We start from the raw sequence: 72,089 nt of genomic DNA, 5'->3' as shown, positions 1-72,089 counted from the left end.
GGCATTCCCTGTTGTGGAGTGGCTGTTTTTTTGTGATGCAATACATCACAGTCCCCACAGAACCACTCTTTGCACTTAGGGAGAAAAACAAAACAAATATAAGACATTATTTCAGTTGATTAACTTATAAAGTACAATAAGCTCAATTTAAGCTATTTCAAATTTAGTTAGATACTAGGTTTGATTTTATTGTATAGGAATGCATAGTGGCTCAGTGTTTAGCACTATCATCTCACAGCAAGAAGGTCCTAGTTTTAATTTTCTCATTAATGTGTTTTTCATCTGGGTATCCAAGTTTCCTCCCATCCCAAAAGACATACATCTTAGCCTATAAAGCAGGGCACTGAGCATTTATTCTCAGCAAACCTATCCTGGGTATTTAAAGTTTAATATTAATGAAAACCAACCTAATAACAGCAGGCTTGTGGCAAAGCCAACACAAGGGATGATCAACAGCCAAGGCAAATGCAATAAGGCATTTTAGGTGGTATGGTCTTGCTTCTTCCAGCGCTCTGAGGCTTTCTGCTGCCGAAAGACTTTGAGGCTCAACAGAAGGACATGACTCCAAAATATCAGAGAGCCTCTCCATATTTTTTTTCTGTAAAGAAATGTAGACAATTTACAAAAACAATTTAGATGAGGACCAATTAAAAGTCAAATCATCCATATTTAGAATAAAAACACCATTTCATGATTTAGTACCACACTGGCCCAAATCTTTACTAAATTGTGTTCTTTATCTATTGCTATGTCAGTTTAGTCTAAGGGTTTTTATTTAATGACTTAAATTATACATGGATTTTTAGATTTGTACTCAAATTCATTACTGTTATTTATCATATTCCTTTTGAGGATTTAGTTTTGCTGAGGGTACAGTAAGTGGAACCTCCACACTGGATGACAGGGAGAACTCAAACTGTAAAGTATGTGACTGTAAAGTCAAGTCAAGTCAAGTCATCTTCATTTGTATAGCGCTTTTAACAATATGGATGGTTTCAAAGCAGCTTTACAGTAATAATAGGAAATTACCATGACAGATTGTTTAGGCTTTACAACAGCTCTAAGATAAAGTTATTGTCCAGCTAAAGTTAGTTTTATGTAAAACAGTACATAGAAGAATAACAACAGGTTAGGATATCACTGCATTCATGTTCTTTTTTTCCCAACCTATATACTGGACAATTTATGATATATATTTTTGTTAAGTGCTTGGTAATGTCTTCTACTATAGTGCCACTGAAAGGTTTATATACTTTTTAATGTCTTTTTAGATATTGGAATATTTTAAACTCTCAACAATCAATTACAGTGTTCTAAATTCCTACAAATGTCAAATAATTCAGATATAACCTGTAGCTGAGGCTTGGCGCCACCCTCCTCGCCTCCCCCTTGTCTTGCCACATCCAACAAAGTCCTTTTTAGAAGTCTGTGGAGTTTCTCCTCCAGTGCGTGAACGTTCCTCTCCACAGCTGCTCTCTGTTTTGGAGTGAATATTTATTGTAAGACTGATGTTGTTTACTAGTGAAAGGAAAACACAACAAAGGGCTCTATCTTGCACCCAGCACAATTGACTTTGTACACCAACGTATGTATCATTCCTATTTTGCAACCGACGCACAGCGGACTCTTCCCTCCATAGACGCACGTCGGTAAATTAGGGAATGAACTTGCGCTCCCGGGGGCGGTTCAGCGAAAAGAGGGGGCGTGTTCCGGTGCAAACGTTTCCTGGTGCTATTTTGCAGTTCCAGAAAACAATTCCGCCACAGACTAGGATAAACCTAGTCTAAAGTCAGTGGCGCGTTTTCAGTGGCGTGTTCAGATGCTATTTTAAGGGCGCTTGCTTGGCCATAATGTAGCGTGTGCACAACGCACATACACTTTGCTTCTCTCATCTACACACAGACGCAGCAGTTGCCATTTTTGCAAACTGCAAACTGGAAAAATATTTCACATGAGGGAAATCATTGTGGTGTCCATGAAGATGTGAAAAAAATGTAGGTCTCCTCGGCTGTGAATCGCTCCTGGCGTGCGCCTGGTAAATCCGCCGTTATAATAGCAATCCGCCATGGAACAAATGCGCCTGCTCTTAAAGGGAATGTGAGATGATGCTCTGATTGGTTTGTTTCACGTTACACCCAAACCACACCTATGATACCCCTTTTCCACCAAGGCAGAGCTGGTGCTGGTTCGGAGCCAGAGCCTAGTTTCAAGTCGGTTCTTTGTTTTTCCACCGCCAAAGCACCAGCTCCGAACCAGTAAAACTGGTTCTTAAGTAGCACCAAATCATTGCAGGGTCTAGAACGGAGCCAAGAAAGAACCGCTTGCGTCAGAGGCTGGGGGCGGGGTTACCGTGGCCAACAAGACTGAAGAGAAACTTGTGACCGCCATTTTTAAATAGCAGCTAGTCGAGCTAATAGCAGCTCGATTATAATATCCGTCTATGTAAGTTACGGCGAGCTGCACGAACGCGTTGGATTCGCCGTGTTTGAATGCCGATTTATTTTCGCAAACCCATGAGCATCCATAGTCACGCAACGTCTATTATTGTTGATGTCTTGTTCGAGATGCATCGGAGCAGCGTGGACCGATCAGAGCTGCGGGAGTGTTTGGAGATCATACGACTCCTTGTGCTTTTTGATCGCTTTCGCAGTGCTTTGATTTCATGTGCTGATCGTTCTGCGAGAAGCCGATGCATCTCGAACAAGTCTGGTGTGTTTGTGTTTGGCGCTGCCGCACGCGCGTTGCTGGGCAACATGATACGTATGCAGTGACGTAAGATATAGCTCTGTTGTGGCTCTCTGGCCGGTGGAAACGCAAACCGGTTCGTCAGTCGAACCAACTCCGAACTGGCAATAGCTCTAGCTCTGAACCAGCACCCGGTTCTTGTTGGTGGAAAAGGGGTATGAGTAATGTAGCTACTTCAGACCAACCAATTTTAGATTTGCGTCAGGCGCAAGAGATCCGCCCACAAAGTTACTTGCGTTTCGCTTTTGATACTTGTGTTTCAGATCGTTAAAATAGAGCCCATAGTATGTTATTAAGGTGTTGAATGGATTAAATGAACCTTGGCATAGATTCTCCAAGTCTCTGTAACACTACAAAAAGAATTGTGTAAAATCCAGTAAACCCTGATATTATTACTTGTGACACTAGAACAAAATATGTGATGTATGTAGACTATACAACTAAATTAACGATCTCTTAAATATTTTCTAATTTCACTAAACATTTCATTAAGTTTTGTGGACAATTTATAAAACATGGACCTTTATTTTTATAAAAATGGCTTTTATAGGCTCATTTTATAAATGTAAGCAACTAATTTAAGACGCACAAACTGGGTGCCAGTGCTATGAGACGTCCATGCTCGGCCAGATTCGACTCGAAGTTGTGCATCTTCGGATGCAGAGCCGTGGAGCTGTTACATAAAAAGCCGTGCACACCGAAAAGGCGAAATTCCATCTACAGGACAAGCCGGATTCCACCATTTCTTTATGTACACAATAATAATCTTTTACATTGTAATCCTTTTATTTTTAATATTTGGCATGTTTGTGTGCTGCTGCGTGTCCCTGTGTGTTTAATAAGCAGAGTGTACGCGCGTTGTGGACCCTCCTGTAGGCGCACATTACTAACGCGCTCTTTAAATAACAAAAAGAAATATGGCGCAGTCTATTTCAGTTGCCTCAAAATAGCAACGCGCCATCAATTCGCCTGAACACACCTCATTTTCAGACCAGCACGCCCATTGGTGCACAAATGAGTGCAAATGCATTTTCTATTTAAACAACATGATGCAGGATGTGAAAATGATAACTATGTCAGGCTGAAACTAGCAAAAAAAACACAGCGCTGCATTGCGCCTGGTGTATGATAGGGCCCATGTTAATTAGCCTTTCGCCGAGCCCCGCCCCCCTTAGTTACTGTTGCTACGTCCAACAAACAAATGGTCAAACACGACCAGCGCGACAGATTGCCATGACGGGAAGAGGTATACCCGTGCGTGTCAATGACCTTTTTTGGAGCAATACCTCCGCGATATCCTCCAGATCGAGACAAAAGGGGTTACAGTATGCAGTGGAGGGATATATTCAAAATATAAAAATACGCAATGAAGGAGACACGACTACTATCGAGGCTAATGCTTACCGGTCTCAAGCGAAATCTGAGAAACCCCATGACCTGTAAGTTACCTCAAATGCAACCAGCACAGCCTTGTGGACCAGTCATGCTCTTGCACTGCCGGGTAAGTTCTCTTTCATATGTTATGGTCTATTATTGTCTATTGCGAGTAGCTATTTTGTTAAAATACAAGGATATGTTAGATAGCCTACATGTGCGTCAAAGCCATTCAAAGCTAACTAACATTTCTCTGTTGTTTTGAGAATAGCCGTTTTGAGAATCAGAATTAGAATGTTTTATTTCCATTGTTGTTGATGAACAGAATTCACAAATAGGAAATTGCTTTGGCTTAAAGGGTGCATAACAGATAATATAATAAAATCAAATAGATAAAACAAAACTTAAGGCATTCAGATATCCATTTTATTTTCGTAATGTTCGACACATTTAACTGGGAGTGGGGCCGTCCACACTGTTTTATCCATTGTAGGCACCGCTCACGTTGTGTTTTCGGCTTTGGGAATGGAAAGAACACAACTCCTCCAGACAATCTCTCGGGGTATCTAGTGTCCGATTTACAAACGCCGTGGGCGCACCGCTTCACCATCTTGCTTGTAGTCAATGTTTGTCGGACCTGCTCATATAGTAACGGTTGCTATGAAGTGTGATTGGACAATGGCCATTTTGGGGGAGGAGCCGGCGAGAGGTCAATTGCTTAATTGAATCATGCAATATACCTGTATGAAATCTTCTGCACTTATCCTTCTTCCACATTCATCATGGTTTTCACTTTAATTTGTCTCCCATCCGTATGTTCAACAGACACAAAAAAATTGGTTCTTCAGCGGCTCTTTGGGGTGGTAAAGGTGCTGTATATATAGCACCACCAAGGTTATTATAGTTTTGCATTTTTAAGTGAGTTTTTATTTTATTAATATCATTTTCAAATTTCCTATAAATTTCAGTTTAGTTTTAGTTAGTTTCATTAATGGTTTTGTTAGTTTTAGTTTAGTTTTTATTTTGTGAACACATTTCTATTTAGTTTTTATATATTTCGTTTCAGTTTTAGCTTTAGTAATTATAGTTTAGCAGAGTTAACAGAACACTTCCAGTTAAAGACATTTAATTTCAGCAAAGTTTAATGTTTGCAGTTTACAGTTAACTCTTGTGAAAACCTCTTAAGAATAAAAATTAAATAATTGTTTGAGGATGAACAAAGAACCAAACAAATGCAACTATTTGTATTATTCATTCATACGAAAAAAAATATGCATATGATTATTATGATTATTCTTTAAGGTTATTTCTATGATTAATCCTTTCAAACATTATTATTGTATTGATACATTTATGCTTTTTGTCTATTGCATCATTTAAAATCATATACTCATAGTTATACTCATATTCAAATGTTCTATTCAGACCAGACATTTAGTATGTGCGTTTGAATATATAGGTGCACAGGCGTGTAGTCCTTCCCTACAAACCAACCCTCAACAAACTACTTGTCTGGCCTTAAAATTTATAATACCGAATTTTTATCGCTTCCGCTTAGCCACGTGAACCGGAATTATCCTGACAACGCTTTATCTGTAGAGAGGTAAAGGGAGGGGAGGGAGGCCTTCACAGGGAAGAGACTAGTTGACACTTCAGCACTGCGTTGTTGTCAAGGCGCAGGTCCTTCATCAGATCTGGATACGGCCTGGATCCGGCGGACTGCGGTAAACCTCGGGATAAACAGAGAGACTAATATTAGCGTAGACGCCATTCTTCTTATGATGTAACGAGTACATCAGGATTTATGGGAAGTGTTCCCGGTTCCGGCTGACCTAATCTATGCAGCCTAACATTGAATTATAGAGGTCTATAATGTGTTATGTGTATGCTAGGTCAAAGAGATGTGTTTTTAGTCTAGCTTGGAACTGACAGAGTGTGTCTGCTTCCCGGACAATGTTAGGAAGACTGTTCCAAAGTTTTGGTGCTAAATGGGAAAAGGATCTACCGCCAGCAGTCGATTTTGATATTCTAGGTATTATCAACTGGCCGGAATTTTGAGATCTCAATAGACGTGAAGGACTATAATGCGTTAAGAGCTTGCTCAAGTACTGCGGAGCTAAACCATTTAGTGCTTCTTAACCCCCTGAGGTCTACGGTATCGCCGGCGATACCAGCTCGCTTTTTTTTTATCAATGTAAAAGAAACTCATAAATACTCTGTTGACTTTGATTTTCCATAGGAGTTTCATACATCAATCGATTCTGTTAAATGTGTATTATTTTTGTGTATACTCACAATAAAAACAAAGTGTTGTGCTTTTTGCCAAATAAAGAAAAATAAACACGAAGCGAGTTCTGCCTTCTCTCTGCCAGTGAAGTCCATTCTGAAACGCGTCCGAAAATGAACAATAACTGAGCGAATACTCAGTCAAACAGGCATACAGACACACAGGCATGAAGCTTGAATTCTCTTCTTTTAAATGAAGTAATTTATATAAAAAACAAATATTCTCATCTTGTGAAATCTGTATTAAAAGAGACAATTCCAGTCGAGCTCATCTCATCTCATTACGTTTTAATCGGCCCCGCCCACGGAGAGCGCGCGCTATTCAAACGCAAATGACTGAGACGATCCCATACAAACTGTGAACGCCCACATATCAGCTCGAGAAAACACATCAAGTTTATTCAGATAAGTGTACTTGTCTACACTGTCTCGCAGCGCTGTGAGGAATAATAATAATGGAAAACTTACCTCAGAAGTGCTGGTATTTCGAGGAGCAACGGATGGAATAATGTAGTAAGTTTTTTTTTTCTTCGGAGGCGCCGCCCCCTTGCTGGCGACTCTGCTACCATTGTGTCAGAACATCTGTGTTTTTTATGTGTTTTTGTTATTCCTCGGAAGTTTTTAATTCTGGATTATTAGCGTGATCGATCCCTGACGACATAATTATGTTTGTATTCAACAATCGTACTGTTGTTTGCCTTCTGTGGCTGTGGACACTGATTGTTTGGAAAGCCGCACAAACAACATCAACATTCCAGGTGATGAGAGAGCCTGGCCCGCCTCTCATAACGTACAGCCGGCATGAGCTTCTTCAACTGCGTGATTCTGTACCAGGATCACTGGATCAAGATGCTGATCTGACAGATATTAAGCCTAGGGCTAAAGGAAGGAAGAGGGGCAGCAGAGGAGGTGTCCGGGTAGGAAATCGCCGCCAGGGATACAAACCTGTTCTACCTTCGGTTATTATGGGGAACGTCCGCTCCCTTGTCAACAAGGCGGATGAGTTGACAGCTTGTATGAAGTTTGACCGTATGTTCCGGCAGACCAGTTTATTCTGTTTTTCCGAGACGTGGCTGTCCGACAGGATACCAGATTCTCATGTGGAGATGGAAGGTTTCGCACTTCATAGGATGGACAGAGATCAGGCAAACACTGGTAAAAAGCAAGGTGGAGGTGTCTGCTTGTACGTGAATGACCGGTGGTGTCATCCTCAACATGTTACGGTAAAAAAGAGAGTTTGTGACTCGAATATTGAGCTTATTGCAGTAAGCTGTCGACCTTACTACTTACCCAGGGAGTTTTCCCATGTCATTGTTATGGTAGTGTATATTCCCCCTTCGGGTAATGGGAAATCTGCCACTGAGACTATTTCGAAAATTGCGCATGAATTACAGCGCCCCTCTCCCGACGCGCTGGTTATCATAAACGGGGACTTTAATCACTGCTCTCTTTCCACTATTTTGCCGTCTTTTAAACAAATGGTGACATGTCCTACGAGGGGGGACAAAACTATTGACTTGTTCTATACGAACGTTAAGGATGGCTATGCTGTTAAATCGCTTCCACCGCTGGGTAAATCGGACCATAACCTGATAATTATGACGTCTAAATACACCCCGGTGATACGGAAACAGCCGATAACGTCAAAGACTGTGCACATCTGGTCAGAGGATGCCTGTGAAACACTAAGGGGGTGCTTTGAATGCACAGACTGGACTGTGTTTTTTGATGGAGACTGTGATCCGGATAGTATTTCTGAAAAAGTGACTTGTTATATTAATTATTGTGTTGAGTCTATAATCCCTTGTAAACTGATCAAGATATTTCCCAATAACAAACCGTGGGTGACCAGAGAAGTTAAGGCAGCTATAAATAAAAAGAAATCTGCTTTTTATAGTGGTGACAAAGAAAGAATTAAAAATGCTCAAAGAGAGTTAAAAGTCATTATTAGACAGAGCAAAATTAAGTATAAGGAAAAGGTTGAAGGAAACATGTCCTGTAACACAAGAGGGCTATGGAATGGTATGAAGTCTATTACTGGATATGGGACCAGTAGACCCAGTTTATGTAATTTGGGTCTACAGGCAAATGATGCCAATACTTTTTTTGCAAGGTTTGATGAACTAGATTTTTCATCACTTCATGATAATGTTATTTCAAACCTTAGGCAAAGCAGCTCTGAGGACTGTAGTCCTGCTATTATTCTTAACGCTGAAGAGGTTCGCCAGCAGCTAAGGCGTACTAAACCAAATAAGGCTGCAGGCCCTGATGGTGTTCATCCTCGTACCCTAAAAGTGTGTGCTGACCAGCTGTGCTCTGTCCTTTATTCATTATTTTCTTTGTCTCTGTCTTCCGCTAAAATCCCGGTTATGTGGAAAACATCATGTCTTGTCCCTATGCCCAAAAAAGCTAGGGTGGCTAACAATCTTTCTAATTTGAGACCTATAGCTATGACTTCGCATATTATGAAGTGTTTTGAGAGGGTTGTACTAGATCATCTGACAAGGCAGGTGTCTGCATTTCAGGATCCTTTGCAATTTGCTTATAGGAAGGGTGTGGGGGTTGATGATGCACTACTATATATGTTACAAAACATTTACAGTCATCTTGAAATTACTGCCAGTTCCGTTAGGATCATGTTTTTTGACTTTTCGAGTGCTTTTAATACTATACAGCCACACATTTTAGCTAGTAAACTAATTGATTTTAAATTACATAACACAACCATTTCTTGGATTTTAGATTACCTGTTAGCACGACCACAGTTTGTTAGGATCGGTAACAAATATTCTGATACTATTCTAACTAACACAGGAGCACCTCAGGGTACAGTTTTATCCCCATTTTTGTTTTCACTTTATACTGCTGACTATAGGCATAGTCAATCATCTTGCTGGGTACAAAAATTCTCTGATGACACTGCTTTAGTGGGTCTACTTAATCAGGATGATGATCTTGCCTATAGAAGGGAGGTGCAGTCTTTTTACAACTGGTGTGAGACAAATTTTTTGAAATTGAACGTAGGGAAAACTAAGGAACTTGTGATTGATTTTAGAAAGAAAAAAGAGAAGGTCCTTCCAGTTACAATTAATGGTCAGGTGATTGAAATTGTGAAGTCATATAAATATTTAGGTGTCTATGTGGATGACAAACTAAACTGGAAAGAGAATACTAATGTTTTAATGAAGAAGGCTCAGTCGAGACTTTTCTTTTTGAGAAAACTCAGATCATTCAACATAAGCACAAAGTTCTTAAATGTCTTTTATCAAGGGATTTTAGCCAGTGTTCTTTTCTATGCTGTACTTGTCTGGGGGGGCAGTATATCTGCTGAGGACAAAAATAGGATAAATAAGCTAATCAAGAGAGCAGGTTCAGTTATTGGTCTTAATCCAGATGTTTTAGAGATTACTGTTGAGAAGAGGATTAGTTCCAAATTAAAAATGGTCCTGCTTTTTGAAGGCCATCCACTGCACAATTTGTTTAAAGGTCTCAGAAGCTCTTTTAGTGAGCGACTGATAATGCCACGGTGCTCTAGTGAGCGCATGAGAAGGTCTTTTGTTCCAGCAGCGGTCAGATTTTTTAACCAACATTGCTGATTGTTGAGTATTATTCTTGTCTCTTAAAGTGTTGTTTTTAGTATTTGTTGATTGTGAAAATGAATCTCTCAAATTGTGTCTCGTAATCAGCGCTTAGGCTAGTAGTCGTCTATTAATCCAGAATTATGTACTTGTCTGTTAGTTGTGTATCGTGTCTGATGGCTGTATGGTTGGTAGCAAATTAGTTTCCCTACTGGGATTAATAAAGTTTTTCAATTCAATTCAATTCAATTCAATAATGGAAAACTTACCTCAGAAGTGCTGGTATTTCGAGGAGCAACGGATGGAATAATGTAGTAAGTTTTTTTTTTCATTCTCAAGTAAATCGCGTTTCTGTGTGAATGAATGAACGGCAGAGATGCGCTGTTTACCACAACCTGCAAAAAGACGGTTTAAATTTGAATTGCGTTTCTGTGTGTGAATGAATGATCTGCTTTTAGCAAACTATTTTGCTATACTGAGTAAAATCGATTGAAATATGTTGAAATAAAATGTATTTGTATAAGCAACGTATTAAACTGCAAATTAACATTTATATTCCTTATAATAAAAACGAAAGACCTATTTTACAGACAAATGAAAGACAACATTTCATTGATTAGTTTTGGATAGATTACACATTTTTAGTGTAAAATATCTGCCACCTCAAATAAGCTTTTGTTTGCCAATTTTTGCTAATAGCCTATATTAAATATAGTATGTTTTGTCAATGTAGGCTATATTAGAAGTAATGAATCCTTAACTTTGAAATATGTATGATAAAATTTATACTTTAGTTTTTACAAAGAAAGATTACACTTCAATTGTTGTTGTAATTGTAACCTTTTTAATAAAAAAAAATATATTTACAAGGTAGATGTAAACAAATTTTAAAAGGTAAATATAAGCATTTTCTTTAAATAATTTTTATTGTGTTTTATTATTGACAAATTTGGGGAGAGGATACATATTCCAAAACTGAAAATACAGTATGAGAATTAACTGCACAATTAATAGACATGTTTTCCTTGGATATTATACAATTTGCAAGCAAAATTTGTGAAAAAAATAAATAAATAAATTTGACATGCTTCCAACTGTGAACCAATTTGGTAGAATATATATATATATATATATATATATACACATATATATACTGTATATATATTGCTCTTGCATTCTTTCTTGTGGCTATAGGTGACACACCTGAATGAATGGTTCATTAAGTATGCGGGCCCCATTGTCTCCTCAGGTGTGAATCACAACATATGCATGATGCTGTTGAATGGTTGACGCCCCTTGCGCATATTGCCTTTACAAACAAAAAGTGTTTTACAAGATTTAAATCAATGTATTGTGTTATGTGAATGATAAGGGCAGGATGATTTTCACATCATTTTGAAGAAAAAACTCTAGGCAAAGACATCAATTAGTCAAAAGTCTTATTGACACGTATTTAGTATGTGTTTTGTGGCCTTATTTCAGAAACTTTAGTTTTTAGTTTTTTCAATAACCATGCATAAACATTATTCTCTCAAAAATACAAACATGTACATGCATGTTGCTCACATATTATGGTAGCCCTGTTTGTGCTAAATAGAGTGTAATTATACCTTTGCCATTAATATGTTTATAAGCAACTGAAAAAAGCACAAATGTCAGGGCATGTCAGAACATCTCAAGGACACCAAAAACCCCTCAGACCTCAGAGGGTTAAGTAATCAGCAATATTTTAAAATGTATTCAATGTTTAATAGGGAGCCAATGCAGTGTTGACAGAGCAGGGCTAATAAGGTCATACTTCCTGACTCTGGTAAGAACTCGAGCTGCTGCGTTTTGACCAGCTGTAATTTGTTTATTAAGCGTCAATATGTTTATTGACCTCACTTCCTTCCTTTGTTTCTTTTGCATTGGTGAGGTGTGGGTGTTTGAATGGACACCCAACCATGTCCTTTGAGTCCTTTCCTTAGGATGCGTTAAATAAGTTTGTTTAGCCAATTGTATTGTTTGAATTTGTTTATTTGAATTATTTGGATTGAGTATATATGTTATGTTTATTGATGAATTATGAGTTTGATTTCCTTTATTGAATTGTTTGTAGTGACTTAAGACCATCTAGTACATCCTGTTCATCCTGTCCATCAGTTAACTCCTGTCCATTTACATCGTGTGAATCTGCTCCATGTGAATCCATGAACTTCAAGTCATGTGAATTACCCAAGACTTAATCATTCTGAACTTAAAATAAAAGAGAGCAAAGGACTGGTATTTGTCATGTGTTTTAATCAGACACGCCATCAAGTTTCTGCAACCCCAACGAACTTTGGATATATGTAACATCTGATCTCCAAACATTATCAATCTTATAAGTGAAGAAGTTCAAGTTCAGTTGACAATACCTAGAATATCAAAATCGACTACTGGCGCTAGATTCTTTTCCTATTTAGCACCAAAACTTTGGAACAATCTTCCTAACATTGTCCGGGAAGCAGACACACTCTGTCAGTTCAAATCTAGACTTAAAACACATCTCTTTGGCCTAGCATACACATAACACATTATAGACTTCTATAATTCAATGTTAGGCTGCATAGTTTAGGTCAGCCAGAACCGGGAACACTCCCCATAATTCCTGATGAACTTGTTACATCATAAGAAGGATGGGGTCTATGCTAATATTAGTCTCTCTGTTTATCCGAGGTTTACCGTAGTCCATCAGATCCAGGCCGTATCCAGATCTGATGAAGGACCTGCACCTGGACACGATGACAACGCAGTCCTGAAGTGTCAACCAGTCCCTCCCCTGTTTACTGAAGTCAGCCGGATCCCGGCCACATCCAGATCAGATGGGGGACCTGCACCTGGACCCATCCATGACGCATCCCTGAAGTGCCAGCCTCATCAGCCCTGTGAAGGCCTCATCGGCACTGATCCTCAACAAACTCGTCTTCATACTGGTGTGATGACTCCGACTTCCAACCAGATGGCACTGGATAAATATTCTGAAAGTTCTGATCCAATCTGATTTATGACCTGTAATGCTGCCTGGATCATAATCATACACTGTTCACTCGTTGGCCAGAAGAGAACTGGCCCCCGACTGAGCATGGGTTCTCCCAAGGTTTTTTTCTCCATTCTGTCACCTGATGGAGTTTTGGTTCCTTGCCACTGTTGCCTTGGCTTTTGGCTTGCTTAGTTGGGGACATTTAATATTCAACAACATTATTGATCTGCCTTACTTAAGGTGGACGATGACACAATTTTCTTCTAGAAACAAACTTTTTTTATATTATTTTCATGTTATCACTGTGAAGCTGCTTTGATGTGGGAAATACATACCACGGAAGATGGCGCCGGTGTACATGGCATGCCGTCGGTCTCAGACCCTGTTATTTGTATTGTTTGTTTTATTTTGTTTTATTTTAAAGATAACGCAATGCGCAAGATTGGTTTATGATAAATCAACTATCTTAAGTCTTCGGACCCGTCCAAACAATTTGTTGAACTATGCTTCAAATGGTTCATATTATCCACCTCCTCCTTTTTTATCGTCGATACCTGGTTATCTTCAGCGATGGCCATGCTCATTACCAGTTAAGAGACAGAGGAAGAAACGCGGAAAACGTGGTGGCTTTGCTGTTAGGCTGAAGTCTTGCCTGGTTCTGCAGTCTGGTGTGCGGTCCTTGGGACGTCGAGGGAGGTGTTTGGCCGGCGACTATTTTGTCTGCTGGCGTTCCCTGGATCTGTTATATGAGCGGAGTGCTCCCCTGGTCCCAGCCACGGTGACCTCTGGTATGTGTGGCTCCCCCCGTATCTACAGCCGTCGAGGAGTGTGCGTCAAACATCTGCGTACTGTCCCCCAGGTGCGGGAGTCTGAGGAGCTGACGGAGACGGATAGTCCGCGTCTGTTCAAGCTGGGTCTACTAAATTCGAGATCGGTGGTAAACAAGACTTTTATTATAAACAACTTTTTTACTTAGCGTGAATTGGACTGCTTATTTATTACGGAAACCTGGCTTACCGTTGGTGATTCAAGCCCTCTGTTGGAACTTTTACCTTCAAACTGTTTTTTTTATTTTTATTCGCCTCGTTTAACTGGCAGGGGTGGCGGATTACTCTCTATTTTTAAAGACATATTCTTATATCACCAAATAGAACAAAATGACTACAGAAGTTTTGAGCTGCAACTATTTGTATTTGAACTGAATAGTCCACTGTTGATTGCCTTGATATATCGTCCTCCTAAACACAATGCAGACTTTTTAAACGAGCTTGCAGATTTTTTGGGTCAATTTGTACCAAAGTATGATAAATTGTTCATTTTAGGAGATTTTAATGTGCATGTGTGTTGCCCAACAGACTCTTTAGCTAAAGAGTTTATTACCTTGATAAATGCCTTTGATTTAGATCAGCATGTAAATGTCCCTACCCATCAAGGTGGACATACACTTGATCTGGTGTTATCATATGGTATCTCGTTGTCTGATCTGGAGATAGTAGATAATGGGTTTTCCGATCATAAATGTGTTATGTTTTCTATTCCTACACCATCAAACTCTTTGAAACCCAAAAGGCTAGTCCGTAAATCCCGATTAATTAATTCGGATACTTGTACAATTTTCTCATCAGCTTTTTGTGATACTATGCACATTATGGATATAAACCAGTATGCATTAAGTGCAGAGGAGCTTTTGTATGAATTTAATTCCAAATGTGTGAATGTCTTAAACACAGTAGCTCCAGTAAAGACCCTAAAACCTAAGCCAAGAGTTGACCCTTGGGTTGACGATAACATACGCTCCTTGAGGCAGTCCTGCAGAAAAGCAGAACGTAGATGGAAGAAGGATAAGCTTCACGTTTCCTTTGAAATACTAAGTTATTCATTGTTAAAATACCAAAAGGCTTTGAGAGCAGCAAGATCTGATTATTTCACAAAACTCTTTACTAAAAATGATCACAGACCAAGAACTCTTTTTACTGTTTTTAACTCTGTTATTAATCCACCTGTTTATGAGTATCCTGGTGCATCAAGGACTCTGTGTGATGACTTTCTTAAATTTTTTGTGAATAAGATCAATGACATTAGATTGGGGATATGCTGTCCTTCTTTTGACCCGTCTACCTTGGTGGCTTGTTCGGCGGAGCTTAAGCAATTTGGAGCATTGGGTGGGTATCAAAGGTCCTGCCTTAGAATGGTTTAGGTCTAATTTGGGAATATTCGTCAAAGGCTGCTTTTCTGTCTTGTGGTGTTCCGCAGGGATCCATTTTAGCTCCAATTCTTTTTTCGCTATACATGCGTCCATTAGGGTCTATTTTCAGGAAACATGGGTTGTCGTTCCACTGCTATGCGGACGACACTCAAGTTTACTTACCCCTAAAACCAAATTGTGATGGACTGGAAAAAAATTAGGGCCTGTATATCTGATGTGAAAGCTTGGTTATCTCTAAATTGTCTTAATTTTAATGAAAATAAAACCGAAATTATAGTGTTTGGCTCATCAAATTCTCTTAGTCAAATAACCCTAGGTAATTTAACACTGTCTGTAAAGACTTGGGTAAAGAACTTGGGTGTTGTGTTTGATGAGGGTCTGGAATTTGAAAAGCAGATAAGCTCAGTGGTCAAATCCTGCTTTTTCCAGCTCCGTCTTTTAGCCAGAGTAAAACCAATTTTATCTTTTAATAACTTTGAAAGACTAATTCATGCATTTCTGACATCGAGGCTTGACTATTGCAACTCACTGTATTATGGGATCAGCCAATCAGCTTTATCCCGGTTACAGATGGTACAAAATGCAGCGGCAAGACTTCTAACATGTACTAGAAAACGGGACCATATTACTCCAGTGCTACGTCATTTGCACTGGTTGCCTGTACGATACCGTGTTGATTTTAAAATTCTTCTTTTGGTTTTTAAATCCTTAAATGGGTTGGCTCCTACTTACCTTTCGGATCTACTGTCAGAACATCGTCCAGTTATGTCTCTCCGGTCGTCAAATAAGAGATTATTATGTATACCGAAATCAAAGTTGAAAAGTAGGGGTGATCGCGCGTTTTCAGCTGCGGCTCCAAGACTGTGGAATGCGTTACCTTTTAGTATTAGATTTGCTCCATCCTTGTCTGTTTTTAAATCTAGGCTAAAAACCTATCTTTTTGATTTAGCATATGGCTAAGGATGAAATGTACTGTATTTGTATTGTATTTATATTTGTCTTTTGTATTGATGTAAAGCACACTGGTCAACTGGTGTTGTGTTTAGTAGTGCTATAGAAATAAAATTGACATTGACATTGATGTAATCTGTATTGTAAAAAGCACTATATAAATAAAGGTGACTTGACTTGACTTGACCTCCCATGTCAGGTTTGTGTTCAGTTTTATCTCTCTAAAGCCACATTGTGTGATTTACAATAGTCCTTTACAATTGTTGCTTGTCAGATTGTACATGTCCGTACAATCTGACAAGCAACAATTGTAAAGGACTATTGTTCATCACTGTAAGATCGGTTGTCATTAATGTCAGACTGTACTGTGAAGTCATTGTTTCACTCATGCATTATGCATGGTTATTTTATTTTACTGCATATGCTGTATACTGTAATCTTATTTCTTGTACTTTTAGATGTTCCTAATGTCTGTCTTTTAGTATTTGTTTGAGAATATACTCTGATTATCTTATTGGTTTAATTGTCTTGCAGTTGCTAATGGCCACAGTGTATTATTGAACCCTCCTGCAACACCACACTCTGTCACAGTTGTAAGTCACTGTTGTGAAGAACAACACAAGCAGCTGTGATGTCACATGCCCTCTCTGGACTGAGCCCACGCAGGCACTGAAACCTGGCCTTCAGGATGCCTATGGTCATCTCCACCTTGACCCGTGTTCTGTATATATAAGTATAAGTGTATAGTTACAAAAGTAAAATAATAATAATAAAAAAAACATTGCATAAGGCATTACATACCCTGTTGGAATTTGTGGCACAACTCCCTAAACATTCTGACATCATGTACAGACCCTGGCCATTTGGCTTCAACATTAGTGATGAGGTCGGTTGCATCACATACTACCTAGTTAGTGGGGACCAGTAATGAAGGGGATTTAATAGTTTAAACACCCGAAGATTTAGCACCCACAAATCTATTGTTACCTGCACATTGATGCTATGGATTGACTTCCTATTAACATAGTCTCCTTCAATGACTGAAGGAGCTTTAATAGGAATGTGGGTTCCATCAATGCACCCAATCACATTTGGGAACCCTGAAATTGAAAGTTATACAATTAGAAACATGTTGAAGCAGGGTTGGAACAAAACTCTGTAGGGCTGTGGCCCTCCAGGAACTGAGTTTGACACCTGTGCTCTAAATAGTTTAACTATGATTTACTCAATTTTTTTGGTGAAAAATGTTTACGCTCAAGAAAATTGAGTAAATTTTAAAGCTGTGAAATCAATGAAATATACTGTATGAATTGAATAAATGCAAGTAAAAAAAAAAAGTAAATCTGAGTAACTGCATCTGGTACATTAACAAATAAAATTGAGTAGATATAATTTAACATTTAAAAAAATATATTTATGAGTAATATTAACTGTTTTTATTTATGAGTAATATTAACTTTTATTTCCTCTAAACCTTTGTAAAATAGTATTCCATACAACCACAAGTATATATGACAATGGCCTTTATTGTCGATGAGTACAGAAATACAACATATTTTACACTGTTTTAACATGTATACAATATTGGCTACATTTAAGCTCATTTAAAGGACAAGTTCGGTATTTTACACTTAAAGCCCTGTTTTCAGATCGTTTCTGATGAAATAGAACGGTTAAGATTGAAATTTGGACACATGCTGCTGGCCCGAGAATTTTCGGTTTCTGTGGTAGAAAACAGAACCCCCCCAACCCCCCCGGACTCGTGCTCTGCGGGTGAACTTCAAACATTAGACCGCCGTCCTGTGTTTCACTCATAGCCGAAAGATACTGCCTCCATTACCTGCCAATAAACAAACAGTGCACAGTTCTGAGGACATTTTATCATCCAAATTAATTATATTCATTATCATTAGGAATAAAATCGTGTGTTTTATGCAAGGCGTTTCAATCACGCGAAAAGACAGGCGCGACTCTCCTTTAGGTGTCACATTCTGCCTCTGTATGTTGTTTTGCATTAAATGATTTAAAGCACAGTAATGATTTTATAGATAAAATAAAACATACACAAACCTGAATTTCACAGAGAAAAATGCACCAATTCTGCGACACTGAGAAGAGGAGAACTGTTCTGGATATTGAAGAGAGTTCAAACAGCCCGCGCTCACTCAACCGTTGAGTTGTGTCACATCAGAGGGCTGGGGATGGGTGCATTGTTTTAATTGAGTAAACTTACTCAATTTCTTAAGAGTGTTAAATATATTAATAATATTGATTTGAATTAAGTAATATTTTTGTTTCTTGAAACAGATGAGTTTAATTCTACACTCACAAATATTTTGACAAATTTCACAAATATATTAAGAGTATTATAAATAAATATTTGGTTAGTCAAATACTAAATTCTTTTAGTGAAATTTTTATTATTTTTATTTTTTATATAACTTTAAATTTTAGATAAAATTAACTGTTGGATTTTTAGTCAATTATTTTGGTATGTTTAACTCAAACAATCAAGTAAACGATATTCAGAGATTTTATTAAGTTCCATCCATCCATCCATCCATCCATCCATCTTCTTCCGCTTATCCGGGGCCGGGTCGCGGGGGCAGCAGTCTAAGCAGAGATGCCCAGACTTCCCTCTCCCTAGACACTTCCTCCAGCTCTTCCGGGGGGACACCGAGGCGTTCCTAGGCCAGCCGGGAGACATAGTCTCTCCAGCGAGTCCTAGGTCTTCCCCGGGGTCTCCTCCCAGTGGGACGTGCCCGGAACACCTTCCCGGGAAGGCGTCCAGGAGACATCCGGAACAGATGCCCGAGCCACCTCAGCTGACCCCTCTCGATGTGGAGGAGCAGCGGCTCTACTCTGAGCTCCTCCCGAGTGACCGAGCTTCTCACCCTATCTCTAAGGGATCGCCCAGCCACCCTGCGGAGAAAGCTCATTTCGGCCGCCTGTATCCGGGATCTTGTCCTTTCGGTCATGACCCAAAGCTCATGACCATAGGTGAGAGTAGGAACGTAGATTGACCGGTAAATCGAGAGCTTCGACTTGAGGCTCAGCTCTTTCTTCACCACGACAGACCGGTACATCGACCGCATTACTGCAGAAGCTGCACCGATCCGTCTGTCAATCTCCCGTTATTGATTTTATTAAGTTAATAAAGTTAAATATTACTGTAATATTTACTAAGCCACATAATAATTTTTTAGAGCGTAGAATGTCATAGAAAGGACAAACCTGCCACTCTGTGGTATTCCTCTTTAAAGGCTGTCAGTGGTTTATGGCCAGGGAACTGCTCAAAAGTGTGTATGAACCGTTTGAGTGCAAGACATACTGTACGAACAGCCCTACACACAATTGCCTTCCCCACATGCTCTGCATCGCCTATGCTATACAAAAAAAAATACCCGTCACAAAAAAACGAAGGGCAATGCACAAAACATGCTCGCTGATGTGTCATGTTTGATATGCACAGTATAGTTTCAAAAGATTTGTTTTGATGTCACATAACCTGCTTTCTGGAATACCCCAGGACTGTGAGTCAAATCTTCTGACACTGCCAGAATTTCGTCAGAGGTCAAATTTGATCGCAACGATCATTACATGGATGTCGGTGAACATGTCAAACTAACGATCAAAGACTTATAGGATAAAAGGAATCTTTTAGGATCAGCAAATTTGATCTCAGACGGCCAAATTGTGGCCAAAATCGTACTGTGTGAACCCAGCTTAAGTTGACCTAGTTTCCCAGTGTGTGTCAGTTTGTTCCTTTGATTTATGTATTCCATTCACCTGTTGTCTTATTAATTAACTCATTAGTTCATGTGTAAACATGGGGAACATGAATTTCACTGAATTTAGTAGAAATGTCAATGGCTATCTATCTATTTATTTTATACCTTCAAATTGTTTTAAAATTTAAGACCTTGTCAAGCCAACATAATGTTCCAAATATTTCAAATATGTCAATCTTGTTAAGTTCTTAAGTTTAAGTTCTTACCTAAATCTGCTATTAGTTTCCATGGTATGTGTTTATTGAGCTTTTTTTGTGCATGTGGTGCATGTGACATTTTTTTTTTTTTTTTTCAGGGGTTTATTGTATTTATTTGTTTATGTGCGTTTTTATTTATTTATTTTATTTTAAGTGTTATATTACCCTCTGTAGTTACTTGTATTTCCATCTTCTATGAGCAAGTTTGGGCAGCTTTTGAGTGAAAGAACAACAACAACAACATTAATGTATTTATTAAAAGGCTTTGTTTAGAGTAATTCTGCTTTAAGTATTTTAATTGGAGCAAACGGGCACTATTTCTAGCTTATATATAAAACTTATATCATTATTATCCACTTCTGTTAATGCACAAAGAGATTCCTGGCAACTGGACCTCAATATTTGTCTGACAGACGAGGAATGGAATGAGGCTAAATATAGAATCCACGGCTCTTCTATCTGTGCTAGACACAGCCTTATTCAATTCAAAGTGGTACAGACTTCATTTATCCAAGGCCAAGCTGGCAAAGATGTATTCCTCTGTTGACCCTACCTGTACAAGATGTAAGCAGTCCCCTGCTACCTTAGCTCATATGTTCTGGTTATGTCCTAGGCTGGCTGTTTTTTGGTCACAGATTTTTGTATCTTATTCTAGAATATTCAGTAAAGATGTTTGTGCAAATCCTTTAACTGCCATCTTTGGTATTGTGTGTGAAAAAAACACTTTGTCAAAAAGTGAATTGGACTGTATAGCCTTTACTTCTCTGCTGGCAAGTCGTTTAATTTTGATTAATTGGAAACAGTCCTTCCCCGCTTCTTATAAACAGTGTGCCAGAGATGTGTTACAATTCCTGAGTTTGGAAAAAATAAGACTTAATTTAAGGGGCTCCGGGCCTAAGTTCACTGTCATGTGGCGTCCTTTCATGAATTATCTCCAAAACCAATTATAACTGTAACTGGACGAATTGATGCTGTCGTCAGGTTTTGCCTTTGATCTACTGATGTTATTCTTTCTCTTTATTGTTTTCTTTATATACATGATGTAAAAGCACAATGTATATGTCTGTATGCATGTTGTGTTGTTGGTTGTGTTGTTATGTGAATATGTATGTTGATTGTTGTTTAAATAAAAAAAATTAAAAAGTATTTTAATTAAATTGAATAGCCATGTGTGAAGCCCTCAGGTGAACTGGGATCTCCTATGGAAATAAATTGGAGAGGTGTAGTCAAGGGTGATTAAAAAGCACCCATTTGTCCCATTACACATCTCTTAATGATGGGATTTTGTTTGTGACCTTGGTAACCTACCTAAAGTTTCTTGCACTTCATTTCGCTCTTGGTTGTTGTATTGCAGTCATTGTCTCCTCTTCTTTTTGAATGACAAAAACTTTTTGATTAACTGTTTGATTGTTTTGGCATCACACCTTCACACTTCAAACCTTCAGACCTTGGCTTGGCTTCAAACCTTCACACACCATGAAGGTTTTGCTGCTATTAAACAAAGGACATTGCGTGGGGTAAAGGATGCAATTTTGCCGCCTTATGAGGTGCATGGATTATCTTCATCTCTTGGCATTCAAGCTCACTCTATTGTAGGTGTTGCTTCTCAGGTGTTATTGAAGGATGCGTCTTTCGGGAACATTTGTACGGTGGCTGGGCCTCTCCACACACTTTTATCAAATTTTAAAGTCTGGATGTTGACTTGAATCCTGGTTCCCAGATTTTATCTGGTTGAAAAGGTTTCAGTTTTTCTCAGATGTTTAACTGAATTGACGAAAAAAAAGATAATTATTGTGTTTATTTTAAACTTTTAAGGTGGGTGGGATCATTTGCTGACCAACAGATTGTCATTAGCGGACACACTGGCACACATATGACGATAACATTTCAAACAAGTCCTGCACATCCTGATTCATCGTGTCCTACAGACCCTTGAGACAATGTGTTTACAAGACGAGTGACCAGCGAAAAGATGTTGCCAAGATAATACCAAACAGGCTTGCTGTGTATTTCAGTTTAAAGAGAAACATTTGGAATGTTAATCCTTACTAAATTGTTGCCAATTTGTAAATATTTATCATGGCAAATTTGCTGTTGTTTCAAAAAAGACACTGTTGCATCAGTTCCCAGGCTTTTAATGCATTTCATAAGCTTTTAGTAAACAAAGTACTTATCTAAATAACAGAAAATGCACAGCATACAATGCTCTAATCAATGAGAGGACAGTAACTGATTTATATTTTATGAATTAGGCGAATTACTTAAAAGACTGATGTGCAAAATGTTTTTTTATGTAATTTAAAATAACTTCCTCTTTTATAAATCATTGTGTCATTCAAATATCATTCACATTTGCATATAGTAAAAATAACATGTCAAAACACATTGAGCCAGTTTGACATCACTGACATGAAACATCATTGGTTCTTGATGGAGTGATGCATTTTGACTTGCCATATTTGAAAAGTCAACTATTGGTCAACTATTCTTATAAAAAATATTGCTCAAACTTTTGCCATTGCGTTAGAACTGGTTACACTGTTGTCGCTTGCGAAAACGTACTCGGTTACTAACGTAACCTCGGTTCTCTCTAGAAGAGGGAACGAGTACTGCACAATATCTTACGCTCGGGGAAAATCTCTTTTCCGCGAGATATTGAAACCAAAAATTATCCTTAATTTTGAAATAATGTAAAACGCGTTGCGGCAGCATGCAGACATAGGCAAGACGGCTCGCGCGCCTATTGGCTGCCCTGCGGCAACTGCTGCAGCCTATCGAGAGAGGCCCTTCGTGACGTCAGATCCAATAGGGGCGCTTCGCGCCTACTGCTTCATGTCCCGCCGAAACAGGCGTGGCTTGGGCCTATAAATACAGCTCGACAGGCTGATAGAATCTGTTTTTTCATCGCCGAAGTGAACCAGAGCGTGTTGCAGGCACGGCAAAGATACGCAGTACTCGTTCCCTCTTCTAGAGAGAACCGAGTACGTTCTCTTACGAGAGGTCTCTCGTACTGCGTAATATCTTACGCTAGGGGAACACAGTGTAAAACGCCGTGCATGCTGAGATCCAACACCAAAGTCCCAGGGGCAAGTGCCCAGGGCTCATATAGTGCATGATCACCAGGGACTCGCAGAGAGTCCGGGAAAGAGGGGCTAGAACAGCATCATTCCCATAATAAGTAGCGTCCTATAAGGAGCAAATTATATCAATAGTTTTCTACACAGTCAGGGCGGAAAACTCGACCTGGGCTGATGAATATTATGGGTCTTACACACTGCCCATAGAGTTATTTATTCGATCAGCGAGCGGCGCTCAAGCAGTTTCAGTATTCTGAGCTGATAGCATCGGGGCAGACAATACTGATTTATTAGATCGAAAGCAGCTTAGCCTGCAAGGGGGGAACCTCTAGGTTATAAAACCTTATAAATGTAGACGGGGAGGCCCAGCCTGCCACCATACAGATATCCTGCAAGGCAATCCCACTAGACCAAGCCCACGACGAGGCCATGCCTCTTGTGGAGTGCGCTCTGACGCCCAACGGGCACTGCAGGCCCTTAGAAGTGTAAGCCAGCGCTATAGCATTAACTATCCACCTGGATAGACTCTGTTTCGATTAGTCCCTTAGAACGTCCGCTGAATGAAACAAAGAGCTGCTCTGTCTGTCTGTCTGAAGACAGTCGAGCGAGACACATAAGCCCTTAATGCCCTGACTGGGCAAAGGAAGCTCGCGTCCTTTTCCTCATTATAGACCGGCAGGGCCGACAGGGAAATGATCTGAGCCCTAAACGGTGTGCTGAGGGATTTAGGAACGTACCCGTGCCTTGGTTTGAGTATGACTTTCGAGTCATTTTGCCCAAATTCCATACACGTCGCGCTCACTGAGAGCGCTTGCAAGTCCGCTATACGCTTTACCGAAGCGAGAGCCAGAAGAAACACTGTCTTGAAAGACAAGTGTTTGATATCTATTGATTGGATTGGCTCGAATGGGGCACCTTTCATGGCTTCCAAAACCGTAGAAAGGTCCCACATGGGGACTGAGGGAGGTCTGGGAGGATTCAGCCTCTTAGCTCCTCTAAGGAAGCGGATGACCAGATCGTTCCTCCCAAGTGACTGGCCAAGCGTCGGTTTAGTGAACGCTGCTATGGCCGCCACGTAAACCTTGAGCGTGGATGGGGTTCTACCCTTATCCAGTAGCTCTTGCAGGAAGGAGAGAACCTCCGTCACCCCACAGTCCGGGGGTGATATGCCACGAGCTGTGCACCAGCTAGAAAACACAAACCATTTCGAGGAATAGAGCCGTCTAGTAGACGGGGCCCTAGCCTGTGTGATCGTGTTTAACACTCCCACCGGGAGGTTAGCGGGTACCCGTTGATGGCCCACGCATGTAGGGACCTCAGCTCTGGGCGAGGATGCCAGATCGAGCCCTTGGCCTGAGAGAGGAGGTCCCTCCTCACTGGTATCGGCCATGGGGCAGTGCTTGTCAGCTGCATCAGAACTGGGAACCAAGCCAGAACGGAGCCACAAGTAGCACTGAGCATCCGTTTTCCCTGATTCGCTCTAATACCTGAGGCAGGAGCGTGACGGGGGGGGGGGGGGGGGGAAGCATAGAGCGGGCAGCGGGGCCAGACGTGGGCCAGCGCATCCCTGCTCTTGGAGAAAAACTCCGGACAGTGAGCGTTTTCTTGAGACGCAAACAGGTCTACCCTCGCTCTGCCGAATGTCTTCCACAGCAGTTGGACTGTCTGCGGGTGTAGAGACCATTCTCCTGCCGGAACATTGTTTCTGGACAGTCTGTCTGGTCCCATATTCAGGTGGCCTGGCACGTGTGCTGCTCTCAACGAGCGTAGATTGTACTGGGCCCAAACCAGGAGGCGCTCCGTCAGCCTGTAAAGGTTTCGGGACCTGACACCTCCTTGGCGATTTATATAGGCCACCACCGGCATGTTGTCCGAACGGACCAAGACGTGGTGTCCTCTTATCTGGGGACAAAAGCGCCTCAGTGCGTTGTTGACTGCCATCATCTCCAGGCAGTTTATGTGTAGAAGCTTTTCCCGTTCTGACCACTGGCCGAAGAACAGTCTGCCCTCGAGCAGCGCTCCCCATCCCGAGGTGAAGGCGTCCGTAGACACCACCTTCACACTCGAGGAAGTCAGCTTACACCTGACCGGTACCAGTCGGTCGCTCTCTAAGAATTCAGAGCTGAGATGCATTTCTGATCGATCTTGAGGCGAAAAAGACCGGAGGCCCACGCTCGACGCGGTACTCAGGCTTTTAGCCAGAACTGCAGTGGGCGCATGCGAAGCAGACCCAACTGGAGTACTGATGATGCCGAGGCCATGAGACCCAGCATTTTCTGAAACTTCCTGAGCGGGACTATAGTGCCGTAGCGGAAGGATTTCGTCATGCGCTGAATATTCAGTCTGCGCTGTGGCGATAGTTGTGCTGTCATAGACAGCGAGTCCAGTTCTGTGCCCAGAAAAGATATTCTCTGACTGGGAGACAGTGAACTCTTCGCCCAATTGACTTTGAGACCTAGATTCTCGAGATGTTCGAGTAATATGGTCCTGTGTTCTATGAGCTCTGAGTGAGATTGAGCTAGAATCAGCCAATCGTCCAAGTAGTTCAAAACTCGCATGCCCCGAAGTTTCAGGAGTGCAAGCGCTGCGTCCATGCACATTGTAAATGTACGGGGTGCTAGGGACAGGCCAAACGGCAGGACTGTGTATTGAAATGCCTGGCCCTCGAAGGCGAATCTCAAAAATCGCCTGTGACGTGACGCTATTTCGATTTGGGAATACGCGTCCTTCAGATCTATTGACATAAACCAGTCCCCTTGGCGAATTTGCGTGAGGATTTTCCTGGTTGTGAGCATTTTGAACCGGCGTTTCGAAAGCACTTTGTTCAGCTGTCTTAGATCTAGAATGGGTCTGAGACCCCTGTCTTTTTTCGGTACCAGAAAATATCTGCTGTATAGACCCCCTTCGCTCTGAGCTTGAGATAAAGGTTCTATGGCCCCTTTGCTCAACAGTTTCGCTATTTCGGCTCGAAGTAGATGTGCTACTTCCTTTTCTACTGTAGTTTCGATTCGCGCCGCGTGACGGCGGGGACGTCGAGCGAACTGTAGCGAATAGCCTCTTTTTATAATGTTCAGCACCCATTCTGATACCCCGGGAAGCTTTGCCCATGCATGAATAGGTAGGGGTTGAATGAGATCTGGGCTCTGGCCGCGACATGGTGGCGACCAGAGAGCTTCGGTACGCTGTAACATAGACGCCGTGCTTGCAGCGTTCGAGGCGGGGGGCGCGCTAATCACAGCGGGCAGCCTGCCCGCGCTCGACTCTCCTATGGCGGCTTGCTGAGAGAGAGCGAGCAGGGTGAGCCCCGTGGGGATTGTCATGTCTGTGAGTGAATGTGGGCGCGGGACAGCGGGCACATTTACTACACTGAAAACACCGTCGGCTTGAGCTGACTGTATGTGCGTTGGTTTAGTTTTTACAGAAACCGTGAGACATGCAGTGTGTAGTGTTTGTGGGCACTGGGTCGTGGGCACATTCACTACATTTAATGCAAAATCGACATGAGTCGATTTTATGTGTGCGGGCCCTGGCATGTGGCGGGCTGTGCTTGTGTGTAGGAATGAGCACTGGGTTGTGGGCATTTTTACTACACTCATAACACCATCGGCCGTGGCCGGAATACCAGAAAATACACTCTTTATGGGATTTATCTGGGTCGCTGTAAAAACTGCGTTTATGTGCAGGCAAACGGGCTGTGGTACCGGCTTGTTTTCTTCAAAATACACTGGAACAGTCGCACTTTCTGGAACTGAACGAGCGAGAAGTTATGGTGGAAGTCTGGCCGCAGCGGGACTTGAACACCGTCGTTTTCCTAGGTGGGCTAGGAAGATTTTGAGGCCTCGGGCTTTATCTCAATCTTAGCCTGCGGCTGCGGGCTCGACACGAGCCACAGAAGGTGCGAGGCATCTTAAAAAAGACGCTCGGCTCTTTTAGAAAGAGAGTGAAAAGGATATAATATGCCGGATAGCGTAGCAGGAACGGCGACTGAAGGCGGCGGGTTGTCGACCAGCGGCTTCAGATGCAAAGGCTCGTCCCGCAGAAGGCTTTCTCAAATGGTGCGGCTTCTTCCTCTCAGGATCCAGCGATGCGAGAGCTTCGCTGAAGAGATGAAAAATCTGATTCTATCAGCCTGTCGAGCTGTATTTATAGGCTTCTTCGAGCAGACGTCCGTTTCGAGCGGCCTGCTGCCTCTGCCCTATGGCCTGTGCAGCGGACTTAGTGGCGCGAAGAGCTAGGTCCGTGGCGCTCCTTAAGTCCGGCACCCTGATAGCTCCCGGTCCTTCCATCCAGCTTACGGAGAAGGTCGGCCTGGAAGATCTGCAGGATGGCCATTGAGTGCAACGCAGATGCAGCCTGTCCAGCGGCAGTGTAAGCGCGACTGTGCATGGCTGAAGTCATGCGGCAAGCTTTAGATGGTAGCGATATCTTGGCACGCCGTCCAGCGGAGGGCGGGCAAAGATGGGCCGCTACAGCTTCTGCCACAGGAGGAAGAGAATGGTATCCTCTGTCTTTAGCACCGTCTACCACGGAGAATGCTGCTGAGACAGAGGTACGCATTCTGACTGAGAAGGGGGCGTTCCAAGACTTCACGACTTCTTCGTGAAGCTCAGGAAGAAAAGGCACGGGTCTTGAAGACGGCGAAACGCGATCCCCTCGCAGGAAAAATCCATCCAGCCGGTTGTGCGGAGGCTCCTCGGGCGCCGACCACTCAAGGCCGAGGCTCGCTACGGCCTGCGTGAGCAGACGCATCAGCTCTGCTTCAGTGCTGGCCTCTTTCCCAAAAGGCTCGCGAGCAGAGGGAGTGAGATCCACAGAGCTCGACCAGTGCAGCTGTCAACCTCCACAGACGCTGCTTCTTCGTCGTCATCCATGACGGAAGCGGCGGCAGACGGCGGCCGCTGTCCGTCGGTGAGAGACTCGGGCGAAGCAGGTGGCGAAGCTGGCGGGTGAACCCGATGTGCTTTTGCAGGTTGAAGGAGGTTCCGGGACCCGCTGAGCACGGCGCTTTTTACGGCGCGGCACCGTAGCGGGCGGAGGTGCAGTCTCGGCGAAAGATGCCAGGCAAGTCCTCAGAGTCACCATGGGCATCAACTCGCAATGAGGGCAGCCGCCGTCAGCGAGCGTGAGAGCTGCGTGTTCCTCACCCAGGAAGGAAACGCAGATGACATGGCAGTCCCCGTCGCTGAGTGGGGCTCGACACGAGCCACAGAAGGTGCGAGGCACCTTAAAAAAGACGCTCGGCTCTTTTAGAAAGAGAGTGAAAAGGATATAATACGCCTTCTTCCTCTCAGGATCCAGCGATGCGAGAGCTTCGCTGAAGAGATGAAAAATCAGATTCTATCAGCCTGTCGAACTGTATTTATAGGCCCAAGCCACGTCTGTTTCGGCGGGACGTGACGCAGTAGGCGCGAAGCGCCCCTATTGGATCTGACGTCACGAAGGGCCTCTCTCGATAGGCTGCTGCAGTTGCCGCAGGGCAGCCAATAGGCGCGCGAGCCGTCTTGCCTATGTCTGCATGCTGCCGCAACGCGTTTTACATTATTTCAAAATTAAGGATAATTTTTGGCTTCAATATCTCGCAGAAAAGAGATTTTCCCCGAGCGTAACATATTACGCAGTATGAGAGACCTCTCGTAAGAGAACCAAATGGCTACGCCGTGGGTGGAAACGTGTAATATTAAGAGAGCGGTGCCTTATGAGCTCGCGCTCTGTCAGGACAATCTCATCTCATGGAATGATAATATCAAAACAGAAACTATCAATAGCGGTGTTCATTTCGCCCCGGAGTCGGACAATAATGCCTACAGAGATAGAACAGGTATAGTTTAGTTTAATTACGGTTATAACTTATTTGTCATCTGCTTTTATCCACAAGCCTGCTATAGCGGACCCCGTCTGAATGATGGCCAAAAATATACTGATGAGTTTAATGAAGTTTATTGTACATCACACAAAAGATGAAGCATCAGTTTTACTCCAGAAAATCACAGTAAGAGCTGAATAAACAAAGTATAAGAAGTGCACATTAAAGTCTTATCCATAAACTCTCTCTCTCGCATTCATTATCATCAACATCAATTACTCACAACACTAGTAACACTTTATAATAACTGCATGCTATTAATCATTAGTTAAGCATTACTAAACAGTTAATTCATCATTTATAAAGCATTAATAGACATTAATAAGTAGTTTATAAATACAGCATATCTATAATGGGTAACACTTTAGAATAATGGTCCATAGTTAACAAGTAGCTATGCAGGAAGTAATAGGTAGTACTGCATTAACACCGAACTTAATACTATTAACTAATATGGAAGCAATATTAACTAAGCAGTAAGTAATATCTAATTTAGTACAAAGGTAGTTCCTTGGTAGGTATTTGATTATTACTAAAGAAATGTATCCTCATTGAGAACTACTTGTGAACTAAGAAAGAATAACCAATTAATTACTAATCACAAAAGTAACGTCTAAAAAGTGAACAATTGTGGGTTTTTTTTTTTTACTCTTAACATGGTCATAACATTTCAGAAGCTTGTGCCTCAAATGGGTTCTTTGTGGAAACCAGTTTATGAATATTATATTCCCCCAAATACATTAGCTACATGTTGAGATTGTGACTACTACTCTTGCCAAAAGATGGACGTATGTTTATTTCAAACTTAAACATAGAATAATACTAATAATGATAATTTGTTTTAAATTTTAAATAATTAGGAAGTGATGCTGACACTCATGATTGGATTAGTTCACTATTATGAGCTCATATTGAGTGTCAGTTCAATATGTCTCAGACTCCAAAGACCTACCTTTATGTTACAGTAGCCGCCTGAGGAGGACCTCTCTTTAGGATATGAATATAAACATTGATAGTTAAAATTTTTTAATAACGTCTTCTTAATGATTAAATGTGGATAGTTTTTCTTCTAAAAAGACAAAAAAGTTCAGGTGGAGAAAAAAATTATCATTTTTTCAAAATTATCATTCATGAAAATTATCATGATTATTAAAAAATAATCATTAAGAAGACATTATGAACATTTTTGAACTATTACGAGGAAGTTTTGGAAAAGACTGTGTCAAAGCCATCCGCCGCTTAGAGAGACTAGAAAAAACAAGGGCACGCCATAAGAACCACCTGAGATTCAACCTCCGATGTCGAGATGAGGATATTACACCAGCAAGCCTCAATATCAAGAAACCTATTCCCACTAAAAATGCAGAAAGCGATTGAAATCAGGAAGCGGGCCAAGGACACCATCAACCGGGACGAGGGAGCCTACATGCTCTCACAAACATGGAACACCATCCTCCAGAGACCAGCGAGCGACGGGGGGGCAGGGCTTGGCCGGCCCGGCGGAACTGTCAGGTCCGCCGGGTTGGCCACGCCCAGAAAATAACAGCTGATAAACGACACGTCACAGCTGTCAGATGACGCTTCTGAGGAAGACTGCAGGTTGCAGTCGAAACATGTCAAGGTAAAGAAAAAAGTTTTTTTCTCCACCTGAACTTTTTTGTCTTTTTAGAAGAAAAACTATCCACATTTATAAACATTGATGTTCTCTTGTCAAAAACAATTTGCATCCTTAATGAAGAAATTGGCTGCATTTATGTTGCGATAATAGCAAAACCACATCTTCCAGTTTACAATGTTTGTTATAATATTACTAGTGCCTCACAGAAATGAATGCCTGTACAGTATGTGCCAAATATAAAATTAAATTACTTGTATTACTTGTGAAAAACATGCTAACTCCTCAGTAATTACTCAAGCATTACCTTGTCATCCCGCAGGAACTACTAGTGATGTGGACCATTATTTTAAAGTGAGAAACATGTTAACTCCTCACTAATTACTCAAGCGTTACCTTGTCATCCCGCAGGAACTACTAGTGATGTGGACCATTATTTTAAAGTGAAAAACATGTTAACTCCTCACTAATTACTCAAGCGTTACCTTGTCATCCCGCAGGAACTAGTGATGTGACCCATTATTTTTATATTTATAACACTTAGTGTTTTTAAACACTTCAATATACTACTAGTGAATCACTAGTAGTTCCTGCGGGATGACAAGGTAACGCTTGAGTAATTAGTGAGTAGTTAACATGTTTTTCACTTTAAAATAATGGGTCACATCACTAGTCAACGTGATCTCATGAGAATACGTGTGTATTTTTATGTAAAGTGTAGTTCTACCATACGTACATTTATTTACGTTTTATACACACAGAAACGTATAATACTGACGTATTTACAGCACTAAAACGTATAACATTTACGTATTGACAGCACAAAAACTTAATTTATTTACGTATTTAACAACTTTACGACGTACAAATTTGTACGTATTCCTATTTAACTTATGCATATTAAAATCGTGGCATTACTGTTTTGACTCTATTGCATTCAATTGTCTTATCAATTACATTTTCAGTCGCATTTATTACAGTTTAACGTTACTCATAAACAGCGGCGGTTTCTTCATTAGGGCGATCGGGCGACGCACCACCAAAGTGTGAAAGGGACTTTTTCAATCACAATCTCATTCAACCACAGAGTTATGCTAGCAGTCACTCACTGTTGTTCTGCCTCTGGATATAGTCCAATCAGCGCCAAGTCACGTTCTGTGGAGTACCGCCTCTTTTTGGGCGATTTCACTATGGCCGAAAATCGCCCAGAGTGTTCCCATAGACTTACATTCAAAGATTTTTTTTTTTCGAACTGCAGGCACTGCAATGCATTCTCTATGGGTTCCGGGAGGGCTCGCACTAACGTGCTTTCGTCATCATACGTAAACTTCACTTGTGCAGCGATTGCTGGAAACAAATATCCCAGCAAACATTGGTCCGACGGCAACGTCGTGTCCCTGGCCAAAAATAGTCGCGGTAGGACGGCATAAATTGGTAAAAATATGTAACACAGAACATTTCCTAAAAATGCATTCAGATACATTTGTACATGTCTACAGTTATCTGGGGTTGCATGTATAGTTGTTATTTTGACTTTTAGCTACGTGCAGTTCAATATCTAACCTAGTTGTGTATCGGTTGTGAGAGGACGTCACCTGGCGACGTCTTTTACACGTGCGTTTATAGTCCGTCATGACCCTCTATGAAATCCGTGTTGAAATATGCAAAAAAAATATGCTTAATCCTTGCATGATTAATACTGCAATAACCCAGCACACATTGGTCCGACTGCACGTACGTCGTGTCCCTGGCCAAAAACAGTCGCAAGTGGAGTCCACTAGGTGACGTCCTTTACACGTGCATTTATAGTCCATCATGACCCTCTATGAAATCCTATGAAATATGCTAAAGCAATTATGCATACACCTTGGTCAACACTACAGTAATTAATTTAAGTGCCCCAAGTAGTTTTTAAGAGGTTCTGAAAAGACGTACACTGACGTCAAAACTGCTGCCGAGATGTTGTAACAAATCTCGCGATATTGCAAAATCCCGCGATAGGATGTAATGTATTATCTCGCGATTTGGGGCGTTTTCTTTTTGAACAACCACCGTACCACGAGGCGAGCAGGACTTGAGGGTGCATCGTGTGTTGCAGAATTACAGAAAGTCGACGAATTACAAAAAATCTGCTTTTGGGTAAGTACATTTTGTGTTATTTAATAAATGTGATTGAGTTTTACTTGTTTTACTCGAAGGAACCAATATAAATGATTCACACATTGTCAACTGAGATGTAGTTTGAGTTTGGATAAAATTAGCTAGTAGGCTAAAAGTTAATCGGGTTAAAGGCAGGGTTCTATACATTTTGCGACTATTTTTCCTGCTGGTGTGACCAAATTGTGTTATGTCGCGCTGGCGCGACCGCAACGTTGCCCAGCAGCGAATGGTAAACAAAATGAAAGCGGAACGAAACTACGCTACTCGTTTGTGCTTCACGGACAGTTTATTGGTTCGGACCAATAATAGTCCACAAATCATTTAAACTTGTAGGAAAACACACACACACATATACATATATATATATATATATATATATATATATATATATATATATATATATATATATATATATATATATTACTACCAGTCAAAAGTTTGGGAACATTACTATTTTTAATGTTTTTGAAAGAAGTCTCTTATGCTCATCAAGCCTCCAGTTAAAAAAAAACAAAACAAAAAAACAGTAATATTATTACAATTTAAAATAATGGTTCTCTTTTTAAATATATTTTAAAATGTAATTTATTTTTGTGATGCAAAGCTGAATTTTCATCAGCAAGTACTCCAGTCTTTGGTGTCTTATGATCCTTCAGAAATCAGTCTAATATGATGATTTGATACTCAGTTATTATAAATGATGGAAACAGTTGTGCTGTTTAATATATTTTTTTGGAATACTTTTTTCAGGATTCATTGATGAGTAAAACGTTAACAGCATTTATTCATAAAAACAGCATTTATTCCAAATAAAAACATTTCTAACAATATAAATCGTTACCATCACCTTTTATCAATTTAACGCATCCTTGTTGAATTAAAGTACTAATTTCTTTTAAAAAAAAAGTTGTTTTTCCCAAACTTTTGAATGGTAGTGTATATTGTTACAAAAGATTTCTATTCTAAATAAATAGTTCTTTTTAACTTTTTATTCATCAAATAATCCTGAAAAAAGTATCTCAGGTTATAAAAAAAATATTAAGCAGCACAACTGTTTCCAACATTGATCATAAATCATCATATTAGAATGATTTCTGAAGGATCATAAGACACCAAAGACTGGAGTACTTGCTGATGAAAATTCAGCTTTGCATCACAAAAATAAATTACATTTTAAAGTATATTAAAAAAGAGAACCATTATTTTAAATTGTAATAATATTTCATAATATTACTGTTTTTGTTTTTTGTTTTTTTAACTGCAGGCTTGATGAGCATAAGAGACTTCTTTCAAAAACATTAAAAATAGTAATGTTTCCAAACTTTTGACTGGTACTGTATATATATATATATATATATATATATATATATATATATATATATATATATATATATATGCTCTTTTTAAAATATATTAACTTCCATTATTTTGATTGTGGTGTCACATTTAGATTCAGCAGCTGTCCAGAGTTGGTGGATCTGTAAACAAAGTCATGAACAGGTCTGTTTTTACCTTTAATTGTTTGAGTGTATTGCTGCATACTATTTATGGTGAAAAATGTGTGTGTGTGAATCATGTAAAATGCCTTAATAGCAAATTTCAATATGAGGGGTTGTGGTCAAAAGAAGCCATTCAAAGCTACACCTTTGTATGATGTAATTTTGGCCTTATGACATTCAAAAAAAATCTTTGTGTAATATTAATGTCATTTTTATTAACTTGTATCTATTCAGGGGACATTCTTTAAAAGACCACCTGTCTTTATCAGAAATGTCCTTTTCACATTTACACAGTTGCATACCTAGTTAAGGGTCTCTCTTAAGGGCACCACAGTATTGAAGAGGGCTTTTTTTTTTAAGTTCATGTCATTTACCTCAAAATTAACCTTTTTGTTTGTTTGTTGTTTAACCATATTCTCTTCCCTCAGATGCTGTGAAGATGAGGAGCACAAATGCTTGACTCAGACATTGATGCAGCAATGGCAGAACACCTGAAGCACACTCCAAGAAGAGTTGGGGGTGGTGGATATAAAAAATGAGCCATAAACAAAACCATAAAGCCATAAACCAATTTCATAGACTCTAAAAACTTTTATTTATGGCTGTTTAACAGTAATGCAAGACTGCTAGTAACTGGAAGTTAATACTGCCAAGGCTCCCTCTGACACAGTGATGAAATATTATAGAAAGACTGTAACGTATAATGTGTTGACTGTTCCTGTACTTTTGTTATATTCTAGTTTGATTGCATGACTGCTTAACCTTAATGTAAAACTGTTAGAGAAATGCCATTGCCACAGAATTTACCACATTGAACTATTTTTAGTATCTTTCTTTTAATCCTGGCTGTTTAACAACTGGGAGACAATTTCAAGTGTAATATTCACAATAAAATGTTGTGCTACATTACGACATTCTTTTTGTTTGCTTTAGTCCACAAATAATGTGTTGATGTACACGTGTTAAAACCGTTCTATAGACGTCCAGGTCTGACCGGACCGATTTTGGACCTTTTTAGAACCTTTGTCAAGTTCAGATGTGTAAAACCAGTATAGGTGCGATTTATTTTATTTGTAGGCTTATATACACCTACATTTGGCAGCAACGCACCTTATAAACATCCAGAAGAAGACTAATTCTGACGTCCAGGGACGCGCTGAAGAGACGTGGAATTCACGGCCAGAAGAGACGTGGAATTCACGGCCAGAAGAGACGTGGAATTCACGGCCAGAAGAGACGTGGAATTCACGGCCAGAAAAGACGTCGGTTCAATTTCCATTTTGGAACTATTTTTCAACCATGACGGGACGTGTCGGACGGACGTCTTTTCAACGGTCATTACACGTCCAAATGTTTGCTGGGATACCTCTAATAGCCTAATATTTAGCCATAAGCTGAAGTGACATCCAATAATTTCCTCAGTGCATAACTTACATTTCACGGACATATTCTCCATCTGTAAATATTAGAAAGTCAATATTTCCAGTTTGCTGTCATGAGGGGGCGAGCTTTCTGCAAGCTAAACTTCCGTGAACGAGCGCCGCCGCGTGCATGCGCGCCGAACAGACGGAGCGCAATAGAATAGGAGCGCAATTATTCTGACTAAAATATACATTAGCACTAAATTATAAATATATTTAGCTAAAATATTTGTTGTTGAATATTTGTTGTTGTTGGTGAACATAAATGTGCTAGAGAATTTCAAACCTACATGTGTATTTTTATGATATTAGCTTTGTTTTTTTTTGTTTGTTTTTTTATTTTAAGTTTAAGTTTAGTAAATTTAACTACTTCTTTAAAAAGCATTATTTTGTTTTTAGATTGTAATGTTGCAATGTTAGAATGTAATGTGATTTGACCCCTTTTTTGGATAGACAGCAAGGTTACACTATGTTTGTTTTTATAACCTTCAATATGAACATTGTTTGTAGGACAATATTGATCAGGATATTAAATATAAAAAATAAATAAAAATACAGGTTTTTTTTTTTTATTCAAATAGAAAAATAATAATTAAATACTCAGATTATACCATACATCGCCATTTAGCCCAAAAATTCTGATTTATTTGGCAATTGGCTATTTCCCAACCCTACCGGCTGAAGTTTTAGCTAAACTTTAGGCTAATGATAGCTACATTATTAACACTGTTAAATTGTTATTTAACAATTAGCCTACATTCAGTCCTGGATTAATAATTCAGTTTGTTTCGCCCCCCCCAAATTTTTTTAGCACCAGCCGCCACTGCTCATAAATTTCATAACATTTCGCTCTGTTCGTGCCTTCTGCTGCAAACTCGTTTTGGAGGATTAGCCTATAGCCTATGGTGTTAAACAAGAATACACTTTAAAACCTTAAAAATACCTTCTTTAATCGTTTAACCATTTTGTAATACTTGGTTTATTTTGCGTGAGACAAAAAACAAAGACGTACGTTTTCTCCTATAGACCCATAATACACTAAAACACAACATATTCACAAAAGACATCAATTTTATTAGCTTGATGTAATCCAAATCTTTATAATCCATACGTTTTTAGCAAGAAATAGATCCAAATTCAGCCCTTTATCCAGTGATCTTTATCTCCATTTCTCAGCAGAGAACGTAAACGTCAAATCCCGCGCTCGTAGTGAATTCAAATTCAACAATTGCACCCGAAGCGTTACGACATGTTTTACGGCAGTGATATCAGACGCTCATTGGCTCTCGCATGCTTCGTCACAGATTACGACATGCCGTGTTTAAGTTGGTGTACTACATTTGAATTGGAGAAGCGCGCGCGCCTTAACAGAGTGAACAGCGAACCGAAACCGGATTAACATTTTCATGGATTAATGATTTAAATTCTGCTCTGTAACGTTACCTCATACAAAACTATACTGCCAGAGAGGACTGCGACACAACGTCATGTGAACGACTTTTGGTACCGGTGTTCTGTCGATGTAGCATACTTTGTCAGAATAGCATACCGGAAGTTGAGTTTTATAGCGGGGTCTGTCAATTTAGCCTACTTTGTCAAAACAGCATACCAGTGTTTATAAAGGGGTATGCTGTTTTGATAGCCCCTGGTTTAATAAAAAATACAGTTTATAAAGGGGTGGTATGCTGTTTTGATAGCCCCTGGTTTAATAAAAAATAGTTTATAAAGGGGTATGCTCTTTTGATAGCCCCTGGTTTAATAAAAAATACAGTTTATAAAGGGGTATGCTCTTTTGATAGCCCCTGGTTTAATAAAAAATAGTTTATAAAGGGGTATGCTCTTTTGATAGCCCCTGGTTTAATAAAAAATACAGTTTATAAAGGGGTATGCTGTTTTGATAGCCCCTGGTTTAATAAAAAATACAGTTTATAAAGAGGTATGCTCTTTTGATAGCCCCTGGTTTAATAAAAAATTGTTTATAAAGGGGTATGCTCTTTTGATAGCCCCTGGTTTAATAAAAAATTGTTTATAAAGGGGTATGCTCTTTTGATAGCCCCTGGTTTAATAAAAAATACAGTTTATAAAGGGGTATGCTCTTTTGATAGCCCCTGGTTTAATAAAAATACAGTTTATAAAGGGGTATGCTGTTTTGATAGCCCCTGGTTTAATAAAAAATACAGTTTATAAAGAGGTATGCTCTTTTGATAGCCCCTGGTTTAATAAAAAATACAGTTTATAAAGGGGTATGCTCTTTTGATAGCCCCTGGTTTAATAAAAATACAGTTTATAAAGGGGTATGCTGTTTTGATAGCCCCTGGTTTAATAAAAAATACAGTTTATAAAGGGGTATGCTCTGTTGATAGCCCCTGGTTTAATAAAACATTGTTTATAAAGGGGTATGCTCTTTTGATAGCCTCTGGTTTAATAAAAAATTGTTTATAAAGGGGTATGCTGTTTTGATAGCCTCTGGTTTAATAAAAAATTGTTTATAAAGGGGTATGCTCTTTTGATAGCCCCTGTTTCGATAGGTCTTGCTTCATAGAAAATGAAGTGTTGGGGTATCCTTTTTTGTTAGTTTTCACACTTACCAGCATACCCCTTCATAACCTATTTCTGTGTATCTTACTAAAAGAAAATAAATTAAAACATTCATTGTTTATAGACTGGTTGAAAAATATTTTAATACAAATTTCAAATAGATAAATATTGTACAATATGTACAACATAGAACTTTTCAACAGTTTGAGGCAAACATTATGCATTTAACACACACTTTTTACACTTGAAATGCTCTGAGGCAAAGGTTGCAGGGGTACACTCCTTGTGCGTCCATCTTGAGCATATGTCACACTGCACCTTTAAAGACAAAATTACAAAAAATTTACTTTAGAAGTGCAACATATAATCAACGAAGCATTGAAGAATTGTTACTAACTTTTTCAGCTGTACTAGCGGTAAGAAATACATTTCTTCTTACTGCTACAAGAGCCTTAGGCCCCATCCACACTACTGCGTTTTAGTTTAGAAACGGAGAATTAAAACGCCATGACTATTGTCTTATTACCATCTCTGTGAAATCCTCCTCAGCATCAAACTGCAACATGTTGCAGGAAACACAGAGATCTTCCACACCATCTTAAATGAAAACAAAAATAGTGCAACACAAGCAATGTTAATGGGATACTCCACTTTTTTTGGAAATAGGCTCATTTTACAACTCCCCCAGAGTTAAACAGTTGAGTCTTACCGTTTTCGAATCCATTCAGCCGATCTCCGGGTCTGGCGGTACCACTTTTAGCATAGCTTAACATAGATCATTGAATCGGACAAGACCATTAGCATCTCTCTCAAAAAAATGACCAAAGAGTTTTTTCCTATTTAAAACTTGACTCTTCTGTAGTTACATCGTGTACTAAGACCGACGGAAAATGAAAAGTTGCGATTTTGTAGGCTGATATGGCTAGGAACTATACTCTCATTTAGTGTTGTTTTTGATGGCCTGTTTTCATTTTAGTTTTAGTCTAGTCTTTGTGTCAAGCTGTCGTTTTAGTTTTTATTAGTTTTAGTCACGTTCATACTCTTTTTAGTCTAGTCAAGTTTTAGTCGACGAAAACTGATGAAATTTTAGTCTAGTTTTAGTCAATGAAAATTGTATTTTAGTCTCTATTTAGTAATGCAATTCTATTTAACCCAGTCAATATAGTATTTCAAACAAGGTTATCTTTAGGGCTGTGTCGGTGGCAGTTTGTTGGTAATGGACGAACTACCAGCGTTGGTTTTTAAAAAAAATAAAAAATAAAAACTCGTTTTATATTTCCACACAAAGACGCGTGATATAGCCTACCACCACAATGCGCTTTGAGAGGACACGAGCAGGAAAGAGTCCATCGATCTCTTTTCTGAATATCTTCATGTTTTCAACTTGATGTAAAATGGTCTGAAGGGCGAATTTAATCCTCCACAAGGGCGAGATATTTAGGCTATGTTTGAGATTGCGCTGCCAGAGAAAATGAAACTGAAAATCACCCGCGCGTGTGTAACACGCTTTACAACTAAACTTGACGCGCCTTACCATGTCTATAACAAGCACAAACTGTACAAATGTAGGCTATCTGTCCTCGTTTTCTACTTTACCACAGTAAAGAATACTAATATAATAGGCCTTATTAAAAGCGAACCAATGAAGAAACGTTTATAATCCCCTTAGAAAATGGGTGAGACGTGAGTGAAGATTTGGGAAAAGAAACAAGAGATTCCATGCAGGGATGAGTCACGTTTTTTGAATATTCGATTATTTTCTTTAATTATAGAATATCGAATAGGTTGTGCGATTATTCTTTAAAATAAACTCCATGTTTTCTGTGCTGATGCGGTGGTGACGCGTTCATGTAACCAGAGGGTGACGCTGCCAATAACGCACATAACAGCTGTCACAAAGAACCGGCAAAAGTAATGATTATGAATGTGTCAAATATATCAATGAGACATTTTAATGGAATAACTAATGGAATAATATTGTTAAATTTGCTGATAATCGGGTGACCAGATCGCAAACCAGAATTTAAAGCCGACAAAGCTGGGTTCACGCCATAGACAGAACATAAACGGGTTCACGCACAACTCTCTCATTCGTCGTGACGTTATAACATTTCGTCTCGTTTTGGTCAACGAAAATGAAGAGACATTTTAGCATTGTTTTTATTTTGTTATACCATGGGCTGTTTAAATACTCAATTCTGATTGGCTGGAAGGTGTGCAGTAAAACCGTTTAATGCACAGGTAGTTCCAGTCAGTTTGATTACAGTTCGAAATTAATCCGCTACATTGGTAACCATAGTAACACAGATACACTTGCAAGCAGAGTGAGAGACACATATGAAAACGTTTATTTAGGTAGGCTAAATGGATGATTTTTGCATATCGTTTAATTTGTATGGTGAATATGGCAACTCTGAGAAATGGGCCCAGGCACAAGACGAAATAGAAGACTTGGAGAAGACGTTAAATGACAAAAAGCGGCACAAAGAATTAACAATAAATAAATGACATGATTAGTTCAAATAAAGATTGCCTTGTCACTGTCAGTGTTGCCTGTCATTCATAAATAATTGTAATAAATCCATTAAAGAATCATTAAGTTAGCTATATGCTTAAGCAACGAGGGGACGTTAGCTGCTAGACTTTAAGAAGAGACGCACACAGGTAACTCGCGCACGCATCTCTCTCTCTCTCTCTCTCTCTCTCTCTCTCTGTTCCTTCTCCTTCAGTTCTCTGTCTCTCTCTTTTAATAATGAATTTAAATAAATGTGAATTCATTCAAATAAAAGCAATCCGATGGCTCTACTTTATTTAAAGCGGACGGAGTGCAAGAACTGACGAGCCTTAACTTAAGAAATAACCGTCATTTTTACACGTCTGTTAAAAAATGACACTGTAAACATCAGTTACAGCTTTAACTTATTTTTAACTTGGCAAATAACCAAGTTATAAGCGGGATAATCCACGGCTAGCCATGCATTAAAGAATTTTAATGCACTTCGTAGAGGCAACCACCCTCCGCTTCGCGTCGGGTGGTTCTTCGCCTCTACGTCGTGCATTAAAATCCTTTAATGCATGGCTAGCCGTGGATTATCCCTTACTTAAACCACATTTAGTCTCGTTTTAATTCGTCAACGATATTGCATTATACATTTATTTTAGTCATCGTCACATGACCAGCATTTACGTTGCGTCTCGTCTCGTTTTCGTCAGGTGATAAAGGTTCGTTGACGACAATATTTCGTCATAATTTTCGTTGACGAAAGCAACACTTCTCTCATTCCTGCGTAATAATCAAGAAACTTTGTTGCCGTACCATGATTGCAGCAGGCGTAATGATGCTAATGGTCTAATCTGATTCAATGATCTATGCTACGCTATGCTAAAAGTGGTACCGCCAGACCCGGAGATCGGCTGAATGGATTTGAAAATGGTAAGACTCAACTGTTTAACTCTGGGGGAGTTGTAAAATTAGCCTATTTCCCAAAAAAGTGGAGTATCCTTTTAATTTAAAGACATTTGCTGCAAGACTTTAGCACAATTTATCCTGAATATAGTCTCTTGTCAAAGGAAAAGTCAGACATGGATAATTAATGGATACCTTTGCATTCCAGAAGAGTGGCGGCAATTTTGACTCTTGCGGCTGAGACCTCCTCTGTGTCTGTTTGAGCAATGCAGATACTTCTACCTTGGAGAATGAGCTCTGCAAACTACAAAGAGTGTGTAGGTGTAAAGTAACACACATTCACCCCAATTACATATATCAATAATATCCATACCATCAAAATTAAGACTCCACAACTAGAGCCGTCCTGCTGCAGATTGTGTTTTGCAGTTTGGATCGTCCACGGGCCTTCACTGACATTTCTTGTCTTCCAAAAATTTCTGTTATTATACAAGTCATTAGTTCAGAAACATATTCAAATACATAAGTCTACAAACACAGTAAGAAAGGCTTGTTTTACATCACCTCCAATTCCGAAGAATTTTTCTCTGGTACATATTTTCATTACCGAGGGGGTCTATCACAAGGAGGGATTTTTCATCCATTGTGACAATCTGTTGAAATTTTAAAAAATTATTAGTTAATCCTAAAACAATCCCTAAAGATTTTATAGACACACCAAAAACTACCAATAAAGTTTGTGGTGAATACAGAATCAAGAGAAGTACCACTAAAATCCAGTGACCTCCAACATTTACAGGACAAATCCAAGTTGAGGCTGTGGGTAACTTCATCTAAAAATAGAAGAGAGCACTTAAAATCCAAAGTTCCAACATGCATCAGGGCTCTACACTTACTTTTTGAACAAGGAGCACTGGTGCGCCTAAATAAAAAAATTTAGGAGCACAGACAAATATTTGGGGGCACAGTCATTTTTGTTGTATAAGTTTATCATTATAGTTTTATTATTAGAATTATTCAACAATTAAATTTACAATGCTCATTGTAAGGTTAAGAACATCAGACCACAACTTTCAAAACTATTTTATCGTAATGTAGATTTCATTTATCATTGTATGTAGGCCCTATGTATGTTGCACATTTTATCTGAAATGAAGATCATGTCTGAGTCACTTGGCCAAGCTTTGTAGCCTGGTCGCCTTGACCTCTTTCCAGCAAACAGCCAATTTTCAGCACACTTTGTAGGATCAAACAGTTCCAGGGCGGGCCCCTCTGTGCTGATCCGAATTAGGTCCTCAGTGGTAGATACATGCAAACTACTTCTAAAGGAGCCGAATGAAATGGGCGCACTGTAGAGCCCTGTGCATGTGTATAAGGTTACATAGACTGTAATACAACCATATTACCTTTTGAACAACTCTGAAATGGCCACGATGAAAGAGAGAGGACCCAAGTACAGCGTCCAACCAATGCACAGGTATCTGTAACAGTATTGGTCTGTTAAAACCCAGTATTTCTAACAACAGAATGAAAACACAGATAAGGAGTGAAATTTCATTTATTACCTTGGCTAATTTCATAATGCAGTGCAGGTATGCATCAATGATCTGTGTAAACAAAAAAGTTGTTAGTAAGTAATTTGATACAGCACTGAAACATTAAGTAAGGGATAATGTATAGAGAGGCGGTCGTTATAGTGAATAACAACCCCGACAGGCTGAACAGGACCCCGACGCGAAGCGGCGCTTATTACATGGCTACCTATAAAATAAATAAATAATTTGACACAAATTATTTATTTAAAAAGGAGTTTACTGATTTAAAAACGATTGTATTGCTTCCGCCAAAGAAAATAGTCCGTTCCACGTCCATAGCAACGCTCTGTTTTTCATGGCAACGGTCTGTTATCAAGAAATAACAGACCGCATTCTACATTGGAATTCAGCCAAGCCATGTAATAAACTTGTATATCACATGGATGTAATTTCACCTCATCTGAAAGCCAGCCGTGTCCCGATAGTGTTCTAAAAGAGGTATCATAAATTTTGTATGGTCCCACGACTGCTTCCACTTGTCCTGTATCTTTAGAAGACCAAAGTTTTTGGACTGCAACACAGAACATTTCAAATTAGTCTTGTTAATATTTAGATGAAAAACTGTACCATTTACATTTTCAACAAAGAAAACATGCAACCATGACCAGGAACGGGTCATGGGAGAAACATGGAACTTGATGACCAACCGGTCTAAACCAACGACCAACAGGTCGGAACTAAACTTATGAGTTTCTATTGCACCTTGTTCTTGAGCACTACTCCAAACAGGTACCAGAGAGCTGTGCACCTTGTTCTTGAGCACTACTCCAAACAGGTACCAGAGAGCTGGCTTGAGCTGGGACCTGAGAGCTGGCTTGAGCTGGGACCTGAGAGCTGGCTTGAGCTGGGACCTGAGAGCTGGCTTGAGCTGGGACCTGAAAGCTGGCTTGAGCTGGGACCTGAGAGCTGGCTTGAGCTGGGACCTGAAAGCTGGCTTGAGCTGGGACCTGAGAGCTGGCTTGAGCTGGGACCTGAAAGCTGGCTTGAGCTGGGACCTGAAAGCTGGCTTGGGCTGGGACCTGAGAGCTGGCACTACTTTTTTTATAAGGTTTCAGGTGACTGATGTTATATTTTGTTTTAAGACAGACACCCTGTGGTGTTTGTAAAGTTGCTGTCTTTCCTGAAATCTCCTTAATTGTGTAGGTTCCAGTGTAGTCTGCTTCCATTCTCCCTCCTTTCCTGCTTCTCTTTCTCATGTTCAGTAAGAGTACTTCATCTCCCTCTTTAAACTCCACATTTCTGTACTTTTTCTGAACTCTTTTTGCAAATGCCTCTGTCATTTTTTTTTGTGACTGTGCAATATTCTCCTCTGCCTTTTCTCTTGTGCTCTCTTGCATTCTCTGACTGTCCCTGAGAAATTCACTGCAGTCTTCAGGGAGTATTATTGTTGAAAGCTACAACAAAATAGATAATGACTTGTACATTTCATAGTATAGACTTTTACACTAAATTAATCTACAATAAAATATTAAACATGTTTCCAATAAAGCTGAGCTTCATGGGCAATATATCTGCATTTATATATTACTACTGCATCTAATGGATATATGTGGGATCTGGGAGTTACAGGAAAAGATATTGTGGTTGGGGTATTCAGAAAACCTGAGCAAGGTAAAAGAGGAGCAGTGGCACCTTTTGGGGTAATATGCTATGCAACCTCAAATCATACTGGTTTATAGGGCTGTCACTTTTGTGAAAAAATTCTGTTCGATTTTTGAGACATAAGTGTTCATTAAATCGATTGTAAAATCGATTTTCCATGTCTAAAGATGTTTCCATTTTAAACGTCAAATATGGGCAAATCCACGGACAACTAACAGTCATTAGGACGAACGTAAAGACGGCGCTTGAGACATTCACAAGTCAGCAATATTCCTGATGATTTATTGGCGTGAAGTTTTGTGCACAGTGACAAACAGGAGTGCAACATTCTCGAAAAACAATAAGCAGAGTGGACTGCCATAACATCAATGAAAAACATTACTGCAGTCTTCAACATGGCTGTGTTTACAGTTAGAAACGTCAAACAAATTTTGCCTACGTAGGCGATTGTAGCCCGAATCTGTATCTGTATGCATGAGTATAATTTACTGTTATTTGTGTGTGTCAGAGCCTGCAGTTGTTGATGTGACGCGCGTTCGCTGCAGGCGTATCGTGACGAGCTGGACGCGCTCCGAGAGAAGGCCGTTAAAATCGATTCCCTATTTTCGTTTTCAAAACTTGTGTTGGTTGGTCCGATCGATTGTGCAATCGATTTTCGAACGTAAAGTGACAGCCCTACTGGTTTAAGCTACATTATCTAAGCCTATCTTTTAAAATGTTTGGTCACTTGATGCTTGGCCCCTAACAGAAAGCCATTTTCAAGAAAAAGACAGAAAAAAAACCTACCGGCAGTTCAACAGGCACTTCTGATGGAAATCTAGCTTCTCGCCCATACATTAAAAGAAATGGTGAGAATTTTGTTGTGGTGTGAATTTTGGATCTCAGCGAAAAAAGACTTGCATCTAGGTACTGGTCCCAGTCATCCTGCTGATCATTAACAAGCTTTTTAAGTGCCCTAGAAAAATAATTTTTAGAATTATTTCTAAATGAATGTATTTCAAGACAGAAACTATCAACTTTCAATACACTCTGGTAATAATGATCAGAAGAGCTTCCAAATAAACAAAACCCTGAAAATAAACGCAAGAATAATGAATGCTTACCGTTTGATGTTATCATTGGTTTTCTCATCAAGCCCATTTGTTTGGGGATGGTAAGCAGCCGTAACACTCCTCTCAATAGAGAGCAGCTCACAAAGTGTGCTGTTGATCTAAAATAAAAAATAAATAAAAAAATCAGAACATTATTTTCATTTGGTTTATAGTACTTCTGTCAAATATTTCAATCAATAAATCTTTATTTGTTGAGCACCAAATCACAAATGACATCATCAGAACAAAATGCATAAAGTGAAGCTTACTTGATTGACAAACTCCCGTCCTTGGTCTGACAGTATGCGCTTAGGGCAGCCATGTCTATAAATGAATGTACAAAGGTTTTTGGCTACTTCCAATGCAGACTTTGTCTTTTGAGGAAAGGCCTCCACCCACTTGGAAAAATAGTCAGTGACTGTCAATATATACTGATACCCAGTAGATGTTTTTTGGAGTGGACCAGTGAGATCAATGCCGATGAGCTCCCAAACAGCAGATACCTATTAGTGATTTGAATGCATTTAATAGATTATTTAATAGATTAAATAAAATAATGCTTAACATTGTTAAAATCTAGTCGATTACAAAAGATGGTGACCTTGATGCAGTCCAGAGTTTTAACTGCATTCAGGGGTGGTCCCACCCTTTGACATTGGTCACATTCAGATATCTTAAAAAAAAAGAAGAAAAAAAGCTCAAATTACAAACAGTAAGTTTCACATAGCTATTAACATGTAGATATAGACGTATACAAATACAAATTTTGGCTTATGGATGAACAGATAAACTACATACCCATTTGTCAATGTCCACTGTCATGCCATACCAGTAGAACCGTGAACACATGGCAGCTCGTGTTTTTAAGGTTCCTGTATGTCCTCCAATAGGTGAGGCATGAAATTCTTTAAATAAATTCATAGCCTCCTCCTTTGTCTTTATGACTCTTCTGTGACTTCCAAAGAGTAGTTCTCCATCTTTAAGGAATATTGATATAACCAATAATACAAAATATGAACATGTGCATATTCCTGTCAGTATTATAGACGTATTTTGATGGTAAATACTGACCGTGAATCCTGAATTTCGAGGAGTACTTCCTTAGGCTTTGCTTCTGCCCTTTATTTAGCTCTGCAGGGTATGAACCCTTTAAAAGGTAATTGAAAATGTCCTCCCACTTTTTTTCCATGGTTAAACTACAGTTAGCAAAAAAATAAGCATTAATCATTTAAAAGCAAAACATTAGTCGCAGGGATGCAAACACATGTATGGTCAAAAAAGAGAGATTATCGAAGCCCTCGCCCCGAGGCAAATTTCCAGATACTTACATAATTGTGATGAATTTAATCCTTTTTAAGTTATTATTTTGCAGACAGTGTAAGATTACAGTTAACAACACCTTTAAATATTACATAAAATGTAATTTATGTATTTTTATTAAACTTAATGAGTGTATAAATCAGCAGCAAAAAGTAATTCTTGACAATTACTAAAATCTAAACATGTTAATAAAAACAAATTACTATTAGTATTCTTAAATTCAATCAGGCAATCATACATTTCACAATTGTATATTTATATTTTAATGTCAAGGATTCAGAAGTGTATATATTTATATAGCCTACGCTACAGAAATAATATACAATTAAATTATGCTTATTTTAAATGTATTGAGCAGGCTAGGTATAAAAAATATAGGCTTTTAATAATCTTTCAGTGCGTAAAACCATGATAATATGAAACGCTTCAAAACAGAGCACACAACGCGCGTATGCGCATCGTGGGTGCAGAATGATGTGCTCAAAGCAACATGGAGTCACAGTGTGCAGCACTGCACAAGTGCGCATTTAAAAGTTCATGGCACAAAGCGAAGAAATGTCGAGCGCACAAATCCTAGTGTATATCTTTCCAACAGTTTATTGATCATTTGTTACACAGTTTTAAATGCCAGTTATTGTGTGTTTGATGCTGATTCGTAGTCCTTGTGATGTGTGTGATCTAACAAGCACACGGTAGTGAGTTGTTTAAAAACAGCAACAAACTCCAACAAAATAAAGTCATTTTATGCAAATCCACAGCCTTTTATCAACAGATCATACATTATAATGTGAATATATCATATTGGAGAGAGTTTTACCGTGCATCCAACCGCGCTGTTTGAATAGCCTACTGAATGGAGAATGATTGACAGCCGCAGAGGAGGGAAAACGAGTTTCCGTATACTTTAATTATGTAAGTTAAATAGACTTCTATCCCTCACATTAAGCTATGGAATGGCTTCAGATGACTTTGTCACCCAAACTGACGTGAAAAAGCGGAGGCGCCGAAAAGCGCGCTGTTAATCTCGGTCAGATGGCGCCAAACGCTAGAACCCCGAGTTAACACCAGATTTAACGTTTTAACACGACATTACGCGACTTTACGACTCCACTTGCTAAAAATAATATATTAAAAACGTCTGTAAACATTTCTTGTGATTGTACAAGGCATGCAATTAGGTATTGTGTATATAATATGCGATATAATACACCAACACTTACCGCTGAGGTAAGGTATGCTGAAATGATGGTTTAAATTTAGCGCATGCGCAATTCCACAAATTTCACTCCTGCGCATGCGCATTAACCGAAGGTATCCCATTCTGATGGGTATGGTGTTCCGTCAGAACACCGGTTTTGACATTTTCTCAATAAATAAATTATTGTGATTATACGTGTCTTTCTGTTGTTTTCCTTTATAATTGTAGCCTACGTAGTTTTAAGAAATTGTTAGGTTTAGGGGTAACTTTGGGGTAGGATTAGTAGCTCAAACTATGTTTTAATGCTATATTGTTAATAAAACTGCCATTTCCCTAACGTTATCTGTCCATTACGTTTTATCCTTTTAATAATGTCTATAAAATGGGTAAGTTATGTTTAGGTGTGGGAGTAGGGTTAAGAGATCTTACATTTATAATCTATAAAATGGTAAAAGGGAAATTATACAATTATCTTTATGATATGAAATATTCGTAAATAGTTAATAATGTTACGTTTAAACGTTGCAGATACGTCTATATTATACGTTTCAGCATATCGAAACGTTCAAAAAAGTACGTTTTCTATCTTTGAAAATGACGTATTAATACCTAACGTTACGTAATAACAATGAGACCAGGCTGCACTAGTTCCTGCGGGATGACAAGGTAACGCTTGAGTAATTAGTGAGGAGTTAACATGTTTCTCACTTTAAAATAATGGTCCACATCACTAGTAGTTCCTGTGGGATGACAAGGTAACGCTTGAGTAATTAGTGAGGAGTTAACATGTTTTTCACTTTAAAATAATGGTCCACATCACTAGTAGTTCCTGCGGGATGACAAGGTAACGCTTGAGTAATTAGTGAGGAGTTAACATGTTTCTCACTTTAAAATAATGGGCCACATCACTAGTAGTTCCTGCGGGATGACAAGGTAACGCTTGAGTAATTACTGAGGAGTAAGCATGTTTTTCACAAGTAATACAAGTAATTTAATTTTATATTTGACACATACTGTACAGGCATTCATTTCTGTGAGGCACTAGTAATATTATAACGAACATTGTAAAATGGAAGATGTGGTTTTGCGATTATCGCAACATAAATGCAGCCAATTTCTTCATTAAGGATGCAAATTGTTTTTGACAAGAGAACATCAATGTTTATATTCATATCCTAAAGAGAAGTCCTCCTCAGGCGGCTACTGTAACATAAAGGTATAGGTCTTTGGAGTCTGAGACATATTGAACTGATACTCAATAGAGCTCATAATAGTGAACTAATCCAATCATGAGTGTCAGCATCACTTCCTAATTATTTAAAATTTAAAACAAATTATCATTATTAGTATTATTCTATGTTTAAGTTTGAAATAAACATACGTCCATCTTTTGGCAAGAGTAGTAGTCACAATCTCAACATGTAGCTAATGTATTTGGGGGAATATAATATTCATAAACTGGTTTCCACAAAGAACCCATTTGAGGACCAAGCTTCTGAAATGTTATGACCATGTTAAGAGTAAAAAAAAAAACCCCACAATTGTTCACTTTTTAGATGTTACTTTTGTGATTAGTAATTAATTGGTTATTATTTCTTAGTTCACAAGTAGTTCTCAATGAGGATATATTTCTTTAGTAATAATCAAATACCTACCAAGGAACTACCTTTGTACTAAATTTGATATTACTTACTGCTTAGTTAATATTGCTTCCATATTAGTTCATAGTATTAAGTTCGGTGTTAATGCAGTACTACCTATTACTTCCTGCATAGCTACTTGTTAACTATGGACCATTATTCTAAAGTGTTACCCTATAATGTGTTTAATAATTGTATTTTCATACTTTATTAATGATTAATTTATCATTTCTAAATGAAGTATAGCATTATTTACAAACCAGTTACATTATTTACCATTATTTACAAACTAGGTGTTGTCATTGATTAATAAGATCACTTAGCAAGTGTAAGTAAATGTAGTAGATGCAGGAAGTTATAAAGCATTTAGTAGTGGTCAGTTAACTATTTTGTGAGCTCATCTAGTGATTACTATTTATGCTTTGTAAAGCATTTACATGCATTAAATCTCCTTTGTAAATGCTTTACAAGGCATAAATAGTCCTCACTTTAGATGAGCTCACAAAAATAGTTAACTGACCACTACTAAATGCGTTATAAGTACCTGAATTAACCATGAATTACAGAAGAAATACATGTTAATAAAGCATTTATTAACACACTAAGTAACTATTACTATATGTCTGAATAATAATATGTATTTAAACAGTTTATTAATCATTTACTTACACTTTCTAAGTGATCTTATGAACCACTGACAACTCCTAAATAACCGGTTTGTAAATAATGCAATACTTCATTTAGAAATGATAAATTGATCATTAATAAAGTATGAAAATACAATTATTAAACACATTATAGATATGCTTATGAATCAAGAACAAAGCATTTATAACTGTATTTATAAACTGCTTATTAATGCTTTATAAATGACAAATTAATTGTTTACTAATGCTTAACTAATGATTAATAGCGTGCAGTTATTATAAAGTGTTACCCTTTATATCAGTAAATCAACTCCTATGAACTGTAATAAAGTGCACGCTCTCCCTTTCATTACTGCAGTGACCAGTATCACTCCGGAGACTGTAAGCTGGATCACGAACAGTTGGTACAGATCCATCCTCAAATAACAACGAGAGTAAAAGAATCTTATAACAAAACACCTCAATCGCTTATAAGACATTCTTGTCTACACCTGCTCCAGCGTCGAAACAATGGCGGACTGTGAACAGCTCACTCAGGGCGGGTCTGTGCTCATACTGCAGTGTCCATCAACAGTCGTGGGAGGGGCTTGTGCAAAAGTACGTCACATTGCCCAGAATCTGAAAACGGCTTGTTCTGAGACACTGCTTATGATTTATGGGGATTAAAAAAAAGCACTGGGTGGATTTTTAGCATTATAGGCAGAGAATGTCTAATAGGAAGAGAATTGGCACTCTCTGCTTACTTCCGGTTTCTGGACTGGCTGCAGTAACACGTCTCTGTCCATGCGGGGGCGCTCGCAGGCGAGTGCAGAATGAATGGAGGTCTATGGCGAAAACCCCTCAAAATCCACTTTTCTCAGGATATCATTTTTTGTCTAGTAATTTGAATGTTGTATTCGAAAGGAGATGCAAAGAAATTACACATTGCTGGGTGTTAGATTTTTTAGAGTCACTTATTTGGTTTAAAAAGTCTTTTAAAATGTCAATGACGTCAGAAATGCTGACGTCATTAGCAGAATGCTAGCGTGTTATGGGCAACAACAACTCAACCTGTAAGAAATCGAAAAGAAATAAGTACTCGTTCATTCAACTTTCGACCTATAACCCATGTTGAACTTGCAAAACCTACAATAAAATCTGAGATTTCTCAACGGCAATCGGGTGAAAGAGACACATTTAGCCGTCTAGCCCCATAGACTCCCATTCAGTCTGCACTCGCCCGCGATCACCTCCAGTGGAATTCTAATGGAACTGCAACCAAGATCGATACAATGGGGCTAATAGGAAGTGCCAAGGCTTTCCGTAGACGGGCTCTGTTATAGGGTAGCTGTGTACACACACTGCCAACACACATTTATGTTCAAACACCATGTAAAAGTGAATTTTGCATAATAGGTGCCCTTTAAGGAACGAAATCCAAAGGGGAACACGCAGGAGATAATCCAGGAAATAACTCACAACCATGTAAAATTAAGACAACACTGAAAGGAAAAAGGAAAGGAAAAACTCCACTTTTAGACTATTGCTGCATCTCAATTCACCTTCTTTTCCCACATAGCAACATTGTGATGGCCCAGATCCGGCCCACATCAGGCCCACAGGCACATAGCAATGTCACATGTCAGCAAAGAGCAAAGAAATAAACCAGAACTGGAAAGGTCCTCAGATCTTGAGAGATTTAATGTCTTCTTTTATCTTCAGTTGATTTCATCTAAGGCTTTGGCTGGAAGTCAGTTGTAGTTCTTGTGTTTCTGCTTGTTTCTTTTTCTGTTCTCTTCTTTCCTTCAGTGATTCTGCTTGTTAACAGGCTTATTAAGGCTGAGATGACTCCTTATTTAATATACACAGATTTTGTGGCTCAGATAAGGTCTCATGAAATCAACTGAAGATAAAAGAAGACATTAAATCTCTCAAGATCTCAGCAGAGGAGGATTAAACAACTCCACAAACTGCATTACCAGCTTCACTTATTATTAACCAGATTGACTTTATTTCTGCCAGACGCAAGTTTTTATTGAGAATTAACAGGGGTTTAACTCTAATGTGTTTCATTTGAAGTCATCATAACGGTGATTAGCGTTCCAATAGTTGGGCTCTTAACTATTATTATGTCTTTTGTCCTTTTTGGCTGCCGTGACAGTGTGTTGGTTAAATTAAACACAAGCTAAAGTGAAATGAGTTCAGGTGATGGTGGTTGCTTTTAAAATCATCATGAAATAGTCTGATTCATTGATATCATTCGAATCAAACAACTGTGTTGTTCATTAATACATATCACATTACAAACTATATTACTGCAGCAATCAGTTAAAAGATTTTAACAAAGATAACATTGACACAGATACCAACAATCAGTACATGATTCTCAACAATGGTGACAAACAAAATATTCAGATAACCAGATCAACTCTGAACATCACAAAAAACTACTAAATGTCACAACAAAAACAACAGCAAAAAATAAAAGCAAATATTTAGAACACAGCTGCATTAGTTCAGCTTTGATTTTATTCATCAAAGAATAATATGCTTTGCTAATTATTCATGCTGCAAAGCATGCTGGGAGTTTTGTACTATGCTGGTACCCAACATGCATTGCAGCTTGGTACTTTTGATTGTCTCCGTTGTTGAGATTCATGTGCTGTTTGTTGATATCTGTATGTGTCATCACAGATTCATTTTTTGTGCTCATGTTTGCTAAAATCTTCTAACAGATTTTTATAAATTGATTGAATCAATCAATCAATCAATCAAACTTTATCCTAGAGCTGCTGTAAAGCCAAAACAATCTCTGTTACTGTAATTTTCTATTATCACTGTAAAGCTGATTTGAAACAATTCATATTGTTAATAGCGCTATATAAATGAAGGTGACTTGACTTGACCTGATCTCCTTTCACTTCAGCTTTCTTTGCTAAATCTAAAAATGTATTTGCTAATTTCTTTCTTCTGCTGCAAATGTGTTTAACTGTCACAACAGCCAAAAAACACATAATAATAGTTAAGAACCCAACTAATGGAAACACGAACAGCGCAAATTGTTTCCGGTGTGCATGTTTGAGTGCATTCACACCGCGAGCAGGAGCAGCGCATGAGCGTCAAGCAGGAGAGTCGCGTGAGCAGTTGTAAAGCTGAGGGTTTCGGCGCCGAGTCTATTTTTGCTGCGCTGCTCACGCTCAATTAAAGTGAAAGCACACTTTTGATGGACAAAATAAATATGATTTCACACTAAAAGTACCTAAAATGCACATCATTTGCATGTATAGTGTGTTTTAACAAGAACTAGAGTAGGCTATGTCAGAAAGACTCAAAAATATTTATAGAAAATGTACCCATTTAAACTTGTTTTTATTAATCAGTTTGGGTAAAAGTGGTGTTTTATAATATATATATATATATATATATATATATATATATATATATATATATATAAAAAATAAATATTTGTGTGTGCTGTAAAGTGGTTAAACAAATGAAATCGGAATCGGCTAAAATCTGTATCGGCAGGTCAGACTCAATGAAAAATCGGAATCGGCCTAGAAAATTGTAATCGGTGCATCTCTATAATCTTTCTGATTGGCTAGTATCAAACATTATCACATAATCTGATGTTCACCTAGATGTTTTATTTATTTATTTCCCCATTTGCCGTAGTATTGTCGATGGGTTCAATAACACATCCTGCAAAAGGGGGGCCTTGGCCAGAACCTAGTGGTATTTGGGGGGCCTTGTCATGGAAAAGTTTAGAGGACATGTTTTTTTTTGTTTTGTTTTTTTTGCCATGTTTGGAGCAGGTCTTAATTATTTTGCTACTGTGGTTTGAGCTGAGTTGAGTTTAAAATTAACTTACAGTTAGTCCTGCAAATGTGCCCAAGTCTAAATTGTGCATACCCAGGCAAACACATGTGCATATGCATACGTACACATACGGATGAATACATACTCACTCTTGACACCTGGTTTTGTTATTATGTGGATCACGTTTTTTGTTTGTTTGTTTTTGTTGCCAAATTGGTTTGGAACAGTTGTTGAATAAACAATTGAACTGAACAATTATGCTTGCCTATCTGTTTGACTTACAGTTTTATTGATCACTGAGATAGCATTGATTTGGAATGAAGTTGGTTCAATATAAAAATGTAATAAAAAAAAATAGCTTAGATGTAGTGAACTACTTTTGCCATGTTCCTGTAACTTAGCTTGCTACATTTTCCAGGGTGGTAGCTTCAGTGTTGTGAAGCTTAAATTAATGTAGAGTAACTGCTAGCTTAGCTCACTACATTTTCCAAGTAGCTTGCCCAACACTGGTGACTTCAAATGAAACACATGAGAGTTAAACCCCTGATAATTCTCAATAACAACCTCTGTAGACGTCTGCCAGAAATAAAGTCAATCTGGTTAGTAATAAGTGAAGCTGGCAATGCTGTTTATGGAGTTGTTTAATCCTCCTCTGCTGAGATCTTGAGATATTTTATATCTTCTTTTATCTTCAGTTGATTTCATCTAAGGCTGTGGCCAGAAGTCAGTTGTAGTTCTTGTGTTTCTGCGCGTCTCTTTTTCTGTTCTCTTCTTTCCTTCAGTGATTCTGCTTGTTAACTGGCTTATTAAGGCTGAAATTACTCCATATTTAATATACACAGATTTTGTCTGCTTGTGGCCCAAATCTGGCAAACAGGAATTTGAAGACACAAATCTGTGCCCTGACGCAGTTCTCGAACCGTGTCAGGCTCCACCCCCTCACTATCGTCCAGGTCCCTCAGCAGGTCGTCTTGCTATGCCTGTAATATCGACATGTTGTGTACGACATGCACCAGCCTGACCTGCTGCCGTATACGCTTTTCCCACTAACATAGATGATGTCTTTAGGGGCTTAGAGGGAAGCGCCGGAGTTTCAAACCCCTCCGTGAGATCCATTTGCGAATCCCTCGATCTGAACTTCCGTGCTGCCTCGGCAACGGCGGGGCCGAACCGCAGGGAACGATCACCTGAACACCCTCCTCGAAGTGACAGACGAGAGCCAAGTGTGCAAAGCGGCAGCCTCTCACAATGCCCCCTCAAAGGCCGACAGAGCATGCTCCGCTCCCAAACACATCATATAAAGTTTGTGTCTATCCCAACCTGTAAGGAAACGAGGGCAGGGAGAAGCACACAACTTGAATGATTTTTTGTTTGCCATTTTTTTCTTATATCGAGCTGTACTATATTGGGACAGACAACAATAAATATGACAGACAGTATGAACACAGAGTGCTTGCTGAGTCACAGAAGCTAACGTTGGTCATTCCGGATGTGCTTTTATCTTTTCCTGGTCACGTTCACTCTCTCCATTGGACAAGTTGACACATGTGCACTGTAAAAAAGAAAAAGTTAGTTCAACTCAAATTTTCAAGGCAACCGACTGCACAGAATTTTTGAGTTGAAGATATCAACTTAATTTTTTACGTTTTGAAGAACTACAATTATTAAGTTGCGTCAGCTAAGTTTTTCAAGTTCTGACAACTAAGTTTTTTTAATTCAAGTTACTGGAACTTTCAAGTCTGTAAAAGCTTACTATTTTGAGTTCAGATTACTATCCCCTGTAATAACTTACTATTTTGAGTTTAAATTACCCCCCTCCCCTCCCCTCCCTCCCCTCCCTCCCTCCCTCCCTCCCTTTAAATCATCCACTGACAGTAAACCAGTTCATTTATGCATGTTTATTTGAACGACTTTGGCACAAACAGCTTTACAATTCCACAATGTAAACAAGTAATCTTATGCACAAAGCAAATACATCAGGTTTCGGTACCATAATATGGGCAATGTAAACAAGTAATCTTATACCCAAAGCAAATACATCAGGTTTCAGAACCTTAATATGGGCAGTTTTTTTTTTAATTTCCGACTCTTGTTGAGACCTTACAAATAATGCAATATTGCCAAAGATGACCGATAAACAGTTGTATAGTGCCTGCCTAAGTATTAATTCAGAAATGTGTAAATCCCCACCTGAAAAAGCCAAATTATCTGAACTTTGAAATTAGCCAAAAATGCAAACATGCAGGCTATAACAGTAATGGTGAAACACAGCTTGCTTCTACTGAACAATCAATACCGTAGTCTCTTGACAGTAATATGACAGCTACACATACAGTGCTATGCATAAGTTTAGACACCCATGCTAAAGTTGACTAAAAAGAGGAATAAAAAATCATCTTTTGGAAATTGAACTTAATGCCTTAATTAAATTTTTTGGGAAAAATCCAACCTTTAAGGACACCAATTTTCTTCGTGAATGAATAATGTATCGTAAATAAATAAATGTTCTTCCTTAAAATACAGTGTGCATAAGTTTGGACACCCCTATGTTAAATTCCCATAGAGGCAGGCAGATTTTTATTTTTAAAGGCCAGTTACTTCATGGATCCAGGATACTATGCATCCTGATAAAGTTCCCTTGGCCTTTGGAATTAAAATAGCCCCACATCATCACATAGCCTTCACCATACCTAGAGATTGGCATGGTTTTATTTCAGTTAGCCTAATAGCTAGTTTGATTTGCATTGAGAGATGATCTTATGGAAAGTACTCCATGCCAATCTCTAGGTATGGTGAAGGCTATGTGATGATGTGGGGCTATTTTAATTCCAAAGGCCAAGGGAACTTTATCAGGATGCATAGTATCCTGGATCCATGAAGTAACTGGCCTTTAAAAATAAAAATCTGCCTGCCTCTATGGGAATTTAACATAGGGGTGTCCAAACTATGCACCCTGTATTTTGAGGAAGAACATTTATTTATTTACGATACATTATTCATTCACAAAGAAAATTGGTGTCCTTAAAGGTTGGATTTTTCCTAATTTTTTTAATTAAGGCATTAAGTTCAATTTCCAAAAGATGATTTTTTTTTTATTCCTCTTTTTAGTCAACTTTAGTATGGGTGTCTAAACTTATGCATAGCACTGTAAAATATTCGTTTTTAGTTTAAAGGGTTAGTTCACCCAAAAATGAAAATTATGTCAGTAATTACTCACCCTCATGTTGTTCCAACCCCGTAAGACCTTCGTTCATCTTCGGAACACAAATTAAGATATTTTTGATTAAATCTGAGAGCTGGATCACTCCTCCATAGTCTTCTATAGACGTTATAACTTGCTGACCCAGAAAATGTATTAAAGACATCGTTAATATAGTCCAAGTGACTAAAGTGGCTCAATCTTAAGTTTATAAAGCGACGAGAATACTTTTTGTGCAAAAAAAAAAAAAAAAGACTTTATTCCACTATTCATTTCCTTCTCTCTGGGCCTCGAGTCTTTTCACGTAGTGTGATAGCACAGCACGTCTGTGTTGTACATCACACGCATCTCACACATGACCAGCGTCGGCCAATAGTGAGCCTACGTGTGACGTACAACACAGACACGCTGCACTATCACACTACGTGAAAAGACTCGAGGCCCAGAGAGAAGGAAATTAATAGTGGAATAAAGTCGTTATTTTTGTTGTTGTTTTTTGCGCACAAAAAGTATTCTCGTCGCTTTATAAACTTAAGATTGAGCCACTGTAGTCACTTGGACTATATTAACGATGTCTTTAATACATTTTCTGGGCCAGCAAGTTATAACGTCTATAGAAGTTTATGGAGGAGTGAGACAGCTCTCAGATTTAATCAAAAATATCTTAAATTGTGTTCCGAAGATGAACGAAGGTCTTACGGGGTTGCAACAACATGAGGGCGAGTAAAAGCTCCGGACACGTTGTGAATTTATCTTGTATTTTGGCTGCCCTACAGTGCGATTGGTCAAATGTGACTTTAAAGCGCCAGGTGTTTTAAAAGAACATACACAGTCACTGTAAACACACGGCCAGTAAGCTCCTCTTCCGTGCCTGAGCCGATGGTGCCTAGGCAGACGCTCTTGACTGGCGCTGGCAAAGCTGCAGAAGCGACACTTCATAGAAAACCTAGCACAAAAATAAGAGGATAAAATGAACACAGTGACATCCTTCGCAACCGTTCACGTTAATGCTGTTGAGCTTCAGGGCTAAAACACACAAAGGTAGGGCTGGGTATTGTTCAAAATCTTTCGATCCGGTGCCAATTTCGATACCTCAGTTTCGATACCGGTTCCTAACGATACTTTTTCCGATACCAATTTTATGAAATCCATTTTAACAAGATTACATAACACATTACCTCAGAAAAACTTTGGTTTTATTTTTTCAGTTTGACTCATGCTCCTTAGCCAGTGCACAAAGGAACAAAAAAGCACCTGCAAAAAATACAGTAAAACTTGTAATATTGTGAAATAGTATTCAAATTTAAAATCTTATTTGAATATATTTCAAAATGTAATTTATTCCTGTGATGTCAAAGCTGAATTTTCAAAATCATTACTTCAGTGTCACATGACCCTTCAGAAATATGAAAACAGTTTGCTGCTTAATATTTAGGAAACTATGATACATTTTTTAATGATTCTTTGATGAATAAAAAATTCAAAAGAAAAGCATTTATTTAAAAACGAAATATTTTGTAACATTACACATGTTTTAATGCCACCTTTGATAACTTTAATGCATCCTTACTGAAAAAAAAAATCTGACCAACCAACACATTTTTGAAAGGCAGTGTACATTCAGTAGGTTATTATTTATTGCAATATAAACACTGTCAGAGTGATCAACAAGGTATCTCTTCATTTACCAGTCGAAGACGGAGCAACTTTCTGCTCTAATGTTTACTCTGTGCACTGTCAAGGTCTTCATCATATTTGTGCGTGTGCGCGCGCCTCTCATATGAGTATGTGCGCGGAGAGTTCCGCGCGTCTCATGTGTGTAGTGTACTGTAGAGTTTGCATGTAACTGTTAGGTATCGAAATCTGGAATGAACGTCATTTTTCGATACTCGATATATCGAGGCAATTCGGTCGGTCCCTCAAAAGTATCGAACTCGGTACCCAGCCCTACACAAAGGTCGCATGCTAGAAGCTATATCTATCTAGTTAACTACCGTATCAAACCAAAGTTTTGCATCACAGTTTTAGCACGTTAGTTCTAACGTTACCTTGGTTGCAGCGCATGGTCGCGAGCAGTTGTCAATGAGCAAAGCAGACGTGCATAAAACAATGCCATCATTCATTGAGAAAAACAAACATACCGGCAACACAAATCTTTCAATTAATATGTGGACAATAATTATATTGAGCTTAACTGTTCAAAATAAGCTAGCTTCTAATCGATTAGCTAACGTTAGTGGGGGATTTTGTATTGCCATAAACGCCTCGCCTGGTTATGATTTATCGATTTTGTTTCCCGCAATGAAATGTAACACAAATATCAAATGCATATACATATTCATATAGCTTACCCGTTAGAAGGAATGTCTCTCTTCAACAAAGACGTCAGGGAAACTTACCGCTGGCATTGTGACAAGATGGCGGACGCAAACTTTCAAATTTTCGAAGGGAGCTCCTGCGAAAATCCTTGGAAACCCCGTAGCAGCCGGTTGCCATGACAAATTTCAAATGAGCATGCGCAGATAAGTTGACCACACTCTAACTGGGCGTCAACTTCAACTTCAAAATAAAATCAACTCAATTTATTTAATAAGATGAACTTTTCCTAAGAAACGTCTGAAAGTGAGTTCAAGTGGCTTAAAACACATAGTTCAAGTTCCAACTAGCAATTTTATTGTCAGTGAATGCAAAAATCTTCGTAAGGTGAACAATTTTGAGTTGTCGTTTTTACAGTGTGGTTCAGACACAATCAGGCGGGGGCGTTCCCAAAGCGTCATCAACCCTCGAAAGGGAACTGCCTAATATTACTGAATGAAATGTCAGCCCAGGACGAGCAGTACTGTGCAAGCTTTAGAGGTGTTGATGAACTTGACCTACTCCATCTATGTTTTGATCATTATTCTGAATTAGATCTTGATGTAGTCTTTGATAAAAATGTGATTTTCTCAGCTTTTTGCTAAAAATTACACTGGCAAGGAAAGAGTTAATATATTAATATTTAATATTAGTTTATGTGTCCTTTTTTAACAGCCCAAGCATACATACAAGCCTATAGAAAGATGTGTAAACAAATCTATAAGAAAAACTTTATAAATAATAAATCAGCTCCATATTGGATTCCAAATGATCAAGGACTTCCGGCACTATTGGGCACTCGTGCAACGTAAGCAATGACGTACATCCAAGTAAACGAGATGGAGAGAAGTTACCAAGGGAAGGGCGTAAAAATTTGTTCTTAGAACTAAACCATAACAGAGCATGCATGTGTCGTTGTTGTGTCAAGTTTTTTATGTTTCAGTACAGATGAAAAAAACATTCATTGCCAGTGGTGGAACTAGAGTTTTATACATGGGGTGGCCATTTTTTCGGGGGTAAACACACACACACACACACACACGCACACACAACACACAACACACAACACACACACACACACACACACACACACACACACACACACACACACACACACACACACACACACACACACACACACACACAGGAACTGGAAGGAATTGGGTCACTCTGTTTGTGTCTGTAAGTGTTGAACATCCAAAATATTTTCAGAAAGCAAAGCTTAAGCACCAAAGAGATAAGATACAGTAGCATGTGTCTGTTATGAACTACTGCGTTTTTGTACCAAAAAAATATTTTTGTGTTCATTTTTGGGTGAACTATCCTTTTACTGTAATCTGACAAAATCATCCCAACTTAAATTCCTGAATTTGGTATGTGATTGACTGCCTGTGTCTGGTAGATGCTCTGACCTGTTGGTGGTCCTGAAGTCTGACCACGCTGACTTTGACTAGCCCCAGGTAGGGAGCTGCTCTGTTGTCCAGTGGTGATGCAAAGGCTGGGGTCTATTTGCACCTGATCTGCCTGTTTGTGCTTCTTTAAAAAGAACTCTGATACCTCTCCCTTTCTTTTCATGTTTAATTGATCCTGTGCAAAAATATGACAGCCTATGGTTACATCTAATCATCCAATTACCAACATTTTTATCTTAACTTGTTGTCAGCCAGCGTTTTTGGTAATTTTCACAATTTCATGGCACCCCAGAATATTTTGTTGTATGAATATCTGAACATGCAATATATCAAAAGAAAGAACAGACCCTCTGCTTTTAAACAATAATAAGTTTTATTCTAGCTTCGTGCATCCTTTTTTATCAACACTTGAAGGTTGGTAAGTTTCATAAAAAAGCAATATGAGCAAAAAGTTGAGAAAATCACATTTTTATCAAAGACTACATCTAGATCAGATTCAAAATGATGATCAAAACACAGATGAGTAGATTGAGTCCAAAGCTTCACAATCCTAAAGTGATCGCATTATGATATCGCTTGTTCCTGCTTCTTCTTTGCCTGCGTTTTGATCTGGCTGTCTCACATCGCTGTCTCACATCGCTGAGGTCAGATAAATCCCATCACATAGAGCCTCTTTCACCTGGATATCATCATATAGAGACTGTGTCTGTTCCCCGAATTAGGAAATACAAAAAACTCCCGAACCCATTTAAGGGTAAAAATATATTTGATGTTCAACAAATAAAAAACAGATATAATACAGATGAACAAATGATAAAGCTTAGGTTGCTGACTATTCAAACCCTTACTTCAAAATAATTTATTGTTAATGATATGATTACAGATTATAACCTAGATGTGCTGTGTTTGAGAGAAACCTGGCTAAAACCAGACGATTACATTACTTTAAATGAGTCCAGCCCCCAAGCTTACTGTTATAAACATGAGCCTCGTTTGAAAGGCAAAGGGGGAGGTGTTGCTGTCATTTATAGTAATATCTTCAGAATTACTGAGAAGTCTAATTTTAAATATAATTCTTTTGAAGTGTTGGTGCTTAATGCAACTCTATCTAGTGTATCACGTTTGAGATTTGTGATGGCTACTGTCAGAGTACTGGCTGCAGATAAAGTCCTAATTGTTGGTGATTTTAATATACATGTAGATAACAAAAAAGATACATTGGGATTGGCATTTAATTGGAGTTAGACAACACATGTCAGGACCTACTCATTGTCGTAATCATACTCTAGATCTAATATTATCACATGGAATCAATGTTAATGCCGTTGGAATTCTGCAGCAAAGTGATGACATCTCAGATCATTATCTAGTCTTGTGTATACTCCATCTAGCCAAGGTTGCAAAGCCGACTCCGTGTTACAAATATGTTAGAACTATCACTTCTGCCACTAAAGATTGCTTTATTAATAATATTGCTGATCATTTTCATCTCCTCAGCATCCCAGATAGCTTAGAAGAACTCGATATTGTGACATCAACTTTTGACTCTCTCTTTTCTAACACTTTAGACACAGTTGCTCCTTTTGCTTAACCCTCTGGGGTCTGAGCTGTTTTCTGGGCCCTGGAGGTGTTCTGACATGCTCTGACATTTGTGTTTTTTTCTGTTACTAGTGACATTTTCATGGCTAAAGTCTAATTACACTGTATTCAGCACAAACTCTGCTACAATAATATATCAGCAGCATGTATGTAAAAGTTTGTAGTTTTGAGATAATGACATTTATGCGTGGTTTGTGAAAATACAAAAAAAAATTCTCACTGAAATAAGGCCATGAAACCCATACTGATTATTTCTTCACAAGACTTTTGAAAATTGAATGACGTAGCCTAGAATATTTGCTCCAAAACTATGTGAAAATCACCCTGACTGCTCATTCAGATAAGACAATATATTGATTTAAAAATTTTACGACGTGTTTTGTGTGAGAAAGCTTTATGCGGGAGCTCATTAATATGTAAGCTTTTCACACCTGAGAAACACAAAGACACTCCCCTAACTGCCCTATTAGGAGCTATCAGGCCCTGTCATTCAGAGCAACCTTGCACAAAGAATGAGGAGATTTAAAAAAGAATGGCTTTTAGATTGTTTGGATTTATTTACAACACAACATAATCCAAAAATACACAACAAATGACAAAAGAGCACATTGAAAACAATGATCCAAAAACAGAGACCTTTGTGCCATTCCTAAAAAACATTGTACATACCTTTCATTTCCAAGGTGTTTGATTTTCACTTTACCATGTTCATGTACAGAGACTCATGTGAATGTTGAAGTCAGCAGGACTCAGTTGCATCTGGTCCCTGAAAGAAAAGAAAAAAAGTGAACATACTGGTATCAAGAGAAACTAGGCCTGCACGATTTTGGGAATACATTTTAGATTTTTCTGGTTAAAATTGCTTTTTAAAATTCACAGAATACACACACACACACACACAAATGTTTCTAACAATATATAATATAATGAACACCATGTTTGTTGTGCCTTGTAGGCATAAGCTATGTGCAGTACTGCATAAAATAATTATAACAATAACCTATAGCAGCCTATAAATCTTCCAAAAGATTTCAGTAACAATGCTAGAGAAAAATATATTGATTATCTTATGTTACTTCAAATGTTTCCATTCGTTATGATGATATGAAATGAGATAATAGTAAAAACATAAAGCCTAATGTTTGGTGCATTTTTCCTTTCAAACGCAATCGCGCTCCAAAATATGATACATTCAAACGCACAGCGCGCTCCAAAATATGATACATTCAAACACACAGCGCGCTCCAAAATATGATACATTCAAACCCATAGCGCGCTCCAAAATATGATACATTCAAACGCACAGCGCGCTCCAAAATATGATACATTCAAACGCACAGCGCGCTCCAAAATATGATACATTCAAACCCACAGCGCGCTCCAAAATATGATACATTCAAACGCCATCGCGCTCCAAAATATTAAACATTATGGTTATACATATCTATGTTTGAGCAGATATCCACAAACAGTATTTAACAGTAAACACGGGTCTAAATAGTATAATATTCACCATATATCTAGCAACAGTTCAACTGCAATGTGAAGTTTATGCAACAATACCATAAACTAATAAGTAAGAATTTCTTATCTTACATCTTTCTTGTCTTCAAATTGCGTTCTTCTTCTTCTGATGCAAATCCAATGTAAGCTCAGACGTGTCTTCCAAACTCGACGAAAAGCAGAGACTTGTGAAGTGTTTTGGTGTTTTGTGTTTGAGGTAACGAGGGCGTTCGCGTTCCATGTGGAGATTTGCATGTGAATCTCTTTTGCGTGAGTGGGCGTGGTCGAATTAAAAAATAATTAGCAAGCGTTTGAGATACTGGACATCCTGTTGGTTTTATACAAATTACTTAAACAGAGAATATTTGTTTTCAGTTTGAATCCGATCATTTAAAAGTACACACTTAAATGTGTATAAAGGTATATGGCTCATAAATGTGTGACAAGTATTCGCTGAGTTTTGTTTCAGTTTATAGACGTGCTCAAGAAAAAAAAGTTCACCGCGACGGAGAGGCAGAACGCACACCCTGTTTATTTTCTTTATTTTACAAAAGCACAATGTTTTGATTTGATTGTAAGTGGACACATACAAAAGTAGAAATATCACAGATTCTTTTTTTATATTTCTTTTTTCTGTATAACCATAAATGACGGAGTAATTTAAGTTTATTGTACTACAATGTGAAGAAAATCCAGCAAAACGCGGGGGCGCGTTTGCCGACCTCAGAGGGTTAAAGAAGATTAAAGAAAATAGTCCAACGCTGTGGGCCCTTAATTAAGAGAGCAGCCAGAAAAATGGAGCGCAACTGGAAGAAAACAAAACTAGAGGTATTTCGCATTTCATGGAAAGAGAGCTCGATTGCATACAGAGAGGCCTTAAAAGCTGCTAGATCTGCTTATTTTTGAACCCTATTAGAAGAAAATAAACAAAACCCTAGGTAACTAACGAAAAATAAAGCTTCAAGCCCAGAAGTTTCCAAGCAGCACAGCAGTAATGACTTTATGAACTTCTTCACTTATAAGATTGATAATATCAGGGAGGAAATTATAACTATGCAACCGTCTACTACAGTATCGCATCAGGGAGTGCATTGTAGTCTCCCTAAGGAAAAATTCTATTCATTCATTGCTATAGGAGAGGAAGAATTTTCTGAACTTGTTAAATCATCTAAATCGACAACATGTATGGTAGACCCTACCTTAGTAGACTAAGCTACTGAAAGAGATTAGCCTGGTTAAAACCAGACCATTCTCAGTAGTAACTGAGTTATGGTCTGGCAAAGCTCCATAGACAAATCATTTCCAAAGGGGCGTCACCAACGGACGTCGCTCAAATGCCTCTCGGCGCAATTGGATAAACCTAAAACCAATCAGAGCGATGAAGGAGATGACGTATGCAGAGCGACGGAGAAACATCTGAGACTCTGACAGCAATTCTCTGTTTGTGATTTCGAGGAAGATGTTGCAATGGCTTCTGACGACTTTTGCCGTTGTTGTAAAAGAAATATGATAATAGCTGGTGTCCACCGCCACTCCATCAACATTTTTGCAAAATTTGGAAAAACTAATAGCATCTCAGACCGACTGAAACATCTCGGATTGACGGTCGAACAGAAAACATCAAGCTCTGATCGCATTTTCCCCCGTTGTAAGACATTTGTATTGCGATTAGAACGCGATTTGCCAGTGTATAGGTCATGGTTAAAGGACGAGCAAGACGGGGAAGCGACGGGATCGATAGATGCCGTCAAAAAAGACAACGTGAGTCTACTCCGTCAAAAACACAGAGGGATTTAAAAAAGTTTCGGCCAAACACTCCAAGTCCTGGTCGATCTAATATTGCTCGGAGGAGTATTACGGAGGTAAGTTAAGCTTGTAACGTGGTGTATTACTACTTAAAAATACTTATCAACTTCTTAAAATGTACATGTAGAACTTGACCTCCACTATTAAATTAATGTTATCTTAGTGTCGTAGCAGCCTATCAATATCTCTCAATTTATTAATGTGAGCAAGAAAAGAATAGTAGATTTTTTTTATTATTTTTTTTTATTCTTACACACATTGAAGTAAGTTTTGTCCCCTCTACTTGTTTTGTATCAACATGTTAGATATTTGGATCTACATGTTAGTTATTTATGTCTCGCCATACTGGTTATCCTCACAAGTCAGATCCTTTCCTAACATTATTTTAATGTCACAACAATGTCAATGTAGCCGTAGACCTAGTGCATTACAATATTTGACAGAAACAATTCACACTGTCAAATGGTCTCAATCTAAATCTAAATCTTATCTTTCAGGTCATCACCCACTACCCATCACAGAAAAAGGTCATGAAAGTCTGTGATCCAGAAGATGCTCTAATACTTAACAATATCAACAAGAGAAAATGGAAAACAGCTGCCAAGTTTATGATGAAGCACAAGGAGCTTGTCGAAGAAATAAAGCTCAATATACTTCAGCTAATTGAGGATGAGTGTAAAACACTATGCAACCCAAAAGAAGGCTTCATGCTGTGGAGGTCATCAGCTGAAGACCTAAAGTCCTTTTCATTGTCCAGTCTACAGTCTGATCTCGACCGTATTTCACCTTTCCTTTCATCTGTGTTTTTAACCATCACCGACAACTCCCTTCATGCCACCTGTGCTGCAGCCGCCATTGCTTTAAGAGGTAGACAACCCCGGCTGTCAGCATTTTCGTACTATTTGAATACTATTCTTCAATATGGTGGGGCAAAAAAGGTTGTATTTGATAGGCTCAGCAAAATGTCAATAACAACGAGTCACGTGGCTGCAGTCGGAAAGCAGAAGGAGATGGCTAATAAATATCGGGCTGCTATTTGTCAGTTGAAGCATCAGAATGAAATCTTTCTGAATATGGGAGCTGAAACGCACACAATCAATCAAGGAGAGGATGAAGTCATCGGCAATCATTCTGAGATGGCACTCAACGAGATCTTTCGTAGCATGGAAGACCTTCAGTTATCAGGTGAGCAAACAAACCCACAAAATCTCATACACCTAGGTTATGTCATAAATACAGTAAGTGGTGATTATTTTGTTGTTAATTAATTGCATTCATCAAAACAGAGGAGGTGACTGAAAGCGACAATGATGTCCAGGCTACTGGAGAAGTGTCTTTGATACCAATGACTATACAAGTCACACAGTCAACTCCACCACCTACATATTCAATCATATTTGATAATCTGGACTTCTTCATCCGCACTCACCACCAGTCCACCATCCAAAAGAATCAAAGCATACATTGGATACATCACATTGCCATACAAGACAGGATTCCCACATACCACCTCAATAACAACAAACCGATTCAAGACTTACTGGAGTTATGAACTTGAGAAATCTCTTCCTGGACTTGAAACTCAAACATACATGCGAAGAGAGTTCATTGTCATTGGCAGCAGAATGTTAACAAAGTACTTATCAGTGTTGAAACCATTCTCGGACATTGTGGTGCATAACATGCCCCATGACTACACTGATGAAATGGCACAACGCTCCATAGATGTGAGTATTGAAAATAATAATAATCCACTAATTTATGTGTTTTATGACTTTCCAAATCCAGACAACATGGACATGTCTGTATACTTCATGAATTATTGTTCTTTGTTTTGGGATGGGGAAACGCACTTGTGCTATCATGAATTCAGCATGGCTTTTCCTGGGGAGGTGTGTCAGTACATATGCCAGCTTGGCATGCTTTGGGCAATTTGGTATGGTATGTTCAGTTAATTTTCAATCAAGATATTTTATTATTGACCAAACACTCAGTTGTGACTTGGTGAGGCGTGTTACTAACATCCTAAGGTGACTGTGTGTGTGCGATGTGAGTTTGCATGTGAATGTTTAACAGTGAGTCACACCAAAGACATGTCAGGCGGACATAAACTTATATATGTATGTTTCACAGGTGCAGCAATGCAATGCAAGGTCCCCATACTTCATATAACGCATACAAAGAATTTGTCATTAAAGACACAACTGCACTGTTCCTGGCAGCAGCAATGGAGCACTTTGGGTTTCAGGATCTCATAGGTAAATGGTGGTTTAGTTTCACATAAACAAAGTTGATGATGAGATATTCTGTACAATTGCATTTAGATGCGTCAATACACTAATCATTCTTTAACATGTAAAGTGGTAATATTGAACATGACTCAGGCATGAAAACTCCTCACCTTTCGGCGAAATTCGCCGTTTTAAAAACAAAATGGGTCACACCTACGTGACTTGTGCAGATCTGATGAAAAAACATTTGGGGTGTGTGTGTGTGTGTGTGTGTGTGTGTTATGTATCTATAGTTACCATCAGAGCCATAGAGAGAAAGAGTTGCGACACTCTTTGATGTCGCCGCTATGGCTGTCACGTGGTTCATGTAAGCCCCAATAGTTACAAAACGTACGCTGGCTGTCATGTCATGCAGCGATTGCATTATTGAACGGTAAATATAAAATAAAACACACACCCAAGTACTTTTTCAGCTGTTATTGCATTATTGCATTTTGTTAATGTCAGTTTTGCATTTGGAGATAAGTTTTAGGCTAAATTTTTGGATGGAAAAGCTTAGTGTTCATGTTCGCATGGGTAGTAGGACTGGCTTTAGCGGCTCTAACTTAACGTTTCCATATCATTCATCTGATGATGGACGTCTCATGATATTTATTTTAGCACAACTGGGCTGTATTAGGCTATTGATTCCCGTGATTTTGCTTATAAATTTTGATTCAGCCATTAGCCTACCTTCGTGATCACGCAAGAGGTCTGCCGTGGCGGTCCGTTCAGAATTCGCTTAGAAGCTAGCTCACTTCTTCTGATGAAAGTGGCCACCCCCAGGACCACAACGTGAAACATGATCATGTTAAGACTAAGAATATTACTTTAAGATTAAGCCATACACATTATCAAAACTATAACAGATTAAAAACGAATTTAAGCATGGCTGATACAAATGAAGGTTTTCAAATAAAATATTTTTTATTAAACAATGACAGACAACAAAAATGTGTGCTTGTGTGTGTGAACAAGAAAAACAAAAACCAGGGGCAGGTGATCCATGAAACAGACAGGACTGGTGATGGCCATAACAATCCTAAAGGTCCAGCATTGTTCCCACAAGCCGCTTCACTCAAGACAATAAAACATAATGAAAAGTTAGTATATCCCAAAAAATTTAATTAAAAAAAAGTTGCTACAAAGGTGGTAGCGATTCATTACCGAACTCTTAGCTGACGAAGTCGCGCTAGCTAACTAGCTAGCAGGCAGTGCTTGAAAATTGGTTGAAACAACCAACATAAAATATAAATAATTACGCTGTTCATGTACAAATGAAGACCAGTATAAGCATCGCAAAGGGCCTCTGATACAATATAGACAGTTGACAATTCAAAAGAGGTCGATATTTCAGCAACTTAACTCTGGAACAACTCGACGCGCAGCAATGTAAGTGAATGGTGTCCAACGCCCAAATGACAGTGTTTGGAACTATTCCGATCTTCAAATCCCGGAAGTAGGCGGTTAAAAGTGGCGCCATTATTTACAACGGAGGTCTATGGGAGTGTCGCAACTCTTTCTCTCTATGGCTCTGGTTACCATAAACTTCGCGGCTTTAAAAAACAATCATCATTCCTAATGCCGAAACCTGACAGCCAATCCGAGTCAGAGAGTAGGGCAGAATTTTTTTCAAAGTCACACCGCGAATCTGACAACTGGACACCACACCGCAAGTCTGATAACTGGACAAACTGCCGAACAAAGACAGTTCTGCACGTCGAAAAGCAAGCCTGAGGTAAGTTAGCTTACAATGTTATTTGCATTCTCTATGGGTTCCGGGAGGGCTCGCACTAACGTGTTTCCGTCATCATACAGTAGGCTACGTGACCTTAACTTGTGCAGCGATTGGTGGAAACAAATATAACGTTACCTCTATTAATAATCTTTAAGCTGAAGTGACTTCCAATAATTTCCTCAGTGCATAACTTACATTCCACAGACATATTCTCCATCTGTAAATGTTAGAAAGTCATTTCCATTTTGCTGTCATGAGTGGACGAGCCTTCAGCAGGCTAAACTTCCGTGAATGAGCATGTGCGCCGAACAGACGGAGCGCAATAGAATAGGAGCGCAATAAATCTGACTAAAATATACATTAACACTAAATCATAAATAGATTTTGCTAATATATTTGTTGTTGAATATTTGTTGTTGATGGTGAACATAAATGTGCTAGAGAATTTCAAACCTACAAGAGTATTTTTATGATATCAGTTTTGTTTTTATTTTCATTTTAAGTTTAGTAAATTGTACTACTTCTTTAAAAAGCATTATTTTGTTTTTAGATCGTAATGTTTGCAATGTTAGAGTGTAATGTGATTTGACCCCTTTTTTGGATAGACTGAAAGGTTGCATTCACTATGTTTGTTTTCATAGCCTTCAATATGAACATTGTTTGTAGGACAATATTGACCAGGATATGAAATAACTTTTTTTTGTTTAAATTAAATACAGATAAAAAAAATAAAAAAAAAATAAAAAAAAAGTTAAATACTGAGATTATACCATCGCCATTTAGCTCCAAAATTCAGATTTCTTTGGCAATTGCCCAACCCTAACTTATGGCATGCTTTAAATGCTGAATTTTCCATTTTTAGCGAAGCAGTAGGCTAATGATAAATTAACAATTATCCGTTCTGCATTAATAATTCAATTTGTTTGAGCCTGGAGCAGAAATGCTCCCTTGCGAGGACGGTTTTACGCCCGCGGATACGGTTCTGTGCGCTCGTACTACATACACGCACCTGATTTGTATGTGCGCTATTATGGTACTAGGTAAATGCCATACGAAAATTACCCATAATGTGTAACCTTAACTGTTTTATGCCTTAATTTCAGAATGAGTTATTTAGGAGAGAGTTGATGCACTGCTAGTGAAGCAGTTGGATGCAGGCCTGAAGTGCACCTGGAACTGGTCATGGCTTAAACTGGAATATAAGATTGAGGTTAAAGGAGAAGAGCTTACATTCCCTTTATCAAATGTGTTCAAGAAAATTAATAAGAAGGGCCATGTGAGATGTATTCTGTGCCACAAAGAAATAAATTATGCCAACAAAGGCAGCCATGCTTTGCTGGCACACTGCAAAACTGAGATGCACAGGAAGAAAGTCATCGACATCACAACAACACACAGTGTAGCCAGCCTTCTAGGCAGTGAGACCAGAGCATCTACATCAGCTACAAACCAGTGTCCAGAGAACATTAGACAGCAATGCCAGACAAAGCTTCCAACACCCACTGTGAATCGCATAGCAAATGCAGAGGTAGGCCTAGTAGTTAAGCACTAGCAGCTTCCCTACTGTGCCATGACATTTACTACCTGCTTTAAAATAATTTCAACATT

General features: G+C 38.8%; 2 protein-coding genes and 1 long non-coding RNA gene across 3 annotated transcripts; 2 read left to right on the top strand and 1 right to left on the bottom strand.

The window, feature by feature from the left end:
- Positions 1-32,587: 32,587 nt before the first annotated feature.
- Positions 32,588-34,994, top strand: LOC309500239. Its single transcript, XR_014206509.1, has 3 exons — positions 32,588-32,823; positions 34,295-34,344; positions 34,772-34,994. It is a non-coding gene; the product is annotated as an uncharacterized lncRNA (long non-coding RNA).
- A 3,516-nt stretch (positions 34,995-38,510) lies between these two features.
- Positions 38,511-46,484, bottom strand: LOC309501895 (uncharacterized protein). Its single transcript, XM_082174154.1, has 12 exons — positions 46,266-46,484; positions 46,009-46,115; positions 45,692-45,860; positions 43,699-43,814; positions 43,274-43,315; positions 43,115-43,189; positions 42,476-42,541; positions 42,273-42,361; positions 42,082-42,187; positions 41,904-42,012; positions 38,829-38,899; positions 38,511-38,620 (listed from the first exon to the last, which is right to left on the bottom strand). Exons 5-12 carry the CDS (start codon positions 43,286-43,288, stop codon positions 38,519-38,521), a joined length of 633 nt encoding a protein of 210 aa, XP_082030280.1. The 5' UTR covers positions 43,289-43,315; positions 43,699-43,814; positions 45,692-45,860; positions 46,009-46,115; positions 46,266-46,484; the 3' UTR covers positions 38,511-38,518.
- Positions 46,485-65,893: 19,409 nt separating this feature from the next.
- On the top strand, positions 65,894-68,232 carry LOC309501297 (uncharacterized protein). Its single transcript, XM_082173321.1, has 3 exons — positions 65,894-66,529; positions 66,971-67,658; positions 67,760-68,232. Exons 1-3 carry the CDS (start codon positions 66,365-66,367, stop codon positions 68,023-68,025), a joined length of 1,119 nt encoding a protein of 372 aa, XP_082029447.1. The 5' UTR covers positions 65,894-66,364; the 3' UTR covers positions 68,026-68,232.
- The last annotated feature ends 3,857 nt before the right edge of the window (positions 68,233-72,089 follow it).

Source organism: Leuciscus leuciscus (assembly GCF_965113295.1).
Source record: "Leuciscus leuciscus genome assembly, chromosome: 6".
Lineage (NCBI taxonomy): Eukaryota > Metazoa > Chordata > Actinopteri > Cypriniformes > Leuciscidae > Leuciscus > Leuciscus leuciscus.
This window is presented reverse-complemented; position numbering and strand designations above follow the sequence as displayed.

What these genes read in the sequence shown, in the direction of transcription:
- LOC309501297 (XM_082173321.1), top strand. Translation starts at nt 66,365, where the DNA reads ATGGTTAAAGGACGAGCAAGACGGGGAAGCGACGGGATCGATAGATGC. An exon ending in CTCGGAGGAGTATTACGGAG is followed by an intron (nt 66,530 to 66,970) that starts GTAAGTTAAGCT and finishes CTTATCTTTCAG; the next exon opens with GTCATCACCCACTACCCATC. An exon ending in GGAAGACCTTCAGTTATCAG is followed by an intron (nt 67,659 to 67,759) that starts GTGAGCAAACAA and finishes TCATCAAAACAG; the next exon opens with AGGAGGTGACTGAAAGCGAC.
- LOC309501895 (XM_082174154.1), bottom strand. An exon ending in GAGGTCACTGGATTTTAGTG is followed by an intron (nt 42,362 to 42,475) that starts GTACTTCTCTTG and finishes AAATTTCAACAG; the next exon opens with ATTGTCACAATGGATGAAAA. An exon ending in CACTCTTCTGGAATGCAAAG is followed by an intron (nt 38,900 to 41,903) that starts GTATCCATTAAT and finishes TTTTCATTTAAG; the next exon opens with ATGGTGTGGAAGATCTCTGT.